General features: G+C 40.0%; 1 protein-coding gene across 3 annotated transcripts; it reads right to left on the bottom strand.

Annotated features, from left to right (window-relative positions):
• Positions 1–23277: 23277 nt before the first annotated feature.
• LOC139312441 (zinc-binding protein A33-like) lies at positions 23278–39116 on the bottom strand. 3 transcript variants are annotated; one of them, XM_070937231.1, is made up of 7 exons: positions 39099–39116; positions 37932–38206; positions 35685–35780; positions 31153–31386; positions 27042–27061; positions 25186–25298; positions 23278–25088 (listed from the first exon to the last, which is right to left on the bottom strand). In XM_070937231.1, the coding sequence occupies exons 2-7, from the start codon at positions 38202–38204 to the stop codon at positions 24541–24543; spliced, it is 1284 nt and encodes a 427-aa protein (XP_070793332.1). In that variant the 5' UTR covers positions 38205–38206; positions 39099–39116; the 3' UTR covers positions 23278–24540. The 3 variants fall into 3 exon arrangements, with proteins under 3 accessions (XP_070793332.1, XP_070793330.1, XP_070793331.1); XM_070937229.1 differs by lacking the exon at positions 39099–39116 and adding an exon at positions 39029–39082; XM_070937230.1 differs by lacking the exon at positions 39099–39116 and adding an exon at positions 39029–39070 and having other exon boundaries at positions 37932–38689.
• Positions 39117–72089: the final 32973 nt, after the last annotated feature.

The following is a 72089-nucleotide window of genomic DNA, read 5'->3' as shown; positions in this document are numbered from 1 at the left end:
GCTCAGTAATTTCTGAGAAGAGAATATGCATTCCATCAGGCAACTGAAGAAGTCAGTTGAAGATGTTCTATCACATTTGATAGAAATATTGTCAGAAATGCCTGTTGATCCTGAATAAGCTGACGTTTCCTGGGTAGATCAATCCTATCTTATGCTTCTACAGGAACTTGTGATGATTTGGCTATACTTCATTAATTTGGGAAATTGGGAGAAAGAAGTATCAGATGAGTGGAAGGAGTAAACTTCAAAAAGGGGAAAGAAGAATTTGGGAAATTGTAGATCAGTCAAGCTAAAAGCAGTAACAGGGAATGTTGTAGAACAGATTATAAAGTGATAGATCTGAAAATAATGCAATAGTTACTGGAAGTTAGCATGATTTTATCAAAAGAATCTCATCATAATTTTTCTTAATAAAGAAGTTTAACTTTCCCTTTCTTGACTGTTTCTATTGTAGGATATAGACAGGACAAATCATAGGATAAGGTCATATGAATGTTAGTTGTAAGGCAGGAAATACCTTTAGGGATAAAACCTAAGATTATAGGAAAATTTTCCAACAAGGCTTGAGTCTCAGATTTAAATTTAAAATCTTCATTTTATAAACATTTTGATAATAAAATGACCCTGATTATGGGAATTATATTACACCCTTCCCGAATCTGTCAACGTGCCCAAATGGAATATTTAAACACTAAAAGCTTGTCAAAACAAGTATATTTTGAAAGTGTGTCTCAGATTAAATGGAGGGTGCAATAGAATTTCTCAGCCTCCTCAAATCTGGTGCTCTCTAGAGGTTTTAGATTACATAGGACTTCATTTCCTAGCTAGCATGCTCAAAGACTATGATGCCTTGCGATGATGGCTATTCTAATTCAATACACCAAAAGGACTCCAAGTCAAGGATATTTGGATATACAAATAGCGAATATTTCAATTTACTGATAATCCTTTTCCAATGGAGATTTCTTCCATCAGTCAGTCAAAACAGAACAACTAATGATCATTCAGCATTCTATTAGCACAACATGACCCATGCTTACCTTCCAAATAAAATAGATTCAGTCTCTCCCATGAATAATAGCAGATTGTTGGCAGGCTTACCCTCCACCATAGTTGACTGTGTGGCTGAACAACCAATTTAGCCATTTTGGGCATATGATTGAGTGTTCTGCCTTTTGTGATTCATTTAGCTGAGACAGTGATGGATTGAAATGGCTAGTTATTTCTACTGGAACTTGAGTTTTCATCTCTTTGTGTTGCCAAAACCTTAAAATACTTTTCTGGAAGATAAATAGCTGTAAAAAGTCCTTTTGCTTTACTTTGGACAGGGATGAGGAATTGGTTAAGAGTGAGGAATTGCAAATAGGAAATAGAGTTTCATTTTACTTTAATTAAATATTCAAAATTGTCCTTTCTGATTCTCTATCAGTTTCTTCCAGATGTGTTGGATTAGAGTTGTATTCCAAAATGTCTAAAGGGCAAAAGCATCAATGTGAAGAAAACTGATAAAGCTGTTGGTTTTTCAGCATTTTCTGTTTTGCTTAATTGGTTGTTTAGCTGCTGCTTGGCATTGTAGAGAGACAATGTGTTTATATGTAAATGCTAAACATCTCTGAACCAATATGAGATCAACCACATTTTAATACTTCCCAGTCCATCAAAATGTCAGTGCATCTTAGAAGCTATTGTCCTACAGTTAATCTGAAAACAGGTTAGAATCTGACTCATACCTTCAAATAAATTAAGAATTACTTACAGGAAAGGAATAGCGATCACTTCAGAATGTCAGGTCCACTGATTAGATGGATGGATAATACATTTTTTAAAAGTCCTGGAGGATTACTTCTACACGCTGCCAAATAACTTGCGTGGATGCAGTCACCAGCTTGACATGTGGAGTTTGGATTTCATTGATAATGTGCCATCAAGTCAGTGTTGACTAAGGAATCACACAGATCTTCTCCAGAATGATCTGCCCACAATCTGCCCTTAACTTTGGCAGCTTAAAGATGTGTGGACTTCAAGTGCCCAAGGCTGAGGAACACCGCTTTAGGTCTTCAAAGAAGCACCCATCACCACTGTAATCAAGAACAGATTTACCTTTCCCTATATATTTTGATACAGATACTAACTGAGAAACTTCTTCAGTCTCTCAACCTCCCTATTTATCTATTTTTTTAAATAATTGTATAAAAATGGAAGAAAACAATTTTTTTAAATAACATTGATCAGTTTCAATATGAAGAGGTTAGCCTTACTGAAAATTGCTTATTGCTTAATGCACTGTAAGCCGCCCTGAGTCTCCGGAGAAGGGCGGCATATAAATCAAATAAATAAAATAAATAAATAAATAAATAAATAAATAAATAAATAAATAAATAAATATGCCTCAATTATCTTTGTTTTAAAATTACTGAAATTCCTGTTTTCAAGGAATATATAACTCAGTTATGAAGAATAACAGTACACAATTCAAAAAATATTTCCTGTTCATCCTTTAAAAGCTGAGTCATGTTAATTTGATTGTGCGTCCTCTAGATCTAGTACATTCCAAAATAGGAAAGCTATATCTCGGCTCGCTTTTTAAAATCTTTCTAAAACAAAGAAACCATAATTCTGTGGTATTTTACTTCATCTCCCGAGTTGAAAACTTCCTAGTGTAACAAATGAACAGTACTTTTCACTGCATTTTCACCAATTTAAGTTTACTATTATTTAGAAAGGTGCATGAACCATGAACTGGTTTAATAAATAATAGTATTTGCAGTAGTTTGATTTATAAGAATGTTATGCTACTTTCTCTTTTATTGCTTCTACTGTCATGTTCTCCAATGGTATCAGAGCTCTCCAGGAGCTAGCCACTGTTAAATTATAATCTGTCTTCCAGGCTTGTACTCACCTTAGAATCAGAACTATCTGTATGAAATGTTTTTACTTTATCATTTCCCCTTTTAATCATGAATATTTGCCTTCTTCCAGTTTAAAAGGACTTTTCCACCATTTTTCCTATTTGTTCTTTTTCTAAGTCCTTAATGCATTTCTTCATCCATCATTGTATGGGTTGTGTTATTGCATTTAAAGAAGGAATCTGCTTGCACCAATCCGGTTGTCAGTGGAATTCAGCAATTTTGAAACAGAAGAGAGCAGCCTTAAAAAAATCACGATGGAACTTTTAATGGAGTTACCATTTGTCTCTGGAAGTGTTCTTTACATTAAAATAGCCACTTTAGGAAGCAACATTGATTTTGCAGAGGAAAGGATGTTACTGTCTAGATGTTGTTTCACAAAATGTCCTGTCTAAAAGAGCAAGTTTCTTTACTCTATATATCTTTCTAGTTTTGTTGAAAAAGACTTACAATGTTTACAATATAGCCATTTGTCACAGATTAAACAGTGTGCAGTCATGATTCCTACCAGATATTGTTAGGCTTTGTACACATAATCCTCCAGATGCGACTGTAACGAAGGCTGCCCATTACAGTCACATGTCAGAAAAACCATTAAAGAAGCATCTCACTTAATGATCTCCCCATCCTGCTCTCCCCAATGAATTTTTTAATGAATGTGTAGGTCATGGGGTGAATGTGGAGCATGGGGTGCTTCAGGGGTGAGGGAAGCTCTTGGGGGCCTAGCAAAGACCCAGGCACACTTGCCCTGGCTCTCCCAAGCCTCCCCACATTATCCTCAAGACATCTCATGCTCCACTTCCTGCGCCTTGAGCCTCACAGGCCTTTTCCCACTCCCACTGGGTCCCACCAGGCCAAATAGCCTTCCAGTGTGCTAGAACAGATCACCATGTGGTGCAACTCTGAAAATGGCAGCAATATTTACAGCTACCTGAATGTAATTCAGCCGAGGGAAGCATGGCGACTGCTTCTAGAATCACGCCCTGCTGCTGAGGGACAAAGCGACTCGTTCTGCTTCCTTAACTTGATCTGCACAGACTTTCAGAAACTTCTACCTGTAGATGATTTGAACTGGTGGGAGTCATCAAGAGACACAGAAAATTTTTTCTAGGTCAGGCTTTCAGTTGTATAGACCAGAATTTGTATTCAGCCGGTTCACACCGGTTCGGGTAAACCGGTAGCGGCAATTGCGGGTGAGGGTGAGGGTGGGGTGGGCCCAACCTACCCACCCCACCCACCCCACCCCACTCAGCTCCAAGTTGTACTATTTAGGCATGTTTTCGAGGCCAGGCGCATGAATGGAAGGCGCACGAGCAAAATGCATGCACAGACAGTCGGGTGCATGCGCGGACAGCACGTTCACGTGAAGTGAGCATGCACGCGGCGAACCGGTGATAAGTGAAACCCACCCCTGGTGTAGACTCAATTTCCATTGTTGTTAAGTAATTGCACTCATAAGCAGAATCTGTCTTTGTTAATCAATAAACATCATACACACTCCTTCATAAACAATTCATTTGTATTTTTAGATTAATTTTCATTCTTTTGCCATGTGTTCATATGAATAGACTTATGTTTAAACTATATATCCAAAACAAGCAGACTGTTTTCTAAAGCAGATACTCATCAATCACCATTGTCATTCATTTTTGGTCTCTACAGCCCAATAACATTTTCCGTGCCCTCACATCTTCTTCCATTCATGTCATCCAGAAGAATAATTTTTCCCATGGATGGTGTTCATTCAAAATGTTGCATAGTTTTTCCCCAAACTAATCTTTTCAGCTGTTATCACCACTCACTAGAATGTAACATGCAAGTATCATCAACCTATGGATTCAGTTATGCTTGACCTTTCCCCTTTCTATTTATTTCACAGACACAGTATAAAAACTATTCTTAGTTCATTTAATTGTAAAGTAGGCTTTTTAACCTACTTATTTATTTTACCATCCTTAGAAACCGCTCAAATCCTGGAGGAATCAGGTTGGTATACAGCAATAAACAAAGCACAATAAAAATACTTAATCGTAAAATCCCAATATTTACTCTTCTTAGGTTTCAAAGAACATTCTTCCATATACCATGGTCTTCACCAAATGGAGCCATAGAGACTTAACTTCACCATCAATCATGGCTTTAATCATTCTAGGTCAGGGATGTCCAACCTTGGTAACTTTTTTAAGACTTGTGGACCCATGCTAGCTGGGGAATTCTGGGAGTTGAAATCCACAGGTTTAAATCCTTAGTTCTGGTTTTGCATAACTGTAATTCACTTGACTTCTAGTAAACTATACATTTCTCAACAAATGGAGTTAAGGATCATTTTTACTTAGAAGACCAAGTTGAGGCAGGTCTGACAACTGTTTTCGTTCTCAGATCATCTTCCTTGGTAGCCCATTTTTGCTTTCAGTTCTCAAGTTATTATATATGTTAACATGACTTTGGAGAAAAAAAATAGTTCATCAAAGATGTAGATGTGATGTTGAACTTCATTCCAAAACATGGAATCTGAGATTTGGTGAAGAGAAGAACCCTGGTTTATTGATCGTGGGGATCAGCTGAAAGAATTATCCTAATAAGATGGGAAGAGAGACAATAAGAGAGACCAGGCTCTGCCCATGTATGACAACACTGCACAAATGCCCCAAAGGATTGGATCTTGTGTTGCAACATTATAACATCAATTTTGTTACTGTGATGAAAGTGACTTGTTTCTGTGGATACCGCTGGTCCTAAGCAGGTGGTATCCACAGGTGAAAGAAGGGACTAGAGTGTTCCAAGAGATGTGTTTTTGGTCAATTTGTTTTGAAATATCTTTATATGGTAGAAATGAGAAGTTGGAGCAGTCTGTTTCTATATGGTATCGATTTAAAAACATGCCGATGGACTAACAGGGATCTTCTTTTCCCCTTTTCAAAACCTTTCATTCACATTTTAATGTATGTGTCTGTATGTCCTCACATACTTTCTAACTGTCTTGATCGGTTTGTTGAATTCACTAATAAAAAAAATCTTTTCTGATTAAAAAAATACTGGGTGGTAGTTACCCCAGATCGGGATAACTTGATGTGGGTTGTACATTGTGGATAACTTGATGTGGACAGTGCATTGTCCATTGTCACCTTAACAGCATTCTGAACAATATCTGGGTTCTCCACCTCAAATCATCATAAGTGTCACACAAAGGCTTGTTCATTGGCTCAAGTGCTGCAACACTGAAATCTTGTCATATAGGGAAACAAAACTCTTGCGTGAATCAGAAATAAAGGAAAATGAGGCCTATTATAGTGTGCCATCAAACACAAACTCATTAAGGAAAGAAATATTTTATCAGCTGCTTATAAAATAGAGCTACAAAACATATGATCTTTTGGCCACTTAGCTGACAGCATTTTTTAAATTAATTAGAACACTAACATTTGGATTTACGACTGGGCTGATACATAATATTTATCCCAGGATTATATCTTGGATGATATAGTCTAGGCAACCGTCCCACTGGGAGCTGCCCAAATGGTGCTTTTCTTTTTCTCCTCTCTCATTATGAGAAGAGAAAACTTTATCTCCTTCTCTCTTTTTCTCCTTGCTTAGCAGAGAGCTCTTGCCTTCTCCTCGTCTTCCCATTCCTTGCCTGTCAGGGACCCTTTGTAGAAGGGCAGCCAGACCTGGCTCTCCTCGAAGCCAGGTCTCCCAAGGTGCCTGCCAGCAAGGAGGCACAAGAGGTCTGTAAGTCTACAGTGGTGTTCAGTTTTTTGGTTCTGACTAAATCTTGTACAGATTCTTGTAGGACCTCATGTTTGAGAGCCCCAAACTGTATTCTTAATCATGGAAGATACAGTACAGGTAGTCCTCCACTTACAACCACAGGAACTTCCTGTAGAACTTCCGTTGCTAAGTGATATGGTCCAGAGGTGGGTTTCAGCAGGTTCTGACCAGTTCTGGAGAACTGGTAGTGGAAATTTTGGGTAGTTTAGAGAACCAGTAGTAAAAATTCTGACTGGCCCCGCCCCCATATATTCTCTGCCTCCCAAGTCCCAGCTGATTGGGAGAAAATGGGGATTTTGCAGTATCCTTCCCCTGGATTGGGGATGGAATGGGGATTTTGCAGTATCCTTCCCCTGCCATGCCCGCCAAGCCATGCCCGCCAAGCCATGCCATGCCCACCAAGCCACACCCATAGAACTGGTAGTAAAAATTTTTGAAACCTACCACTGATGCAGTCTTATGTGAGCCGTGCCCAATTTTATATCTTTTTTTTTTTTTTTTGCCATGGTGCTTAAGTCAACCATCATGGTGATTAAGTGAATCCGATTTCCCCCATTGAGTTTGCTTGTTAGAAGAACCCTAGAATGTCGTAAAAGGGAGTCATGTGACCCTGGGAAGCTGCAACCATTGTTGATACATGCCAGTTGCCAAGTGCCTGGACTTAGATCACATGACCACAGGAATGCCGCAATGGTCTTATAAGTGTGAGGAACAGTTGTAAGTGACTTTGTTTTCGGTGCCATCTTAACTTTCAACGATCATTAAACAAATGGTTGTAAGTTGAGGACTATCAGCATTTTCAAGATTTGTTAAGACCTATTGCAGTAGATGTTATTGTCCAGAGTGGAAAAGTTCATTTCATTTGTGGACTCATTTAACAATTAAACTGTTCTTCATGACAAATAATGTCTCCTTCCTGCCAACTAGCGGTTGCCTGGATTTTTGCAGCCCAGATCTGGTATCACCTAGCTTCATTCAGATACCTCATTCAGACAATCGGTATTATAATGTGCATGTGTAAGTAGGTGTTTCGTTTGTTTTTGATCACAGTCAGTTTGACTCTTAAAAGCTTGTTATACATCTTTTATGGAAATTGACTGATGATATTCTATGAATTAATCCCACGCTGCAGAGACCAAAGGTGTGAAAATAATGGAGCCTTTTTACAAATACGTTTATTATTTAAGTAACAGGAATAGAGAAATGGCATTGAAAGATATTAAACACAGAAGGAAACAGTGACGTTCCATGTGAAAGAATGGTGATGGGAGTGGAAAGGAAACGTGGGAATCATGAGACCTTGGCTTCAGCTCCACATATTTATTTCATCCCCTGGGTGTGAGGAACACTTGATCCTCGGCAGTAATGGTGTGGTGGGGAGAGATTTGTATGATACCTGAAGAACAGAGACAGCACAAGTCACGACCGAGTTTGTCATCTGGCACTGCGGTTCTGTGTGTAACAGTCCTTGTGCCCACCAGTTACCACACTGCCACCTAATGGTAGGAAGTGAAACATGACATTATTTATACATACGCTGACAGCAGGAGGAACTTCCATCACAAATAAATGACTAAAGTAAAATAACAGGAACTGTTCATTGTTTTACAATATCATGTGCTATATATAGTATATATATTCCCTTCTCACCTCTGTGGGTGGTATGTATCTTTCTCAATCTTGGATCCTCTACCAGACATCTGGGAGTTTGGGGGTTCTGTGCAGTATCTTAGCTGTTCCTAGCATTCTTTGGTTGTGTGCTATACATGTTGTCCCTGGGATCTGCTGGAGTCATTCTCCCAGTTTAGGAGCCACAGCCCTGAGTGCTCTACTATCACTTTGACTTTTACTTTCCACATCATGTCTAGTTCCTCCTCCAGGCCCTAGTACTTGTCCAACTTCTCATAGTCCTTCCTGATGTTGCTGTCTCCATATCTAACATCGCTGTTGCCACCAAAATGTCTGGTTGATTGGTCAGTACCTGCCTGACTATCTGGTTTTGGAAGTCGCACAGGATGTTGGTCCTCTTATTCTATACAATCTTCTGTGGAATTTCCCATTTTGCCTTGAGAGTGTCTATATCCCATACACTCTGCAGATGCTCCTATACACAATGCCAGATATCTGGTTGTGCTGGTTAATGCATGCCCTTCCTGCCTGCATCTTTCACCCTGTCTCTTAAGTGTTGGATTGTCTCTGTGGCCTCTATGCATAGTCTGCACCTTGGATTCTGGCTAGTGTGGTAGATCCCTTGGTATGGAAACCTTCATACATTGTGAGGTGCTTCCAGGTCTTCACATCAGCAGTCTCTATGTCCTCCTTTGTCCAGCTCACTATACCGGTAGAATATTTGATGACTGGCAGGACATCCGTGTTGATGGTGTGGATTTTGTTCTTCTCATTGAACTGATTGTTCAGGGCCTGTCTTATCCTTTGGTGGGTTTTGGATGTTGTTGTCTTCCTTGCCTCCTCAATGTGATTGTGAGATACCAAGCTACTTGTAGCTGATCTGATCTGTATGTCTGCTATGTGGCCTGTTGGTAGTTCCACCTCATCAGTCTTAAATGCTTTCTCTCTCTCGACTACTATCCAACCATTATTTTCCAGTCTCAATGACATTCCAATCTCCTCACTGTAGATCTGTATCAGATGGATTGGCAAGTTGATGTCTCACTCACTTTTAGCACACAGCTTGATGTCACCCAGGTAGAAGAGGTGTCTGATGATAGTTCTTGAACTTGTATCCATATTCAGGGCTGAGGGGGGTTCAAGTCTATGAAGAACAGTAAGGGGAACAGTGCATCACATTGGTGCCACGCTTGATGACCACTTGGGTGAGCTGTCTTGAATTGACTTCCAGTGTTGTCTTTTAAAATTATAAAGCTGGAAGTAATGAGAGTGTACCTGTATAGTTATTAAAATGTGGATGTAGTTTCCTTGTCGAGTTGCTGTGCAATTTGTTTCATGTGTGTTTGAAAGCTGTATTTGTGCTTGACTCTTAGAAGAATGCCATTATTGTTCCTGCATAGAAAGGGAAAAGAGTGTATAGAAAAGGTACAAGATGGTTAGTTTGTTAAGTGTGCTTGAAATGTGTTTGGGAGAATTCTGTTTGAAAGTGTACAAGAGGTGACAGAATTAAAGAGGTACAGTGTAATGTAGCTTTATGCAGATAATGTGTTGTTGGCTGAGAATTCAAATAATTTACAGGAGTGTTAGATTGAATAAGGCAATAAAGAGTAAGGATCTAAAAAATTAATGTATGAAATATCAAGACAGAAAATTAGATGACTGATCACAAGATATACAGTATATGAATGGTGAATAACCAGAACAACTAGATACCTTTCTGTACTGTGGTAAAAAACACTCTAAACATAGGAAAACGGAGAAATGTTGAGATGTGCAATACTGGTAGAATTATAATGAACACTATGTAGCCTATTGTCATGAATGAACATTTATCAAATGAAGTGTAAATGTCTATGTGTTAAGAGTATGCTTCTGTCCATTTTGCTATTTTGAAATGTTACGTGGAATTGACAGTTGAGTATATCAGGAAAAACATAAAAGTAAGTTGAAGGTAGCAAGAATGAGATACATAAGAAGCTTGTGCAGAAACACAGGTGATGGGATCATCATAAAATGAGTAGTGAACTAATGTAAAGTGGGTGAATGATATGAAATTCTTATGGCTTGGTGGTCACGGAATAGTAAATGGGTTGAGAGGAAAAGGAAAGAAAGAAAGAAAGTAATGCTTGGATGGAGAGATTCAGATCATGAAATAGAGGGATATAAGAAGCTTAAGAGAGATCAATTGGTGTAGTAGTTAAAGGCAGCAGACCAAAAACTGGAAGATTGTGAGCTTGGTGCTCTCTGAATTTGCTTGTTTTCTTTGAGCTAGGCGCACTCTCTTCAAATTGTCAACAATACTTTCGTTTCCTTTTAAAACATGTTTGATAAATATGATATAAAAATGGTTTGTTCATCTTGTCCATAATCTCAAAATCCTAGTTTGATTGGCTGCATTGTACACAATCTATCCAGTGTATATCGTTTGTTGCATTCTCCCACATTACTAACTTTGAAACAGAAGAACTGACTGGCATAATACTCTTGATCACCTGGGGACAACAAATTAATGCATGGACATTTTGACATGTGAGGGTTTTCTTTTAAATGCTTGTCAGCAATTCATTTCCTGGCTGTGTCCCTAGCAGGGGCTTCAATGTGCTTCCTCTCCTCCTGACCCGGGAGGCAACTGGGTCAAGGTACATCCAGTGAATCAAAGCAGGCCATCCTGAAAGTGGGAATCGGTCTTTTCAAACCTATCACCCACAGAGGTTGTGATATGGTTTAAAACATCCTTTAATCTCCGGCTCAAAGAACGGTTAATCCCAGGCATTGTGCAAGTTCAGCAAGAATCATTGAAGTAAAATCTTTTAAACGGTCTCAATCTTGCTTCAGGGATTTAACACTCATTTTTGGGGGGAGGGGTTGGGGAGAGAGATTGGCCCATTTTGCCATAATCGGCGTTTCTAATCACTGTGGTTTGGTCCATAGAAATTGATGCTAACTCTTATTGATCCTGGAGCAAAGAGAGAGGACTGGGGTAAACCCCCCCCCAAAAAAAAGATGCAAGGAGAAATAGAAAGGCATAGAGATCATCAAGACAGGGAAGAGACGAAGGAGAGCAGAAGCAACAAATTGGAAGTTATGTGAGAATGGGATGAGGGGGAAACAGGGGAATGAGTTACCTGAAAGCTGTATATTTGCACATTGTCAGCATTAAAGAAAAGCTTGAGATCAGGTGACACAGCAACAGAATATACCCTAGGCATATTGTATATCTAGGGCCATGATGGTGAACTTATGCCTCGCGTGCCAGAGGTGCCACGCAGAGCCCTCTCTGCTGGCATGCGCACCGTCTCCCCAGGTCAGATCTCCGTGGCGTTTCTTTTGTGAGCTTCTGTTTCCCTGCAAACAACGAAACAGAAGCTCATGAAAGAAAAATATCTTACCTTTTGCCACGCTGCTGGTGTTGGGATGCCCCGTCTCTCGACGGCCAGCTTGTCTTCGGGCCTCTGCTGTGCATGTGCGCATGTCTGCACATGCACACGTTTGTGCATGACTGCACATGCTTGCATGCATGTCCGTGCACGTGCACATGCACACCTTTCACTTTGGGCATGCATGTGCATGCAGTTTGAGCACTCAGTGTCTAAAAGATTCGCCATCACTGACCTAGGGTATATTGTATACCTAGGGTATATTGTATTTATGTCCAAAGACAGTTAGTTGGCTGTGGTAGTTAAGGCATCAGGCTAGAAACCAGAAGAAGCTGAGTACAAAGCCAGCTGAGCAACCTTGGGCCAAGCTCTGTCTTTCTCAGCCCTAGGCTATATATTAAACATCATTAGCAAAATTAGGCCAAACGCTAACTTTCCCTATTATGGGGTTCAAGCATACTTTTATTGCTATAGACTGGGAATTCCATCAAAAGACTATAACAGTGTATTTAAGCTGAAAGGGAGGGAACGGAACCAAATGAATGGCAGGCAGGAAGAGATCAAACATATCTTAGCGTCTGGCTACTAGTCAATGAAAAAAAATGTCTTGAGGATGCTTTTCTCACTAAAAAAAACATCCATTGGGGTTCAATGTAAACCACCTGGATGGTGATGAGTGCATGTAATGATTCCACTGAAAGGAATTCTGTTTGCAGCTTTTCAATAGCCACTACACGGATCTCTAAAAAGAAGTAAACTACCTTTCCAGCCTGAATGACTTTATGCAGGGCCAAATGGAGGGTCACATGTAGACTTGCATTTGGGTACAAATGGCCACATGTGAACTACAGATCCTTGCGTGTATGGACAGACCTATAATTTTGGCCAGAGGCAGGATATTGGAATAAACATATTGTGACAGGGCTGCAGTGCGAAGAGATGACAGAGACAGAAAAAAGTAGTGTAAGATTTGATTTGAATCTCCAAATTGACTAATTTTCCAAGTACAATCAGAAAAGCCAGTTTGGAGGTTGAATTGAATTAAATGCTTGAGAAAGAACTTGACAGTTTGATTGTACAAACTAATTCGGGAAATGGAGTCATTTAGATTTGAAATATGGTGTCAACACCTAGTAACCGTTTGACTAGGGACAGAATAGATCTTATATCTGCATAATGCAGCTTACAATCCTGAGGAAGCTGCTTTGCACGCAAGAGTTAGAAGAAACCATCCAAGCATAACTGCTAACCTATATCCCTGAAGCAAAGGTGCAGCCAACAAACCTGCAAAAAAGGAATTTTTTTTCCCTTCCTGATCTAGAGAGATTAGCTGTTTCATACTGGTCAGCCAGTTTCTTCGTTCAGTCGAAAGACCTCACCCTTTCTTATGGCCTGGCCATGGACAAAACATCCCCAGGAACTTCATTTTTCCCCTCCCCACAGGAGATCTCAAACAAACAACCCTTTTTCTATTCTGTTTTCATTTCATCCATGGCCAGCAGGCTGTAAGAGAGCTGTTCCAGGATATCCGTGGAGAGGAGGAAAAAAAAAAAACTTAAATGGATTGAGCAAATTCCCTGGGTCCAGCACAAGCAATATTGGGTGTTGGATAAGAATATTTAAGAGCTAAAAATGGCTCCAAGCACTGGAATGCAGGGATAGGCCAAGATCCAGAGCCTCTGTTAACATTTCTAAAGCTGATTCTTGGAAGAGGAGTAACTAATATATGACCTGTGAAGATGATAAAATCAAATAAACACTCAGCAAGAAGATTATCCCCATACCAAGTGGAGCCTCTTGTTTCTAATGTAGTTGTCACTATAATTTTTTGCAAATTCTGTACATTGATGGGAACGATTGTCTATTGTGTGGGGGCTACAGCTTGAAAACCTCCTATGCAGTGGGAGAAGAACTGTTGGATTTCATTAGAGCTAAAGGTTATGCTTCAAAAGAGCTGAAAGTTCTGCTATTTTAATGTAGATCATTTCAGCTGTATCAAATTATTTCCTGATTCAAAAGGAAGAGAAACTTAACCTTTCTTTTAACCAAGTTGCTTCAGAAATTCTGTGTTCCAGTTACTTAGGCTTTATTTCAGAGCTAGGTGGCTTCTGCAGCATGGAAATTAAGAAATCTCTTATCTATACAGAGATTAAGACTATATTTTTTCTCTTTCCTGTTACCCAATTCCTAGTCTTGACTACAGGATCATGAATCTAACAGTGTAGCTTGCAATGTGTTGGCTATGAGCTTCCAGCTGGAACATTTCAGTGCCTTTCTGAGCCTTCTCCTTGCAGTGCCTCTGCCACCACAATCCAGTGTGCAAATTGTGACCTGCACAAGAATGCCATTGGGAAGTGCAACACCACTTGCAAGTAAAAATAAAAATCAAGGGCCATATGGCACAGTTATATTGAAAGAGATCATCCAAGGAACAGAAGGAGGCACAATATTTTGAATATACTGTATATTTTCACAAGACATCTATCAGTTTATGGCCATTCAATGAATCTAAAGGACATCACATTAATGGAAGTTGGATTGCAAGAATTATATCTACAAATTTAGCTGATGTTGAAACCGTGGTTACAAAATTCAAAAGCCCCAAACAGATCATAGTATTAAATAAAATGCTAAATGGATCCAATAACCAATCGGATATGGATATCATCCATTCCTTGTGATCAGGAATCATATATTAATTATATATTTAAAGCTATGTGCATATTATTTAAAACTTTCATACAGTGCTTGTGAGAATGGTACATTATATTGATTTTTTTTTGTACATAAGATTCATCAGCATTCTTATTAACCAACTGCTTCAAACAAACCTTGATCTATTTATTACAATTATGCAATCCTTTGCGAATTGTGTTAAAAATGGAACAGTGACTTGTTCCTGAATAGCCTACGTCTCTTGGTTCTCTCTCTCAAAAATCCTAGGCAGTTGCTGAGCTGGAATTTGCTCCTTGACTTACAACAGAGGTGGGATTCAGCAGGTTCTGACCAGTTCTGGAGAACCGGTAGCGGAAATTTTGAGTAGTTCGGAGATCTGGTAAATACTACCTCTGACTGGCCCCGCCCCATCTATTCTCTGCCTCCCGAGTCCCAGCTGATCAGGAGGGAATGGGGATTTTGCAGTAACCTTCTCCTGGAGTGGGGAGGGAATGGGGATTTTGCAGTATCCTTCCCCTGGAGTGGGGAGGGAATGGAGATTTTACAATATCCTTCCCCTGCCACACCCACCAAGCCACGCCCACCAAGCCACACCCACAGAACCAGTAATAAAAAATATTGAATCCCATCACTGATTTACAACCATTTGTTTAGTGGCTGTTTGAAGTTTCAACCACATTGAAGAAAATGACTTTTAACCGGTTTTCACACTTACAATCGTTGCAGCATCCCCATGGTCACATGATCAACATTCAGATGCTTGGCAATTGGCATCTATTCATGACAGTTGCACTGTCCCAGGATCATGGGATCATCATTTGTAACCTTCCCAGCTGGCTTCCGACAAGCAGAGTCAATGGAGGAAGCCAGATTTGCTTAACAAGTGCAACACTTAACAACTTTAGTGATTCATTTAACAACTGTAGCAGAAATGGTCATTAAATGGGGCGATGTTCACTGAACAACTGCCTTGCTTAGCAATGGAAATTTTGGGCTCAATTCTGATCATAAATTGAGGACTAGCTGTAACTGGAATCCCAGTTTATCTGAGAAGCATTATGTTTGGAGAAGGCTGATGTAGAATGTCAGCAGCAAATCTGATTGCTATGCATGTCAGTTTCTACCCTTCGGGAAGTAAGCAGTAGAAATGGATGAATCAAAGTTTTTTAAAAAATGCAATTATTACAAGCACTGCCTAGTGTAAAACACCCATCACAGATTAGTTAGATGAAAAAGCTACAGTGATGGAGCCAGCAAGGAAGACGTGACAGCTTGAGTGTATCATTGGGTTTTGACAATGCATTATTGTCCAGCTAAAATACATTTTTTGCCCAATAAAAATAAATATTTAACTCATGTTTAAGATTGGATGAACCTAATGTAGCAGATTCCAATAAGAGTAACTTTTTTTAAAAAAAATCATTTGATGGTTGAATGTGATTAGGACACGATCTTTTGAGACTGGGTAACAGAATTTCATTTTTAATGTGTGCCAGTGTGTTCACAGAAACAAATGACACTAAAGGCTATCTATCTATTGTTATAGCTGTAGCTTTTATTCTACTGCTAGAAGCCAAAATATCTTTTAAAGAACTGGGAATAAGATATATACTGTAATTCTGTAGTGATCTGGAATATGAGAAGAAGCAGGGTGGGGAGGCATCCTTAGGCATCTACGAAATAACCTTCGATGGGAATAAGTCATTTATTATCTTACCCACAAAAATAAATATTGGAATCAGTTTCACCTCCTTGAGAGTGTAAGGTATTGATTTATTGTGGCAGTTCATAATAGTGTCTAGAATCTCTTTTCAACACAAGTTTGAAGAAGCATTTTTACTCCCTGAGGCATAAGGTAGAATCTCTGCCAGGAGGCATAAACTAACCTCAACTCCTTGAAGCAGTCCAAAATCCTGTGGCCAACTGTGGTTTGCAATCTGGAAATCCAGATGTATCAACAGGGTCATACTCTCACTGTCTCTTTCTAGTACAGATCATCTGTCAGAATCATCAAGTCTGCCTAAATGCAAAAATATCCTTTTTGATCTAAGATCTCTGGGGGCTACAGAACTATCAACTTTTCCAGCAAACTGGCCTGCATATGGAAAGCAATTGAGACATTATTAGCAAAATGAGGTTCCTGCACAGTGGTGGGATTCAAAATTTTTTACTACTGGTTCTGTGGGTGTGGCTTGGTGGGTATGGCAGGGGAAGGATACTGTAAAATCTCCATTCTCTCCGGATCAGCTGGGACTCAGGAGGCAGAGAATAAATGGGGGCAGGGCCAATCAGAGGTGGTATTTACTGGTTCTTCGAACTACTCAAAATTTCTGCTACAGGTTCTCCAGAACTGGTCAGAACCTGCTGAATACCATCTCTGTTCCTACAGGACTTAAAAGGCAAATTGAAGAGGTTTGACATACTGCATACTTAATGGTACAAACATATCCAGGAATCATATTCACTTCAGGCAAATTTTAGTAAATAATGTAGTAAATGGTAAGTCTGTGACACTGTAGGTCACAGACTTACACAGAATTAGAAAGCCCATTTAGGCCATCAAAACTAAACTCCGCTCAATATAGGAATCTGAATTCCAGCATCCCAGACAATTCAATAAAGAGAAGCCCACCATCTTTCTGGATAAATGGTTGCATGTCATTATATTAAATTTTATTTACAATACTCTACCCTGTCCCACCAACTGGAGGAAAACCCAGCTCTTTACAGTTTTCTGGAAGGCAAAAATGATAGGGACCTACTGGATCACTGGAGAAGCTGGAATATGTTTTAATTTCTATGTTCCACCGGATGGCAGTATTTAACACATCACTGGAGACTGGAAGAGGGCACAAACTCAAAGCAAATCCATTTTTGCTAGGGTTGACTTAGACTTGGAATTGGAGATAAATGCTCTTACTTGTAAAAGGTTTTTTTTTTACAACTTTCAATTGGCCTTTGCCCTCCAGTAACTCAAATTCTAATATCTTTAATTTGTATTTAATTTGTATTTCTGTCGATACAGTCTGTAACTTCATTTGTTTTCTTTTCAGCCACCTCAGATTTATCAATCAACAACTGTTCCAAGACAAGTTGGTTTTTAACCATACCATTATCAAACCAGATATTTCCCATCCTACATAAGTTCAGCAATGGCCAGGGATCATCAAGCTCACCATGGCTCAGAGTGGTGGCATTTAAACTACACATAGTGGAACTTAGATGGTATAGGGATATTGGCAACATCCGGGAAGTTCATTTGTCTGGATCTTCACAGCTGCAACCCAGGGGCAAATCTATCATGTTGTCTCCTCCCTGATTGTTAGGATGATGCCTCCTTCACGCCCAGCACGATTTGCTTTGGATCTATGCCAGGTTCACTCCAGCTGCCTGCCATTAAATGTCATTGCACATCATTGCTGCTTATACCACAGACCTGTAAGGGGACCTGGGTTGCTTCTGGTTTCACCTTCCTATCTAAGGAAGAAAGTAAAGATCTTCATTTGATTTTAATCATAATGCTTAGCACTGGAACATCACATTTAAGTATTGGTGGGGGCATTTGAATGTGCAAAACAGCTACTGTATTTCACAGCACTGGGTGAAGGATTATAGTAAAGATGCCCTTTGAGAACCTCTTGAACTCCAGTAGCTATTCATAGTGGTTTAGTGGTGGAGTTTGTGCTACATATGATATCTACTTTTTTTTTCTTTTTTTAAAAAAGCAATTATATTGAAATGCTTCGTCTTGGTCCATTTTTCTGCTGCACTCAACACAGAAAGTTTAAACCTGTGTGTGTTAGTAACACAAGCTAATCTTACTTCCTTTCCTAATGCCTTAAATGTTTCTAAATTATATATACACAGACATACACACACGTCTGTGCATGCACACATAGGATTGCATATATTTATATATGTGGGTCTGTGTTTGTATTCATTCTAAACCACCCATTGGCTGTTTTAACACAACATAACCAATTATGAGTGGGGCTTGTGTATTGTTTGAACAGGAAAAACCCAGTCAGCTTTGTGGTTAAACAAAATGTCTTCCTTCCTAAACAGTTCTGGATACTTCTGCATTAGATCAGTCAGATGGGTCATACAAATAAACAAGGAAATACAGTTTTAACAGAGGAACATTTATTTATTTATTTTTTATTTATTATCAAATTTATAGACCGCCCTTCTCCCGAAGGACTCAGGGCGGTGTACAGCCAAAGTAAAAAACATAGATACAAACATTAAAAGCAATTTAAAAAGATATATATAAATTTGGCCCCAAAGTTAAAAAACAATAACAAAACATATTAAAAACATTTAAAAAGCATTAAGCCAGCCCGGCTTGCTGAAAAAGGAAGGTCTTCAGGGCATGGCGGAAGGCACTGAGGTCTTGAATTCTTTGTCTCTCTGGGGGCAGTTGATTCCAGAGAGCAGGTGCCCCCACAGAAAAGGCCCTCCCCCTGGGGGCCACCAGTCTACATTGCTTGGCCAATGGCACCCTGAGGAGGCCCTCTCTGTGGGAGCGCACCGGTCGGTGGGAGGTCGTTGGTGGCAGCAGACAGTCTCGAAGGTATCCAGGTCCTATGCCATGGAGCGCTTTAAAGGTGATGACCAACACCTTGAAGCGCCCACCTGAAAGACCACTGGGAGCCAGTGCAGCTCACGCAGGAGTGGTGTTATGTGGGAGCGCCATGCAGCTCCTGTCACTACCCGCGTGGCCGCATTCTGGACCAGCTGAAGTCTCAGGGTGCTCTTCAACATTGCTCTCTTCTGGCTGCCGTCATAGAGACGAGTGCCTAGATCTCCTCCGCAAAAACATGGTATCTCTGGGAACATCCTCTTTTCTGTCCCCCCCCCTCCCCAGCGATCCTGGCTGGTGATCATAGTGAAAAAAGAGCAGGCGTGAGTGCGGGTGGGCATGATATCCCCTACTCTATGTAAACGGGTTCTGTCTCACGCAGGCCTCAGTGGTCAATTTTACATTTGTCCCTTTGCAGAGGCTGGACTTTTTCCAGAGGTTGCTTTTTGGGAGGGGGGGAGGGGTTTTTGCATCCTTGGCCATCTTCCACAAACACACTGAATGTTTATCCAAGGATAGCAGCAGGTGAGGTTAATTCTTTCATGCAACACAAGCCTTGAGCCTCACAGTTTACAATTGTTACATCAGCACACTTGCCTGTTCTTTTAATTCAAACACAGTTGTGCGTTTTAATTTGGACAAATGGTCAATCCTGTGCATGTTTTTGCAAGAGACTCGCATCCAGCAATTCTTCTGGGCTGAGCAAATGCACGGAGAGCCTGGAAGGGTGCTATTTCACAAAAGTCTTTCTCTCTCCAAAGTCAGGGAGATGACCTTCTCAGGAAGGAAAAAAATATCTCTCATTCAGTGCCAAGGTGCAACCCAACATTGGCCACCTTTGGCTTCTGTAAGATTAGATAATTGTATTTCCCTGAGGGGTAATGATATTGATAGGAAACATTGAGCACTGAAAGATGAGGTACACAAAGCTTTTGAAGGTTTAGGAGATGAAGCCAATGATTTTGGGGAAGTGCCTTGGTTATGCAAACCCAGCTTGTGTCTATTATGGAGAAACGTATGGTACCCATTTTTGTCTGCAGTTTTTTGGCTGAAAATTTCCTTCCTCCATACAATAAAACTGCTCTTGGTTTGCTGACAGCTATACAGCCGAGGCCAATCCCTGAAATTAACCTGAGAGGAAGTCTGCTTAATCCACTTTTGAACCTCAGCTCAAAAGGTTTTGGAAAATCTGCAAGTAGCTTGCAGTAAGAGGCATTATCCATTCAACTTTGGAGACAGGAGTTGCAATTTGAACTATTAAGAAATTTGAGATTGAAATTCAATGAAGTAAGACTTGGAACAAATGTCAAAAATAATAATAAAAAGTTTGTTTCAACATATAGAGCTGTGGTGGCGCAGCAGTTAGTATGCAGTATTGCAGACTAACTCTGCCCACTGCTAGGAGTTCGACCCTGACCAGCTCAAGGTTGACTGGATCTTCCATCCTTCCAAGGTCGGTAAAAAGAGGACCCAGATTGTTGAGGGCAATATGCTGACTCTGCAAACAGTTTAGAGAGGGCTATAAAGCACTGTGAAGCAGTATATAAGTCTGTGCTATTGCTATACTGTATAAAAAAAATAAGAAAAAGGTCAAAGAAATAATTGGTCCACTAAAGGGAAAAGATCGCAAGGAAGTGATAGGCAACAGGGAGAAAGCAGACCTGCTTAATTCTTTCTTTGCATCTGTCTTCACAGAAAAAGAAAAAAATAGCAATCTACCAAAAACAGAACCATAAAAGACAGACTAGGAATTCAAATTAAAATAGGAAGGAAATGGTAAGAGAACCCCTGTCCACTCTAGAGGAGTTCAAATCACCGCAACGTGATGGATTACAACCCAGATTAAGAAGGATCTGGCAGATGTGATCTCAGAACCACTGAACTTTCAAAGATCCTGGAGCACCAAGGAACTACCAGAGGCCTGGAAAACAGCTGATGTGGTACCCATCTTCAAAAAAGAGGGGGGGGGGAAACCACAGATTCAAGAAACTACAGATCAATCAGCCTGACATCAATACCTGGAAGTTCCTGGAAAAGATCAAATAACAGTTCTGTGAATACCTAGAAGCAAGCAAAGTTATAACCAGAAGCCAATGTGGGTTTGTCAAAAACAGATCATGCCAAACAAATCTTATTTCATTGTAAATTAGTGGACCAGCAAAATGCTGTGTACTAGTATACTTGAATTTCAGTAAGGCATTTGACAAAGTAGACCACAACCTATTTCTTGGTAAGCTAGAAAAATGTGGGATCATCACCACTAGATGGATTCATAACTGGCTGACAAACTACACTCAACATGTAGTCCTTAATGGAACTACATCTACATGGAGGGAAGTAAGCAGGTTCTGTCTGAGGCCAGTACTATTGAATACCTTCGTAAATGATTTAGATGAAGGAATAGAAGGGGAACTCATCACATAATACTAAACTGGCAGGACCAGGCAATGCCCCAGAAGGTAGGCTCAAGATCTAGATGGATCTCAACACATTTGAACACTAGGCCCTATCTAACAAAATGAAATTCAATGTAGAGAAAAGATTTTATACTTAGGCCTGAAAAACCAAATGTACAATGAAACTTTGCTCAATAGCAGAACTGCGAGAGGGATCTAATCGACAATCACTTAAATATGAACCAGCAGTATGCTGCAGCAACCAAAAAAGCCAATGCACTCCTAGGTTGCATTAACACAGGGAAAGAATCAAGATCACGTGAAGTGTTAGTACTGCTTTATAAGGCCTTGGTAAGACCACATTTGGAATACTGCATCCAGTTTTGGTCACCCCAATATAAAAAAAGATGTCGAGACTCTGGAAAGAGTACAGAGAAAAGCAGCAAAGATAAGGGGACTGGAGGCTAAAACATATGAAGAATGGTTGCAGGAATTGGATATGTCTAATCTATTGAAAAGGAGGAGTAGGGGCGACATGAAAATAATGTTCCAATATTTGAAGGGCTGCCATAAAGAAAGGGTTATCCTATTTTAGCACCTGAAGGTAGAACAAGAAGCAATGGATGGAAACTAATCAAGGAGAGAACCAACCAAGGAGAAATTTCCTGACAGTGAGAGCAATAAACCAGTGGAACAGCTTCATTAGTTGTGGGTGCCCCATCACTAGATGCTTTTAAAAAGAGATTGGACAGCCATTTGTCCGAAACAGTATTTGCTTGAGCAGGGGGTAACCTCCAACTCTGTTCTAGCCTTATTCAAGTTTCAGAAACATGATTTAATGCTCAAATTCAACACTTCTATCAAGTTTTCATCCAGATTTGCAAATGGATTTAGTTGTTCTTAACTTTACTGATTTACTTTTGGTTATAGGGATTAACTGTCCAAAGAAGGCAGTTTAGGGTAAAGGAAATCACCTATTTATAAGATTTTTGGTCTTCCAAAAGCAGGGCCTCAAATATGTGAAGCAGAGTTAATATAGCTTCCTCCCTAGGAGGCCAACTGAATGTCATTTTATAGGGAGTAACTGTTATTAGCTATTTGAGTTTGAAGGTTTGACTAAGTGAAACTATTAATCAACTTGCTCTGTTTATATAATCAATGTCACAGAAAACACCCAACCGTTAGCTTCTGGACAGGTGTTCCTTTCTCTATGTGGCACAACAGAGGCAGAAAGTCTCCCCTCAACAAATCCTACTAGACCACAAGAATATTAGTAGGTAAGAGAATTCATCCTCTCAAAATCCTGGCCAAGTTCATTTTGGCAACACAGGAGAGAAAAGCAGCAGGTTTCCTGAGTTTCCCCTTTCAAGACAGTTAGACCTTTTTTTGAAATATTATCTCACCTAGTGCAAGGATTAGGGGCATGTCTGGAAAACATAATCTCTGAGGACTGGAAAAACATTAGACCCTCTAAATCAAAAACAATTCACTTTTTTTTTTTTAGTTTTAACCAATTTTGGCTCTCTGAGCCACCAAAGGGGTCTTGGAAGGGACACATTATTTTCTTTAAAAATTGTTCCTGTTTGCAATTGTTTGAACTACAACTTTTAAAAAAATATAAGTCCATTTTACAAGCAACTATGGATACCATGCTAAGGCTGACAGATATGAATCAAATAGGAGGAGGAAGATTATGTATGTTTGCTACCTTGAGTTATTTATAAAAAATAGTAATGGTCGGATATATATAGTTCCACTCTTGCTAAAATGTTCTATTAGCAGACACCACCCTCTGCTGGCAACTCCAGGGATTACACAAAAGCAGGGAGGAAAAAAATGAAAAGGAATTCTATTTGTGAATATTCTTTAATGACAATCTAGATAAAAAGCTACTGCACCAAATGATAGAAATATATAGTATGAAATGAAAAATTCCAGAACAATTGTTTAATAATAGCAAAATGTTCATTTGACTTTATTTTAAAGAAAATATGTAATTGTACATAGTACTCTGTACTAATTGAATAGATGTAAGGACTAGCTTCTTATACATCCCTGGCAAACATTAAGCTATGGGTGAAGTTTTATCACTAGCCTCAAAATTCCTTTCAACAGTGCAGAGCTGCATCTCCCATTTTCTAATGCAGCAACCCTGTCCTGCAATTTGCCATGGTTATTACCAAAATCACTTTGTGCTGCTATTCTGATTCACATGTTGAAGAAGTACAAGCTGACATACTGCTTCTGGTTCAGTCCTCCATAAATTGACATTTTTTTCATGTCCATAAAACACACACATACAAAATGCTCCTTTAAAGTGATTTTTAAAGGGGCTTTTCTACCATTGTATTTTGAAATAAAATAAACACGTCTCATTTATTTATTTGAAAACTGCAACAAAATTGGGAAAATCTTCCTCTGCACTATAAGCAGAAGTACCTGCACTGAAGCAGGTACTTCAGCCTGGGGCTTGTGAATCTGGCTGGTTCCTTTAAAGATACATCATGATCTAATTCTTCAGCAACTTAGTCCTGCATCACAGAAAAAGTTTCTTTCAATCTCTTTGACTGACTGAAAATCTCCTCAGAATCTAAGACAAGATGTGATATTCTCATGCCTGCTGGTGTTATGTCTGTTGCACAACTTGTAGGTTCATGCTCTCTCTTTAAATTTAAGCTTCCTTTTGAGACCTATTTTTTTTGTTGTTGTTCTTAACTCAGAATACAAATGAAAACTAACAGCACTTTTAAATGACTGAGTCTCACTGATAAGGAATTTTTTTCTTCAGGCAGTTAAAGTACAAACCTATATATGTGTACAAAACATGTTTATACTTGGAAAAAGTGGTAATAGGAAGTAGAAATTTATACCTATCATTTTCTTCTGATATATTAGAATTATAGTCAATATTTTTTGCTTGAGTATTTGCCAGGTTGAATCTTAAATGAATAACAATGATCTTGTTAGATTAAAAATAAAGAAAACCCACCTTAGAAAAGACAGTAAGGGGCCACTTTAAATAAAAATGGTCAACCACCCTTCATTTTTCATTATGGTTGGTTGGATCTATATCACAAATATAAATGGTTTGAAATCTCAACGAACATTTACCAGTGGCAGTTATGAGGACAGAGGAACACTATTGTAATAGCGCTAAGGCAGAAAGAAACGAAAGTACCACCACGTCCTGTGAAAACGTGAAGATTTCAGAGCCTGAGAGGGTGGCAGATCCTCATGGGCTCTGCATTCTTCTCGCCATGACTGAAGCCGGTACTGAAAAAAGGGTAGAATTTCCTAGCTCGCAACTGGTAGAAAGTAAAGAGGAGTGACATTTCCTCAGCGTTATAAAAAGTCAGCTTTTTGGCCTTGCAGTCCAATAACATCCCCACTTTCCTCAGTGAGCACTGGGGCTTCAAACGTATCCAGGGAGTCGCCGCAGCCCAATACTGGGAGTCGTTCCACAGTCTTATTGTCCAATAGCCATTATTTGGGCACAGCCGGACTCTTGCTGCCCGGTCCACATTGTCTGAAGCCACTCCTAATTCCCACTTGGTCTTGTTGCCCACCCAGACTTCCCAGTAATGCTGCCCGCTTTCAAAGGACTCCATGGCCAACACATTCACGCTCTGCAGGAAACGTCTGGGGCTCCTGGGTACTGCCTGTGGTGACTCCCTCTCTGTCACTGAAGTCAGATCTTTGGAGAGGAGGAGGTTGGGGTGGGCCGAGTCTGGATCCAGGGTCAGAACAGCAGGAGCTATGGGAACAATGCATAGAGTTAGGTGAGGCCTTTGCTGTCTGAGACCTCTGCCGTATCTCATTATCCCAAGCCTTCTTAAAACAGGGAAACACACCTGGGCTGATGGATTTCAACATCTTTCTCCAAATTATGTACTGCAAGGGCCCATCACACAGCTCCGTGTACTTTTTTAGAGACGAAGTCAACGTTCCTAGTTGCACTGCTGGTCTGGAATGGAAAGAAACGTAGCTAAACAAGACAGAGTATAGCCATCACAACATTCCTCCATTATCAAGTAAATTGTCTCCAGCCTCAAAGCTTTCCAGTCAATTCACCTGGACGTTATGCAGTACTTTTATTGAGCACAAAGTGCTCAACACTCTTATGGAGCAAATTACTGTGTTCCCGATTTTATAAAGAGGTGGCAGTAAAACTGTTATAAAGTGGCTCAGTCATAGCTGTTTGCCGATTCCACATAACAGATGGAAGTAAGCTCAAATTAGGATGTAGAGGTGTTTTTAATTAAATCCACCAACCCTACCACTTCTTTTCCAAGATCAGGAAACTATGCAACCCTTTATTGCCCTCTGAAAGCAAGTAGCTAAGGAAAGAGGCCTGGGCTCTTGCTTCTGATTCCAGCACAGGTAGTCCTCGACTTACAACAGTTTGTTTAGTGACTGTTCGAAGTTACAACAAGCACTGAAAATAGTGACTTATGACCATTTTTCAACTTACGATCATTGCAGGCATCCCCACGATCGCATGATCAAAATTCAATTCAGATTGGCAACTGATTTATATTTATGACAGATGCAGTTTCCCAGGGTCATGGGATTACCTTTCATGACCTTCTGACAAGCAAAGTCAAAGGAGAAAGCCAGATTCACTTAACAACCGTGTTACTAACTTAACAACTGCAGTGATTCACTTTACAACTGTGTCAAGAAAGATAATAAAACGGGACAAAATTCACTTAAAAACTGTCTCACTTACCAACAGAAAATTTGGAGCTCAATTGTGGTTGTAAGTAGAGGACTACTTGTACTACTAGGGAACCATGCAACTCATTGACCCCCGTAATTGCAGACGTTTGAAGAATGAAGCATCCTTGGAAACTGCCAAATTCCTACAATATCCGTTCAGCTTAAATCGGAGGGGAAGTTTCTGACCTGGGCATTGCGCTTCCTTTTCTCAGTCTAAGGGGTTTGTAGACCCATAGTTTGGAGGGCCAGGAGAAAGTCCTAAGCATCATGCAAGAAACTAGTTTGCAGACAACAGAAACGTACACAGTGTACAAATGGACCTAATAAAAATATAAACCAAATACTATTAACAAGTTAATTTTAAACTCTTGTTTCCACAGAAACCTCCAGCCCTTTTCTTACATGCAAAAATGTCCCCCCTGGTACAGTGAAGGAGAAAGAGAATTGCACAAGCAATCTTTCCCTGTCCCAGTTAACACGAATAAAATGGATTCTACATCTCCAAAGTAATAATTAGAGCAATTTGGCAGCATCACAATAAAGCAGAACCACAAGATGCACACTGGGATCCAACAGGGCCTTGAAAAGTGAGAGATTTGTGTGACTGTTTCCTGCCCTCTTAGGTGAAGCTGGAAAGCTCTCTAGGATTGGCAAAATCAGATTAACTGAGCTCATATTGGATCTGATGTCCTGCAAATCTGGCAGGCTAGTCTTCGGTCCATCAGTTCTGAGGAACTACAAGTGGAGCTCACTCAAGTAGTCCAGCCATTTCCCAAAAGCTCCTCCTAGCACATCTGTATCCAGCATTCAGAGGATACATTCTTGGCCTGTTCACTGGCTTCCTCCAAACTTTCAGTGCGTTGAATACTAAGGTGATGATATCCCAGTCTCCACCCTGCTGAAATTATCCCCTTATCCCCCAGCAGGTGAGAGAAGAGGAAATTGCAAAGGAGATTTTTTTTTTTTTGTTTCTTTTCCGGACACATACCTGACAGGCACAGTTTCCACCTGCAAAAAGAAGCAGAGCAAATTAAGAAATAACTCACTCAATTTGTGTGGACTAGCACCAGTAGATCCTACAGTACAAGTATTCTATCCTGAAGTTGGAGAGGAGGACAATTAAGTGAACATTAAACACAATTCCAAAGGGAAGCTAAATGCTAAAGGAATATATTCTGGAGATGGTAAATAAACATTTCACAACATGAATGGGGAGATGAGGCAGTTAAGCTTTCAGTCTCTCATTTTTCAAGACACATAATTTTTGATGTCTTTCTAGGCTCTGGCTTGTGAAGGAAACTTGTAGTATGTCACCAGCAAAGCAGAAGAGCTTCATCCCTATCCGTACGTTATAACTTTAAATTACACTGGAAAACCAATTTGAAATACAAAGATGAGAAATAACGGTTTATTGTACTTTTGATGATTTAGGGAAAATGTGAAAAGGGGAATTATGGAATGTCGATGAAGATTCTCGGTCATCCAGGTAGAGTTGTCGGGAAATATTATCATGGCAACTGGACTTCTCTTTTTTTATTTGAAATGTGTCACTGTTTATCCATGTAGCTTCTTCAGAAGTCCAGGTGCCCTGATGGAATGTTTTGTATGACTAAAGCGCTGAAAGTTGGCCGGCTATTGTGCTAAAAGTATTGTTTGATGGAAGTATATCATACAGGGAAGGAAACAGAGCACTAAGCAAATGATTCAAACTTATGCAGGCTGTATGACAAGAACGTAAGTCCTCTTGGTTGTTTAATGTAATCACAATTTCCTTATCACAATCTTATGGTAACATTAGAGGGTACAGACATGAACAGATGCACTCCTTTGTATGCAGACAAAGTTGCTGACTGAGAAATCAAGAGATTTGTAGTGAATATTAAGGTTATATTACGGTGTAATAAGGAGTATGGATCTGTAAATTAATGCATCAAAGACTAAAGCACTTCCATTGAAGAGAGAGAGAGAGAGAGAAAAGAATGGCTGCATATTTTGCGCAAATGTAAAAAAAATAAACCACCCTAGAGCAAGTGTCTGAATTTGTTAGTTGATAGAATAGTTAACATATAGGGGACTGCATGGATGAATTTTAAATTGCGTAAATGGGGGCAGAAAAGTAAGGGATGATATGTGATCTATTGTGAGGAATGCATGTTAATCAAACCAAGCAGAAAAGGCTTTGCCTAAGAGCAAGCTTCTGCCTACTTTGTTATATAAGAGTTGATTTGTCAGGAGAAAAATAAACATCCAAAGTTGCAGCCTAATTACATGTGCATGGTGAAACAAGAAGAGGCAGAATCAAGATTATTAGGTGTCAAATCCATGTGGACCGGATTAAAAAGTGAGTTTTACCAGGCCTGAAGAAGCAAGTTGAGATGGTTTGGCCATCTAGACAAAATGAATGATGACTGAATCATAAAACGAACATATGAAGGAACAGTGAAGAGGAAAGCTGAGAAAATCACGAATACAGTTGATGAGACCCTCCGAGTGAGGATATAAGTTTAAAGAACAAAAAGCAATGTGTGAATTGATTTATGGCAACAAGGGTGATTTGCAAAGGCAGGAAGGTATGGAAAACTATAGTGTTGGTATAAGTGACATTTAGCCATACAAATAGTCCTTGACTTAAGACCATAATGAGCAGGGTCGATTATGGTCATAAGTCTTGCTGTCATAAAGCCCATGTGACTGACCCAATTTTATGACTTTTTTTGTGGTGGTTGCTAGGTGTATTTAGTAAGGCAACTGTTCACTATGGGGCAGTTATGAGGGATGTGGCTGCTGGAACTGGGCTGTAAGTACCTCTGAGGAGAAATGTCAAAATTTTGAACATTGTTAAGCGACTGGTCATAACTTGAGGATTAACTGTATTTTCTTTTATTGTTTCTTTTTTGCATTTCTATACCGTATTTGTTTTTACTCCTTTTCTGCCTTTTGCATGTTGCTTATCCTGAAAGGGAATAGCATACAGGTAGTCCTCAACTTACAACAGTTTATATAGCGACCGTTCAAAGTTACAACAGCATTGAAAAAAGTGACTTCTGACCGTTTTTCACAATTATGACCATGCACCATGGTCATGTAATCAAAAATCAGATGCTTGGCAACTGGTTCATATTTATGACAGTTGCAATATCCTGGGGTCATTTGACCCCTTTTGCGACCTTCTGACAAGCAAAGTCAAGAAAGGCCGACAAAACTCATTTAACAAATGTCTCACTTAGCAACAGAAATTTGGGGCACAATTGTGGTCGTAAGTCGAGGACTACCTGTACTAGGTAGGTAAAGAATGTTTATTTTATTTATTTAAAAATTATAATTCATCTTTTGGCTTGAGGATGAACTGCCAGCAAAGCAGGTTAATTTTACACTTAATTTTATAAATGTGTACATTTAGTAAAAGAAGAAGTTTGATGAAGGGAAAAAGAATGCCATGTTTTCTGATGCATTTTGTAAAGGGGTTTGTCATTAAAGCACATTTGTATCCCTCACATTTAGAGGAATGCACGTTAATAAGCCATTTGCTAAAGCTAAACAGGTCTGGTTTCTGAGGCCTGAATTGAAGGCTGTCTGGGAACTTCCCTAGATCCAGCTTGCCCACTAGAGGAAAAACAGGATAAATATAGATAGCTTTTCAGTAACCATTAACTGACTCCTTTCGTCACATTTTCCCCTGAACTTTTTTTTAGTGATTATTCAAGGAAGTGCTAGAAAGACAACATATTTTAAACTAGAATTGTGGTTTTTCCTAGAACAGCTTTGCTGGATAGAATCCAGAGCCAACATGGATTCTTTGGGCACTATGAAACTCAAGGGCTTTGTATTGAGGAGTTCGCAGTACTTTCTCAAGGCAGACAATTTCCCATGCAATTTGTATCAGAGCCATTCCTTTAACAATCCTGCTACCGTAGCCATAGCAACTTACTGTAATGTAAAAAGATGACATAAAAACCATGGCTTATCATTCGTGTTACAGGAAATGGAAATGAAAAGAGCAAATGGTCTTCCCTACTGAGGAGCAGGAGGAGGAAGAAGAAGAGAATGTCAGCTGAAGTTTACCTTGCCATCTTTGTCAAGACTGCAAGAAATGGGACAGGGAGGGAGGGAAGGAGAGAGGGAGGAATTCTCATTGCCACCCTGGGGAAAAGGAGGAAGGATGGGAAGACAGGTAGAGATAACGCTACTAGATGCCATTAAAAAGCCAAACAGAAATTCACCTTCTCTCGCAGCATGCTGCAAAATGTCAAGTCTAGTTACGGACAAGACATAAAACAAGCAATCAATAAAGGCAAACGTTTTCAGATTGTAAATTACAGTAGTGGCCAAAATTGTGGAAACCTTTTGGGAAAAGTGTATTTTTAAGGTTTGATGGCTAATAACACCACTTTTTGGGGGGGATTTTCAAGATTCATATTCCACTGCTGGAATGCCCTGGGAATAGCCCAAACCTTAACCCAATTGAAAATCTATGGAGCCGACTAAAGAAACTTGTTAGTCAGAAGTGACCCAGCAATAAAACCCAGTTAACAGAAGCAATCATCCAATCTTGGTTTCACATTATAACAGCTGCAGAACTAAAAGACTTGGTTCACTCCATGGGAAGACGTTGTAAGGCCATAATTCATGCTAAAGGTTACCCAACTAAGTATTAACTGACATGATAATTTTTGTATATCTCATTTTTTCTACGTGTTTCACTTTTCTTCCTTATACTGTAACTGCTATTCTAATAGCAAATCCTTCATAGAAGTTATTGCATTACATTGTTTAATTATCTTTCCATTGATATATAATTTTATGGTACTTCTCCAAAAAAAAGTGGTGTTATTAGCTAGTTTTAGAAAATACGCTTTTCCCAAAAGGTTTCCACAATTTTGGCCACTACTGTAATACATGGGAACTTCTTGGAGCCCATGTTTTTCTCACCCAGGCAGGAGATAACCCATTTCTCTGAATTGCCCCGCACCCTCCTGGTCCATCACTTTCCCCGTACCTCAGTGTGTAGCATGAACAAGACTGAGGAAGAGTAAATTTGATCTGCATTCCAAGTCCTCTAAGTTCAACCCCCACCTCAAGTTAAGTGTAGGAAGTTTCACCTGCAGCCCTGATGAGATCTCAGAGTTGTCAAGTCTGCGCTGTATCTGCTCCATGCTCTTCTTCAACTCAGAAATCTCTTCTATTAATTGTAAAGAAACATTTTCCAGTCTGAGCATACATTTTTCTTCTTCTCTAGCCAGTTCCATCAGCATCCTTCCTTCCTCCTCTCGTAGGATCTGATGAAGATGTTGAAATGCTGCTTGGATCTCCGAGTTCAGTTTCCCAGATGTTTTCTGGAGAGAGGAAAAGATCACAAGAAATAGAAACAAGGTGTATGTCCGATATATTCAACCACTGTTTCAAAAGAAATTACCAATGTATCATCACTTTGTTAAGATGAGAGCAAAGCATGCTTTTATTTTTAAAGCATTCCGCACAGCCACAGGGTGGCAGCTGTATCTATTCTACTATTTAATCTGGAATTGTCCTGTCTCACTTTTACAGAGAATACAGATGTTGCAGTTAATTCATCGCGCCACAATTTTCTCAAGCTGTTCCTCGGTCTTCTTTCAAACAGACTTGAAGATTTTTCTCATTTAAAGGCAATTATGGTCCTATTCTTTTAGCATGGTCTGGCAGAACACTATCGAGTCTTTTCAGAGCTACTGCAACTTTAATTTGAAGCTTCTTTTTTGTGACTTATTTCTCTAATTGCTTCCTGTTCAGTGTAACTGCAAGATTACTTTGTTCCTTGATTGGTCTTTATGTGAATAGTTCCTTTCCCACGTGGAATAGTTATAATTACTTGACTCCCCTTGTTCATTTTCTCCTGTAACTTTTATTGAAAAATATTGCTATATTCTTACATTAAAAACAGTCCTATCACAACAGGATGTGACGCAAATGCATAATTAGCACTTATGCAGCAATTAATCAGTAATATTACATTAACAGCAAACAAGAGTCAGAAGCTGAAGGTATGGGTTTTTCAAAACACCTGGAGGACACCTGATTGAAGTGGGCCTTTTCTGCTAAATGTTCGCAAAAGATTTGCCTTTCACTTTCATTTGGGTTTTTAAAAATTCAGATGTATTAAAAGTGCATACACATAAACCCTTTACCATCTTTTGTAAGCTGGTAAGTGTTTTGTCTGCCCCTCTCCAGTGTCCTACAAACATGGCAGTCCAATACAGTGAAGGAAGAAGTCCTTGCCTCATTACATTATCATTGACCTCCTCTCTTTCCTGCCGTTCGATTTCATTGTGCACAAAATTATAAAAACTAATTACATACTGCTTATATTCAGGGGCACCAAAATAAGCCCCAATGCTCATTTGTCTTGTATTATTTGATTTCTCTTTCTTTCTTTCTAACACTCCTCTAGTGTACATTGAATGTGAGGCTTTCTGAAGTGTGTCTCAATGGGCTCAAAATGATTAAATGTTTGAATTCAAATTACTCCTTTTGAAGTGAACATTATTTGCTACTTACTGTCATTTCAAACTAGCAACTCTTATTAGACTACCAAAGCCTTTCAGAAATTGTCATCATATATTATATATATAATGAATGAAGAGCTAACAGAATGATTACAGAAACAGCTTTCATGAACTTAAATCTAATGCTTTGGAGATCTGCCTGCTTCCAACCTTTACCTTGGATAAATTTTGTTGAAGGTGGATTAGATGTACTGTTTTCTCTGATGAACTGGAAGACTGTTATTACTTATCATGTTCCTTCACCTTGATGACACTTTAAGGGTAAATCATAGGCTTTATTTTTTTAAAAAAGCCCATTTAATGATTACCATGGCTGTTCAGAAGAAGCTGCACAATATTTAATATTATTTCTGACAAGACGTCAAGAGGAAAACTAAGATGGTTTAGCAAATATATCTCCCACACCCAGATGTATGCATGTTTGTATTCCTTGATTGTAAAAAAAAAAAAAACCCTTAATGTTAGTCAAATTTCAATCCAGAAAGGACATTTTCAGGTGATATACATTTAATATTCTAATATATATCAGAATGAAGTACATGAGAAAAGCAGATTCTAATTTTTAAATTATTAGTGATTGCTATATTATCAAGGCGGCCAATGTGGCACAGTCATTAAGACTTTGAACTGGGAAGATCCAAGTTCAAGTCTCATTCAGTCACAGAATTCACAATTCCTAGCCAGTCATCACTCACACGGTTGTGTTACAGATAAAATGGATACCCTACATATCTTGGTATAGAAGAAACCACAGGATAGAGATATTATAATAAACACAAAGCAAGCCAACCAATATTTAACATTCTGCCTAATTAACCGAGAATACCCTCACCCATGCCAACCTAGTTTTCTTGAGGGTAGGACATAAACAATTTGAGAAAGTTCACACAAACCAAAGTTTCATGCAAACCAAGGCAGTTCTTCTCCAACAACCTCAAGTTTAGGACTTTCTGTTGGCAATTTTTAACTGGACTTAAAACACAATGAATGGCAATGCTGCTAAAAAGGTAAGAGTAAGGCGATCAGCAAACCACATGTCAGAAAGAATCACTCCTTAACCACAAATTCCAAGTGTTCTACATTTTAGTGGTTTCAAAGAGAAATAATCACAAGATGGAGAAAGTGGACAAATATGTCTTCTCCTGTAAAGAGTATACTAGCAGAGTGTAGATAATGACACCATGACCATCAGTGGTAAGTTTCAACCGGTGTTACCACCGCGCATGCGCTGTTTGGGCAATTTACAGAGTCAGCATATTTCCCCCAATAACCTGGGTCCTCATTTTAATGACCTTGGAAGGATGGAAGTCTGAGTTAATCCTGAGTTAAACTCCTGGCAGTGCTGAGAAGAGTCAGCCTGCAATACTGCACTTTAACCACTATGCCACTATCAGTTTTTTCCCCCATTCATCTGTGCATGCACAAACATAATTACTTTAGGGAGATTTGAGAAAGTTTGCTCTACTTTTATCCCAATATTATTTATAGCATCATTATCTCAGTGTTTGTTTTAGAGGCATTTCTTTGGCAAATGCATTTCAGCAGTACAATATTATTTTTTCTTTTAAGATGCCATCATAATCAAACATCTGTGTTATTTCGTATGCTATAGTTCAAAACTTTGACATGGAAGAGCCTTCTCCTTTGACCTTATTTTTTGTTATTTAGGAGAGATTTTGCTGGTTTTCTTCACAGAAATCACTCTGTGAAATATGATTTCTAAGCCTTATGGCACAAAGCAGAAAAAAGATTGGCTTAATGGGGTTAAGCTCTTTTTCCATCTGCGTACTCTCCCCAGTAATTCCTCCTTACTCTGTGCAAAACCCACAATTAGAGGTATTAATCTTCTATTCTGCTAAGAGGCCTCAGCAGTTCATTGATTATCTGGGAAGATGATTTAGTTTGCCTTGTGACAACGCAGAAGCAATTGTTCTTTATTGACTGCTCTATCTTATTTTGCCTGAAGTTTAAGAATAATGTTAGGAGGAAAAAGTCACACAACACAAGGAATCCCAGTTTTGGTCCTATCGATTGGATAAGTCTTACAATGCAAACAATATGCTTATAATACAAACCCGTGATGGTGAACCTATGGCACATGTGCCAGACATGGCACACAGAGCCCTCTCTGTGGGCATGCGCGCAGTTGCCACAGCCCAGCTCCAATCGCCGTTTCTCCATTGCGTTTCAATCAATTCCAACTTCTTGCAAAATAGATCTCGTGAAGTTGGAATTGATTGGAACTTTTTTCACTCATGCACTTCACAATGGGGGAAGACGGGGTCTCGTCCTCCTCCTGAAGCCCATTACGACGCGGAGCCACAATGCGACCCTGTGTCGGCTCGGTAAAAATATGCAGTTGCTTTTCCTGCAGAGCTGCCTGTGCTGGGATGCCCCGCCTCCCCGCCATTCAGCTGAGTGTGGGCGTGCTGCTCCTGGGCTTGTTGGCCTTCGAACATCATTCCCACCACCCAGCACCAGTTTAGGGGATCCTTCAAGGGGAGAGAGAAATAGAGGGAGGTAAAGAGAGAGATAGGGAGGGAAAGAAAGAGAAACAGAGAGGGGGGGAGGGAAAGGGAAAGAGAGGGAAAGAGAAAGAGGGCATGAAAGAGAGAGAGGGAGGGAAAGAGAGAGAGAGAGAGAAATGATATTACCAAAGTTTTTCTTTATTGTTGCTAAACGTAGTATTTCAAAAGCAGGAAAAAAAATGAAGGGGCATAAAAGTGCATTTATCACGTTTTTCTTAGAACAATTAGCTGAACTCTGCATTTTTTTATCCTTATTTTAGGAAGTAAAACCTCATTATTCAGGTTAAATTGCCTTGTTGGCACTTTGCGATAAATAAGTGGGTTTTGGTTTGCAATTTGGGCACTCGGTCTCTAAAAGGTTCGCCATCCCTGGCCTTCACTGTGGGTTGTTTTTCCTCTTCCTTTTATATATTTTCTGCAATTAAGATTGTCTTGATTGTTCAGTTTCAGTGCTTTCCGGCAGGGACAAAATACCCCACCTCTGCCAAACCCCAAATCTCCCACCCCTGACGTCATCTCTAGCATGTTAGCCATTTGCTTCTGACCCTAAACCGGTAATATTACCACCAAATATTTGGCATTTTTCTCATTCTTTTGCTTCATCTCCAGCAGTTTCTCACATTTCCTCTGGTAGGTCTGAAGGACCTTTTGGAGCTCCATCTGAAAGTGAATGAATAAGTAAAGCCTTTATTTATCGGAATAATTTCCAATATTAATTTTGGAGTCAGTACAATAAAGATTTGCAGTTTGATCAAGATTTTTTCCCCAGCCTCGCCTATCCCATGAAGTTGCTTGTTAGAACTCAAATAGCACCTGAATCTCCCTTAGCGAAAGGATAATATGAAAATAGTGAGCATGATGTTGTTTTCTTCTCTTTATGCATTTTTTTCCCAATCACTAACCTCTCCAAAGGCATCCAGAGGTGGGAAGGAATGATAAATCATGTACAGTGACATTGTGATACAAATCTTGTCATCTTCCTCTTTGCATCCAATGCCAGGACACAAGTACAGTATAAAAGGGTGAGATATAAATATGGAAGCTCCCGCTTGGTGCTGACAATGGATGCAAACATGTAAGTTCCAGAGTTGGCATTGTGCCTATGAGCCTCTCTTTACTTGTTTTACCACTGTTCCCTAATCAGTAATTATTATCACCATATTTTTTATTCATTTATCAGAGACTTCTCTCTCTCTCTCTTGCTTTCTCCACCCACCCTATCTATGAGCTAAAGCAGGGGTCTGCAACTTCCAGAATCCCTCAGCCAGCAAAGCAAAGCTGGCTGAAGAATTCTGGGAGTTGAAGTCTATAAGTCTTAAAAGTTGCCAAGGTTGCAGACCCGAGCTAAAGGACCATGCCTAAAAGGTTTTCAGACAAAATGTTGGCTGTGCTCTCATGTGCAGAATTGAACAAAGGTTTCCAATACTGTTTTCTTTCACTTGTGATCTCTTCTTCCATCTTTTTTCTTATGTAAAAAAAAAAAATCAGTTAGAAAAATGGACTACCTTTTCACTGGCAGCCATTTCCTGACTATAAGGAACCATCCTTACAAATCAATCTTGGTCAATCAATTGGGAACTCAGATCACTGAAACATAAGGACCTTAGTCCCAATCTCTTCCTCAGGAATTTTCCTCCTAACCTGTTTGTCCCAATGGCAGATAAGGATGCTAGACAAATTCTTGCTCTTTAGTATTGCACTGCAAAGAACAACACTGTGAGGTGAGGAGAACGAAATTAAGCAAAGGATTAAAACTTCAAATAAATTAAAGATAGGACTAAAGCAAAATGCAATGGAGAGGGAAAAGATAATCTTCTCTCTCAGCTCACTTCACCTCACAGGGTGTTCATCGAGTGGAAAATAGAAGGAGAAAGGACTATTAGTATGTTCCCTGCCCTGGATTATTTATGAAAATAATAAAGGTGGAATTTATTTAAAATTTATTTTAAAATGGTAGATACCATCAGTTGCCAAAGTAAATTGAAAGGATCTTGGAGAGAATGGAATTAAAACAAAAATATAAAATATCTTGATCCAAAAGCTGAAGAAGCTTCTTGGATGAGAAGCGAAATGTCTTCAAAGAAAAATCAAAAAGTCCAGTTGCCTCTTGGAAAAAGCACCTTTGGGTCTTGATCCAAAAGTTATCTGACTTTTCTTCAGCAATTTCATGATTAAGTATTTGCTAGAAGATATGAGGTATGTTTGCACACCATGGAAAATTAAACTTCTTCAGAAATGTGTGATATGTCCACAATGTTTGATAACACCCATTTTCATGATTCCATCTATAATGGATGTATCTTTCTTTTTATGTGAATAGAACTGGCTTGTCTTCTCCAAACCAACCAAAATCAGAAGCCATGCAAACCAAGAACAATCCATGATGAGTTTGTAAAAGAGGAAGAAACCACAGTTCCTGTTTTATTCACTGTGATTCTGACAGATAAACCATAGATAGAACTAATCAAGTTCATCAATCATGTCCGTAAGAGGCATATTGGTTTAATTCAGGTTTTTTTGGGTGCCTTTGAGTCATTGTTGATTCCTGTGACTGCCTGAATTAGTCCTGCAGTTTTCTTGGCAAGATTTTTCAGATGTGACTTGCTTTTGCCTGCTTTCTAAAGTTGAAAGACAGCACAGTGACTGGCCCAAAGTCACCCTGCAGGCTTTGTGCCTAAGGCAGGACTAGAATTTATAATCTCCTGGTTTATAGCCAGATGCCCAAACTGGATCTCTACTGCAATGTGCCACATGCTAAACATGCTACTAGCCAAATGGCCAAGGAAAATTGTTTCTCACATGGTTACTTACTTCGGTTTTTCTTCTGTGCTCCTCGGAGGCAGATCTTCGAACTGTCTCCACTATATTAGATACAATGAAATTGGGATGAAAGGATCGGGAAGGAAACTTTTGAAGACACAGGGGGCAGGTGGCAATTCTGGGGCATCCATTCCAATATTTCTGGATGCACTCTTTACAAAAATGGTGCATGCATTCCAGCATGACAGGGTTCCTGAAGAGGTCATAGCATATGGAACAGGTCAATTCTTCTTGAATGCTCTGCTCCTGGCTCTTGCCAGCCATTTCTGCAAAAATATAAGAGAGGGCCTAAGTTTCAATTCTTCCAGAACAAGAGTTTTACAAGTGGAACATACTGAGAAACGCATGATTAGTTTAGATACTTCCCCTAAACACATAAGCAGGCCTGCATATCTACACCCCCTTGTATAAAAGCTTCCGCCTGTAGGCAAATGTGAAGCGATCAGTAAAAGCATTTCTTCATATATAGAAAAGTAGCAAAAAGAAATGCAACACGTTTTGATCTTTTTTAATAGGTAGCAGGGAAGTCTATTTTGAAATCCGATGCCCTTCCGGTGAATTCAATCTGAACCATAGTACAGGGGAATAAGAAAGGGCTACCAGATCTCAAAACCGCCAGTTTGGCAGGTTTTCTCCCTCCCCCCTCTTTGCTGCCCTCCAGTGGCCATTTGGAGTTTTGCAGACCAGATTTGCTCGCTCCAAACAGAAATCACAACACTCCGAAAAGGCAATCCGGCGTCGTAAGCTGCCTGTTAAGAAAAGAAAAACATGGCATAGCGGAGACCCAGTTCTCATCTCAACAGCCGCCTGCATAATAGTTTTTCTCCAAAACAACCCGACCCCAAGAATAGTGCCAAGAACAGGAGGGGCGGAGCGATTCAAACAACAGCCCCAACACCTAAGGATCCCTAAAGAAAAGCAAATGCTCCTCCCAAAAGCCCCATGGAGCTATAAGGGCTGGGCGAAGGGGTGCCCGTTGCTGACTCCCCACCCCGGCCCTTGCTCACTACGGGCCAAGACAACGACTGGGCTGCCACCCCTTCCTCAGCATCAACGCCCTGCGCCGTCGCCCATCGTGTTTCACTAACCCGCCACGTCGCGCCTTCGCCGAGGGACCAGGCTAAAAGTCCCCAACTTAAGACTCCAAACTGCACTCACCTTGCTTGAGCGGCGGCCCTTTGCGCCAATCGGGACAGTCCCTGACGGCCGATCTCGCTCTCTATTGGTCAACTCTTTTGTCGGGCCCCGGAGGCTGCTGATGTTGCCGCGAAAGCCTTCCGGGCGCTGGCGGTTGCCTCTGCTCGCCTCTTCCGTTATTTGCTGCAAGGAGAAAGACGCGCTTTGAAGTTTTGCAGTGGCTGAACTCGGTAGCAGGGGCTTTTTTCTGTTGGCTGCAAAAGCCGAGGAAGTTTGCATTCAGGACTTAATTTTGTGAGCTCTTTAATTAGGGAGGACCAACGGTGGAAGCCTGCAATTGGTCATTACCCAAACAAACAACTTTTATCTCTTGCGGAGTTGGCTAAATTGCGCAATCTAATACAGTATTATGCCGCACACCTTTACCCCACTTTCTTATGTAAGGGGCAAAACTCAAATGACAGCCCTGCAACCAATTGGGCCAATATTTTGAAAGGCCTCGGTAAATCCTCCCCTTTTTTCTGTTCTATTTCTCTATCGGTCCACTAAAGATGAGAATCAGATATAAATATGGCAAATAACAGTTTAGAAGGCTTGATTTTAAGCTCTGAAGTAAACTTTTTGGGGGTTGCATAGCAGCTGACGTGTTTATCTCGTTTGGCCATCAAAATGATACTTTCCATGCTGCCTTCTTGGTTGCAAAGCTTTGAGCTGTTTCTGTAGATTTGCAGTCTAAGCCAGCACAGGCTCAGCTGAGATAGGATACATAGATCTGTTTTCTACTAAGTTGGCTAAATGGTTTTCCTTGGCAAGTTGCAGGGATCATTAGATGTATAGGGATAGCAACAAAAGCATTTGGAAAGGGGGGAATCATCATCATTGTGCTTCCAGAACAATTGGGCAACAACAAAGTAGTCCTGCTAAAATGTCCCAAAAGTAGTTTTTCAAGAGGCAACTGAACTTTCTTGATTTGTTTTTGAAGACGTTTCACTTCTTATCCAAGAAGCTTCTTCAGAATTGAAGAAGCTTCTTGGATGAGAAGCGAAACGTCTTCAAAATAAAAACAAGAAAGTCCAGTTGCCTCTTGAAAAACCACCTTTGAGACAACCATGAACTGGATGACTGAGAATCTCCAAAGACATCCTGCTGAAATGGGATCTTGAAATGGCTTTAGTTCACCATTCACTTGAATCAACATATGCATCAGGTAACAGACAAGACTCTCTATTGCCCTATAGAACAATTACCCTGTTTTTAGTGTATTTTGAAATATCATTGACTGATTGATGTGCCATCAAGTTGTTATTGACTCTTAGCAACCACATAGATATATTTTTGTACAGGATGATCTATCACTAACCTGGTCTTTCAGGTCTTCCAGTGATGCACTCATCACCCCTGAAACTCAGATTATCCACCTTGTTGTTCGTTGTCCTCTTTCCTTCACCTTTCCTAGCTTTAGAATTTTCTAGAGAGAGCTGGATCTTTGAATAATGTGCCTGACAGAATAATTTGTGCCTGGTCATTGTGCCTTGAGTGACAGTTCAGGGACAATGATCCCAGAATTCTTGTTCTGTGATCCATCAGTTTGTTTTCTTGGCTATGGAATATCATATAATAACCCAAACATGGAACTGGCCCTTGAGCTATAGCTGCTTAACAAATTTAAGTCATTTTTAAAATTAAATTGATGTGCCGTCTATCTCGCCCAGAGGTGACTCTAGGCGGCTTACAACCAAATAAAAAACATTAAACATTAACATTAAAACTGACTTAAAAATTAAATGTGATATCCATATTTGAAGGTGGTTCTGAAGAGTTCTTGGAACCTAGCGTTAAGCTCCATAAGCAATTCCATCTTAGTTTATTTAGCTGTGATTTATGTCTGGAGGCCCCTGGGTAAAAGGCCATACAAGATGTCTGTACCTTGAACCTTTGTCATAAGCACTAGTCCTAGGCATAACTCTTATGCACATGAAGTTTTGTAGCTCAGGGCAGACTTCAATAAGAACCTGCATTAAGATTAGATCATAATTGAATGTGGGCCTGATAAATTCCTAGAGCTACCTAGTTACACTGTGGAGTATAATATTGCATTCCCATTCCACTAAATTGTCAGATTGGGATGTACAGTTTCATTAATTTCAACATTATTGTTTTTCAGTGTACTATAGAAGTGGGAAATATAAACCCCATTAAATTGCAAAGCAATATATTCCTCTCCTACTTTACTTTCTGAAGGTTTATTTGCAAACCTACATTGAAATACTGGTTTTAAGTTGTATCTCTCTTGAACTCTACAAGAGGGTGAAATGTGCTTTTTCTAATTTCCTTTACTAGGCAGAAGAAACAAGTATTGACAATTGTTCAAACCCTGTGAGACCAAGAATCTTTGTGGTACAGAGAGAAAAACTACCAAGTCCTAGAACCACAGAAAGTGTCTTTCATAAATAAATTTAAGAATGAAGTTATTGCTTTCTACTACTTAAAGCAGTGCAGGTAATAGGAAAATCATTTTGATTAGTATAATCTTGATTGTGGAAAAAGCAGATCCACAGATTTACTTAGGCAAAGAGGTCACTGATGCAAAGAGTTATAACTGGCTTTGCTTTGATGAGAACAACGATAAATAATTATTTAGCATTATGCTAATTAATAGAGGCAAGCCTCAATTCATACATTTTCCTCTTCTTTCACCTCTTTTGACAATGGTTGTAGGAGTGCAGAATTGCTTGCTTTCTCATTTTTAAATTTCTAATTTATTTATTTATTTATTTATTTATTTATTTATTTATTTATTTATTTATTTATTTATTATATTTCTATACCGCCTTTCTCCCGTAGGACTCAAGGCGGTGTACAGTCAAGAAAAATATAGACACACAAACATCATAAAATTGCTAATTAAAATTGTTACTTAGTTTGGTCAATTAAATAAAACCCAGAATTAGATAACATTTAAAAAATCATTTGCATGTTTGTATGTTTAGCCCTGCCTGTTGGAACATCAGGGTCTTGAGGGCACGGCGGAAAGCACGGAGATCAGGGATATTCCGTATCTCCGGGGGCAGTTCATTCCAAAGGGTTGGAGCTCCCACAGAGAAGGCCCTCCCCCTGGGAGTCGCCAGTCGACATAATTTGACTGACGGTACCCTGAGTAGTCCCTCCCTGTGAGAACGAACTGGTCGGTGGGAGGCTATTGGTGGCAAAAGACGGTCTCGTAGGTACCCAGGTCCTAAGCCATGGAGCGCTTTAAAGGTGATAACTAACACCTTGAATCGCACCCGGAAGACCACCGGGAGCCAGTGCAGCTCGCGTAGGAGAGGTGTTACATGAGCGTAATGAGCTGCGCCCATAATCACCCGCGCGGCTACATTCTGGACCAGTTGGAGCCTCCGGGTGCTTTTCAAGGGGAGCCCCATGTAGAGAGCATTACAGTAGTCCATACGGGAGGTAACTAGGGCATGAGTGACCGTGCGCAAGGCGTCCCGATCCAGAAAGGGACGCAACTGGCGGATCAGGCGAACCTGATAAAAGGCACCCCTGGCCACGGCCGTCAAATGATCTTCTAAAGATAACCGTGAATCCAGGAGGACACCCAAGTTGCGGGCCCTCTCTGTGGGGAGCAAGATCTCATCCCCTATTGTCAGTGATGGTACCAGCTGACTATACCGGGACGCCGGAAGCCACAGCCACTCGGTCTTGGAGGGGTTGAGTCTGAGCTTGTTTCTCCCCATCCAGATCCGCACGGCCTCCAGGCAACGGGACATCACAGCAAGGGCATCATTGGGGTGGTCTGGGGTGGAGATGTATAGCTGTGTGTCATCAGCATACTGATGAACACTCACCCCAAAACCACGGATGATCTCACCTAGCGGTTTTACATAAATGTTGAACAGAAGGGGTGAGAGGACTGACCCTTGCGGCACCCCACAAATAAGGTGCCTCGAGGTCGACCTCTGCCCCTCTGCCAACACAAACTGCGAACGGTCAGAGAGGAAGGAGGAGAACCACCGAAGAACAGTGCCCCCTATTCCTAACCCCTCCAGCCGGTGCAGTAAGATACCATGGTCGATGGTATCAAAAGCCGCTGAGAGATCTAATAGGACCAGGATAGAGGAGCAACCTCTGTCCCGAGCCCTCCAGAGATCATCCACCAATGCGACCAATGCCGTTTCTGTGCTGTATCGTGACCTGAAGCCCGACTGGAACGTATCCAGATAGACAACTTCATCCAGGTATCGGGGTAGTTGTCGCGCCACCACACTCTCAACAACCTTCGCAACAAAGCGAAGATTGGAGACTGGACGATAATTTGATAATATAGCCGGGTCCAGGGAAGGCTTCTTGAGGAGGGGCTTCACAACCGCCTCTTTCAAGGCGGCGGGAAAGACACCCTCACTCAGGGAAGCATTTATAATCCCCTGGAGCCAGCCTCGTGTAACCTCCCGGGAGGCCAGTACCAACCAGGAGGGACACGGGTCCAATAAACATGTGGCAGCGTTAAGCTTGCCCAGAATCCTGTCCACGTCCTCAGGAGCCACAGAGTCAAACTCTTCCCAGATAACGCTCTCAAGACCTGCCCCCGTCTCCTCCCCTGGATCTACCCAATCGGAGTCCAGGCCTTCCCGAATCTGAGCGACTTTATCATGCAGGAATTGTACAAAATCCTCAGCTCGACCCTTTAAGGGATCTTCCCGTACCCCCACCTGAAGTAGGGAGCGGGTCACCCTAAACAGCGCAGCTGGGCGGTTCTCTGCAGATGCAATAAGAGCGGAGAAGTAGCTAGACTTCGCCGCTCTTATTGCCACTAGGTAGATCTTAATATAAGATCTCACCTGTGTTCGGTCAGATTCAGATCGGCTTGTCCTCCAATCACTCTCCAGGCGTCTTTTCCGACGCTTCATCTCTCTCAGCTCCTCGGAAAACCAAGGAGCTAGACGAGATCGGCATCGGGTCAGAGGCCGCAAAGGCACGACGCGGTCCAAGGCCCCAGTAGCCGCCCTGTCCCAGGCGACCACCAGGTCCTCAGTCGAGTCGTGAGCCAGAGTCTCAGGAAATGGCCCAAGCTCCATCAGGAACCTTTCGGGGTCCATCAGGCGCCTGGGACGGAACCATTTGGTTGGTTCCGTCTCCCTGCGGTGGGTGGAAGTGACTTGAAAGTCCATGTGAAGGAGAGAATGATCAGACCATGACAAGGGCTTGATGTCTATATCCCCTATTCTTAGATCATTCAGCCACTGATCAGAGATAAAAATCAAGTCCAGAGTGTGATTCCCCAAGTGGGTGGGGCCTTGAACTACCTGGGTCAGGCCCATGGCCGTCATGGAAGCCATGAACTCCCGAGCCGTCTCCGACATCTCACCAGCAGATGGCAGGTTAAAATCCCCCATAACAATAAGTCTGGGGGTTTCCACCGCCACCCCGGCTATAATGTCGAGCAGCTCAGGCAGGACCGCTGTTACGTGGCAGGGAGCCAGGTACGCAATCAGTAGGCCCATCTGAATCCCCTGACCCCACTTCACAAGGAGGGACTCACATCCGGCTATCTGAGGAACAGTGGCCTCCCTCGGGCAAAGACTTTCTCTAAAGATTGCTGCCACTCCCCCACCCCTTCCCTGAGCCCTTGGCTGATGGAATGCACGGAAACCTGGTGGGCACATTTCCACAAGGGGAACTCCTCCCTCCTGGCCTAACCAGGTCTCCGTAATCCCTGCCAGGTCAGCACCCCCCTCTGAAATAAGATCATGAATGAGGGGGGCTTTATTTACCACTGACCTGGCATTACATAACATCAGCCGTAGACCCAGGGTCTGAGACTCTGAACAATCCGGGAAACGAGCAGTGCTTTGGGGGTCGGAGTGGGCAATCGCTCGTAAACATCGAGTGCGCACTCCCGAAACATAATATGGCCCCCTGCAGCCGTCATATCTGCCCCTCCCACTTACTATACTAATGCCCATTGCTTCATCCCCCTGCATCCTTGTCAGATTTCTGTCCCCATCCTCCCCACCATGATTATCAGACCCATTACCCCTTTCAGTGGATTTATGGATCCCCCCAGATCCATTCCCACAATCCCTCCCAGAACCCCTTAAAATAGAACTTAAAGATTTATCTAAAAACCCCCAAAGCCGTCGGTTTTTTGCAAACCACCTCTCAGGGTTCCAAAACCCGTCCTCAAGGGCGGCCCTTGATAACTGAGAGGGCCAGACATGCGAGAGGGGGGAATCTCGCAGTGCAAGGAGCTCCGCAGTTGAATACATCAAAGATAGGAGCGAGTTGAAGGAGATGAAGGATCATTTTCTTCTAAGAGTGTTAGAGATGGTTAAGACAGGTAATTTAAAATAAGGGAGGAAATAGATGTAAAAGGGAGACCAGTAAGTTACAAATGTCAATACATCGGAACATCATCGCCCTCTCACGACGATGGGAAGTCTTGTGGTTGTAGTAAGTCCATCCAAAGGAGGTGGGGGTAGAGGTCTCAAAAGGTCGTCCTCTCACAGCGACCAAACCATTTGAAACAAACAAAGAGAAGGTGGTCTATCTCCCCATAATCCAAGACTCTCGATGTCTGTATCTCCTCCAGTCCTGATACCAGCGATGGTCGAGGATTAGATCAAAAAAGTAAGGCAGAGCCACTGGACAAAGTATTTAGGGTTAAATAATCAGGGTAATCTTGGGGGAACAGGTGGTAAATAAAGCTGCAGATCGATCTAAGATTGCAAGTTAACGCTGAGTGGTCGTAATAGATCTAGATCTGATAAAGGAGAGAGGGACAGTTGAGGGGGAGAGTAAGTCATCATCTCCAGTTTGTAATCCTCAGTCCCTATCCATCACCTTGCTCAGGCTACTTAGTTCAATTAGTTTAATAAGTCCTCAGAGTTTCAAGAAAGAGGAGTGCAACAGATCCCTAGAGGTTGAAGGGATCCTAACATTTATAGCCTTTGCAGCATTGCCCTCTCCTCTATTAACAACAAGGGCTTCCTTGCAGCCTCCTGGTGTTGCCGTCGCCGTCGCTGTCATTAGCGCCATTCCCCTCGCCATTGTAACCCCCCTTGCCATAGACATCATCGCCGCCATGTTGCTACAAGCAGTGCCTATTAGCCCAGGCATCATTATCAACACCCTATCTGGAGTCGCTGTTGCCACCGTCTCGCCAACCATTTCACCAGCTATATTAGACTCAGTGGTTGACCCGGTCATGGCAGCCAGCCATGTTGACATCCTCCCCACCGCCCTCAGTCTTTTTACTGACAAACAGCTGATCTTCGGGCTCGGCTCGGGTTTTATCCTTGGGCTCCATCCACAGCTCTATTGAGCCGAAAATACCTCAGCTTGCTGGGAGGGGGGTCTGTGGATGGTTAATTGACCCCCACACTCTTGAAAATGTCAAAACATCTCCCTCCTAGCCTCGGAGTTTCAGCTCTGAGCTGCCATTTTGTTTTGTTAATTTATTAACACATTTTAAAATTTCAAATCTCATATCCAAGAGAGGCTGGTCTCTCTCACCTTAACCTATCTCATAAAATTGTTACAAAGTGCAAATGAACAAACCCCCATTTAGGATATCCTGGGGTTATAGAATTTAGGATATGGAAGTCAGACACTGCAGATTCACTTTAGCCCAAGATTACTGATAGTGGTTCTGTTTCAGTCAGCCTTTCAAACAGGATATGGTGTTGAAATTGATGTGGTCAGCTTGATGAATTAACCAGGGCTGGAAACTGGATACAGCAAGCACAGCATTGCCTGTTTTACTTGCTATAAATTGTTTTTTAAAAAAACTAGATGTTTGTAGCTTTTCCTCATAGGGAAATTGCTTTAGTTCCAGGATAACTTCATCTACTCTTCTTTGTGCATTTTCCTCACGTTCCTAATATTATTTTACAGAGATAATTGTCAGAACTGTGCAGAATACCCCAAATTATGTTTCACTGTAGATTTATATGAAAGCATTATTATTAGCTTTTTGGTAATTTTATTTTTTGTTCTCTCTTCCTAATGATTCCAAGCACGGATTATACCTTTGTTAGACCTACATACTGAGTTGATCATGATTCCAAGATTTGTCAATTATTGCTATTAACGCACAAGTGAAATCTTAACATACAATATTTCATAGCTGCTAATACTAAAAGTCATTCTGGGAAAGTCTTGATATGAAGTGTGAACCGAGGGCATAGCTAATCATGCGTCCCTGTCATATGCTGGTTGTTGATAGTTTGGAGAATGTACTGGTTTTCATTGGCCTGCAACTTAGGGTGGTGTTTTTTGTTTTTTGTTTGCTGGTAACTGGGTAGCTCTGCTCCTAATAGCCAGTGAATATGATTGCAAATATTGTCAGCCTCGTGAGGTAGTCCAGACAAGAAGCACACCAAGGAGTACTATCTCTATCTTTATTGTAAGGTTACACCAACAGAATTGGTGACATCTCTTTCCCCTCGCCTTTACAGACAAAGGAGGGTTCCTTCTGAGGTGTTTGCCATGCCTAAATTTCTTCTGTGAGCTCAGCTGCTGCCTCTTATCTGACCATTGTCTACTTTGTGGCTCTTCCTCCTTTCTCCCAAAGTCATTCCCACATATCATTACATATATGAGAGAAGGAGGAAAAATATGGCCTGGGCTGTAGTAAACCCACTCACATAATCCCCTTCCTCCCCCTGTTTTTTATTGATTAGTGTCGTGCAGAATGCTTAGATTCCATGTCTCTCCCATTAGACATATTAGACAGATTAACAGAGTTGGAAGGGACTTTATAGGTCATCTAGTCCAATACCCCCCCCCCCAAAGCAGGACACCCTACACCATTTCTGACAAATGGCAGTCCAATCTTTTCTTGAAAGTCTCAAGTGATGAAGCTCCCACAACTTCGGAAGGCAAGCTGTTCCATTGGTTGATTGTTCTCACTGTCAGAAAGTTCCTCCTCATTTCTGTTGCAATCATCCTGGTGGGCTTCTCATGAGTAGTCCAGATTAGAGAAAGCACAAGGACAGGTGTTTCTCGTGATGAGAGAGCAAAGAACAAAAGCCTGCCATCTCTTTTATTAGTTATCAAAATACAGCGTCATCAGAAGGTGTTATTATGGCTACACATCTCATATTACATGCATGAAGAAGAAAAGCATCCATATAGGTTTCACATTCTACAATTTACAGTAAATCACGTGAATTCTAGGAAAGCGATACTTAAGGTAAAAACAAAACTTAACTCTGGCTATGTTATCATAGTTGGCTTTGTTCCCAGCATATTCCTCTGCTAGGCCGAGAGGCCCCGTTACCAGAGATCTACCTCAGTTGTCAGGAATGTTCTACAAGGAGATGTCTCTGCTATGCAGGCAAACACAGCCTCCAATCTAAATAGGGCCACTCCAATGGTCATGTAGCTGAACCCGCTTTTCATAGTCAGATTATTTCGGTGCTAAGTTCCATACACGTGTCCAACCAATTAAACTGGTCTATACATGTACTATGGCCACCTGATTCCCACAATTTCTAGGTTGAATCTCTCCTTGGCCAGTTTCCATCCATTATTCCTTGTCTGCCCTTCAGGTGCTTTGGAAAACAGCTTGACCCCCTCCTCTCTGTGGCAGCCCCTCAAATATTGGAACACTGCTATCATGTCTCCCCTGGTCCTTCTCTTCACTAGACTAGCCATGCCCAGTTCCTGTAACCGTTCTTTATATGTTTTAGTCTCCAGTCCCCTAATCATCCTCTGCATTCTTGCTCTCCTCTGCATTCACACAGAAGGATTCCAAACTTCTGATGTACACTAGAAGGTGATTTTCAGCAGTGCAAAGTTACATGTTGTGGTTCCTACATGGCAGCCCATAATAGTCAATTATTATTCAATCAATAATATTGATTGAAATGCCTTTGTCATATAAAGGGAACATAGCCAATAATTACTTTGGAGGCCAAGGATCTCAAAACTGTGGTGAAGAAATTGATGAAACGTAAATGTATTTGGTACAGTGCAAGTCTTACATTCTCCCTAAGGTGGCAGTGTGGCAAATATAATTAGTTTGCAGGAATTTGAAATATGCTTTTTTAACTGGGAGGGGGGGGTAGGATTTGCCCTCCCAGCAACATCTCAAGCATGATTGTAAGAGCATACTACTCAGAGGGGGCCCATTTTTGTGCATTTTAGCATTTTACTTTTAAGCAAAGGTAAATGGGAGAGAGAATGTAAGCTGCAGAAAAAGCCAAATTCTACCCCTTCAACTTGCACCCATTTGTTTAGTGACCGTTCAAAGTTACAACGGCATTGAAAAAAGGGATTGATGACCATTTTTCACACTTATGACTGTTGCAGCATCCCTATGGTCATATGATAAAATTCAGAGGCTTGGCCACTGACTCATATTTATGACAGTTGCAATGTCCTGTCATGTGATCACCTTGTGTGACTGCAAAGCAAAGTCAATGGGGAAGTCGCATTCATTTGGCAACTTGTTACCAACGTAAGAGCTGCAGTGATTCACTTAACAGTTGCGGCAAAATAGATCGTAAAAGGGGGAAAAAATTCACTTAATTTTTTAGTTTAGCAACAGAAATGTTAGTCTCAGTTGTGGTCGTATGTGGAGGACTACCTGTAGAGATACTATAAATGAGATGCCAAACTCCAGTTGACCATTAGATGGAAGCCAAGAGACACAGAAATCCTATAGCTTACTTTTGCTAGTCATTCAGTTTTCTGTAACCCAGAGGCAAGACCCCCCTCCCCTGGCTCTGCTGTTTTTCACTTGGGGGTAGAGAGAGGATTCACAGGTTCTCTCATCACTTCACATTTCTGCTGCAAAGATTAAGTGAGAGGAAGCCATTGTAGTAAGATGTGTAAAATTAATACGGTCTCTTTGACTTGGGGGGTGGGGGAGGGAGTAGGTCAGGGATTTGCTTTTGGATATTGCTCTCACAGTGGTCATGCTTTTTTCCTTCTAATCACTGGATGGCATCCATTGACACAAATTACCTTCAGGTATTTGCCTCTCTGTTAAGATTCCCCATCATTTCCCCCTTTGGAAAAGAATGGTATTAGGATATTCAGCTACGTACATAAGACCATCAATGCTCCCAATCTATTTCTCACTTTCTTGCTGTGCATTCTGCCTGCTATGCACTATCTCGACACAAAAATGCAACCAGGAGTGAGCACAAGGTGTGATAAAAATGATGATGCAATTAAAACTTTTTATGGGTGCTGAGCATGCAATGCACGTAAAAAGCAGATGGAGTTGTAATCGTACAGTTGCAGATGCCATTTTGACTTATTTGATCACACACTGCAGGATACTCTTGATTATTATAACATATCTCAGAGAAAAATCAGAGGGGAAAATAAGCATTTCAAAATGGCCAAAGTCTTCTTTTTAATTTATTTGGCTTTCTGAAGTAAAACAATTTTGTTTTTCAAGCAAATGTGTGAGGCTTTGATCACAAAAAATATTACATATTGGTTTATGACCATCATCCATCCATCCATCCATCCATCCATCCATCCATCCATCCATCCTACAGATTAAAAATAAAATAAGGAATCAGAATGGGGATAAGGATCAATGACAGATATGCAAAGAACTGAAATGGTCCAAAATGAAATGATATCAGAATGTAGCAGTCCCATTCTTCCTTTTTATAGCATCCTGATTTCTACATTTATTTTCTGCGAAGAGGTGATGTTGAAGAACAGAATAGTATTGGGTATACAGTTGCATATTCTAACTTCCTACCCACCAATGAAGACAGCATAATTCAGCATCAAAGATACTGCAGATGCTGCAAAACCATGATGGAACCAATGATCTTGACAACCAAATTTAGGATGGCAAAATTATTTGTAGATTTAAGGAAGCATGGGTGTTGTGGTTGAGTCAGCAGTGAGGACAATGGAATCTTTTCATGTAAAAAACTATTGCTCTTTTTTTTTTTTAAAAAAAAGTCAAATTCTATACATTATATAAATGTATATATTCGCACACAAACCCAATTCATAACATTCAATTGTGGAGAGAACAATCCATCCCCATGGTGGTGATATGGATTAGGGATTGGCAGCAAGGTGTATGAGCTCAGTGATGGGTGCACTGTTGGAGAACCTGAAGGATCAGGTTGGGGACAGATTATCCTGAAGATGGTCTGTATATGTAATTGCCACTATATGGCACATAAGCAATAGTTAATTATGTGAATTAACTATTATTATCCAAATTATCTAAGATATTGATTAAAATACAATTTGGACAACTTCCTTTTTAAAAAATGGAATTAGTTCCTCTGTATTAATTGAATTGCCTTGACAAAATGTAATCTTTAAAAAGAACTTTCTCTCTGAAAAGAGAACTGGTTTAATGACAACTACTTTTTCTGGAAAAAGATCCATATTTTGCTTTTTTTTAAGTGAGCAACAAACTTTTAAAAATATATAAAGTGAGTGCTTCTAATAACTGCAAACTCATACTACAGTCTTAGACACTGGCATTGTTTCCTTTTCCCATTCTCAAATCCCTGTACACGTTTGACTTCAAATTTTTTGTGCTTCTGTGTGTTTCGCATATATTAATTTTTGTGTTTGCATTCAGTCAGTGGAATTGCTATTTCTTAGGTGGCTTCTTCTCTCTTTCTTTCCCAGGTAGAAGAATTCTGAGCAAATGTTGTGGCTTTGGATGGTCATTTGAAACTGTCTATCTTATTAAAATTAGGGAACAGATTCAAAGAGTAAATGTTTATTTTCTTTGAATGCTTGTGCTGGTTGTGTCCAGGTATATCCTATGCCAGGCATAGTTCCCAGAACAGAGTCCTTCTTATGATTTACGAGGCTTATTCCAAAGGAAGTTTATGCAGAATTGCAGCCTTTAAATGAGTCGTTTATTTATCCTGTCATACCTAATTTAAGCCTCACTGAAATTGATGAGGCAGTTTTTCTATTTGTCCTGGAACAGGCTACAGACTGTGGTCAAATGCCACATGACATGTTTACTAAAGACACTGCAACAGCTACTAATTTCATTCAGGAAGTGGTAGAGGGCTTGGAGGCAATAGGGTGCCCTTTCAGAGTGCCCCTGAAGGAGAAAAAAAGTAATTCCTTCATAGGGTAAGGCAGTACTGTATATGTTTTGCACATTAAACATGATTTGCTTCACCTTGCTCTAGCTGCCACCATAACAAACCTAGCACCTCTTAATCATCATGTTTAACTCCTGAGTAGGCTAAAATGGCATATTTATCCCATTTTTAATTGAGCTGCCCTTCTTTCAGACCGAATCTTTGCTAAGATTCAATTCAGTTCAGTTAGGAATGTCTTATTTGGCATGTGATGATATAAAAAATTAAAGTAGATCCTCTATGTCAGCCCTGGATCCATCTTTGGTCAGACTTTACGGGGCTGCCACAGTGGGAACAGGAGAGTAGTGAAGGGAGTAAATCAGTGGTGGATTGCTACCGGTTCACACCGGATTGGGCGAACTAGTAGCGGTGGGAGGCTCTGCCCACCTGCCCAGATGTTTCTGCGCATGCGCGAGCACGTGCACACCCATGAACCCGTGGTAGCAACAGGTTTTGAAAGCTGCCCCTGGAGTAAATCATAACATTCTTTCACATGAGATCAAGGTCGAGCTGCTGGCACCTGGAAGGGAGTGACCGAAGTTTGATGGCAGCAGAGACAGGGGAATGATTGGGCCATGTGATATAAATGTCACTGGATAGGGCAGGGTGACAGTTTTAGTGTGGGTGGGGGAAAATGCGGGATTTCAGATTTGGGTTTTCCCCAGATGTGCCAATATGACTTCTCTAATAAAATCTTACTTTGATGGACTTTGTCTCGGAGTTCTGAATTACTATGAGGAGTTTGTTGGAATGCTGACACCCTGTCTGTAGTCTGAATTTTGTTTTGTTGTTGAAATGCAGACTATATAATGTAGGATGCCTTCTCTTAAAATAGGTGATCTACAGTATTTTTTAATATCAGGATATGCTTTTTTTCCCGCAAAAAGACTAATGGATAACCCATTAATATGACTTTCAGGCTTGCCGCTATTAATTCTGTGGCAAACAAAACACTTGTCAAAACCATCTGAAAAACATCACTTCAATAAACCACTATAAAATTGTCACATTGAGCTAAGTAAGCCTTTGAGTGATCTGAATTGACGATCAAGCCATCGCTGTATGTAAGACACTTGTAAATAGCAAGTAAAGTCAGGAGAGTTCATTTTCCTCTAATACAGCCTTATTAGCTTTGAACATTTTGTTCAGACTCTTATTTTTCAAAGTGAGGCAGTATATACACACATTCACAATTTTGAGACTACAGACTGCAGACCTGGGCGGTAATTCAGAGTTAGCATAAAGCTCTGAATGATAGTTGCAGAAGCTGAGAAGAGAGAAAGATGATTAAAGCTACCTTTAAGAAAACGTTAAGGGCCCTGGTATTATAGAAATTAGTCGGATAAAATTGTGGAAAATAACTATGTGACGGTTGCTTTAAAAAATAAGGGCAGCCGCTACTAATGTGGGTTAGTGACAGTTGCAGTCTGTATTAGGAATAAATGACAAGTAATGTGTTACCATGGGAACTATATACTCAGGAGCATTTGGGAATGTTCTGAGTAGGAAAAAAAGATATTTTTTTTGGTAAGAAGCGAGATAGGAAGTTTAACCAAATGCAAGGAAATAGAGCCGAATCTTGGATTGTTGAACTTCACTATAGTTTTACTGATGTTATAGAAAAGATCTCATATGTATTTGTAAATAAGTAACAGGTGTTACAAAAATCATTTTGAAAAATCTTTAAATAGGCTTGTGTGTTTTTATTTTGGCCAGGCATTTTAAAAACTCCACAGGAGTCCTGTGTATAACAGGCCTGTCTAGCAGCTGGGGATAAAAGCAGGGACAGGATTTAAAAACTCTTAACCTATCAGATTCCAAAACATTTTTTAAAAAAATGGACAAACAATTGGATCATGCGGATTCTCATTTGTTAGAAGGTGGCTTTGTCATTACAATTTATGTTTCACTCAACTATGTTTACAAAAGTAACCCCCTAACAAGCAATATCTATCCAATTGCAGTTCGGGGCAACTTTACATAATTCAATCATTTTGTAACAGTAACAGTAACAGTAACAGAGTTGGAAGGGACCTTGGAGGTCATCTAGTCCAACCCCCTGCTCATGCAGGAGACCTGTACTAGGGATTCAAACCGCCGAACTGCCGACCTTTATATTTCACTGACCTACAGGCTAATGGGAGCTTCCTTGCATTCTTCTCTATTCAGGGGAACATTCAGCAGAGATATTTTCTTAAACCACATTTTTCGTAATTATAATTGGTTTGTTAATTGCAATCCAGACTTGCAACTATCTCAAGGAATAACTGGCTGTGAAATATGCCATGAGCTGTGTTTGTTTTGAATCTCAACCAATAACTAAATATCAAAGGACTGTCGCAAATTTTATCCTCTGAACTAGTTCTAGGCCTCCTTTTAAGGCTAAACCAAAATAAAAGATTTTGAAACCAGGCAGTTTTTGTTAAATGTCTTTTGTAGTTGTGTGTGGGAAATATCTCTCTTCAGAAATACTGGTGTCACTGTCTATGGCACATAACAGAATAAGAGAACAAGTGATTACTTCCCTGAAGTATTTGTAACCTAATTTTCAGCAGCATGAAAAGTAATAAAGGTCGGAACAAATCAGAAAGAGTGAATGTAATATATAATTTGTCCGTTGGAGGTCTTCATCATTTTCTTTCTATTCAGAAATAATTTTAAATATATGTGCTTTTTCCCCCTTTGTGCATACCTCTCAAGTAAACCAATTTATACTCAAAAGAGTAAATGACAAAATTTTGAAAGAAACAGCAGCATGAGGGGATCTTTTCAAACTCCATGGCTCTTAGTGTTATGAGTAAAAAAGCCACTGCATAAGTATTACAATTCCCCCTCTTCAACATCCTTTCCTAATTAAAAAAAACAACAACAATAACCCTGGCAACAGTAAAAAATAGTGGGCAAAGAGCTGAGAAAACACATGACCTTGGAAATGAAAAAAAATCACCAATAGATGAAATTCAGCATGAAGCAGGAAGATTATATGTTCAGAGAAGTGTCTGTACAAGGGCCCTTCACTTGCCAAAGAGCATGGAAAGGGGAGTGGATTTTTAGCTTCAGCCAAGTCCCAAGTTTTATTTTTATTTTTTAAAAAACATCTCATTAATCAGCTTAAAAACGTTGGAATGCCAGTGTGGAGCGAGAAAAGGTGCAGGAAAGGTCAACCCTAATGATCAGTCAACTGCTGTTATCAGCAACTCTTCAGAGAAGAAAGGCGACAAAATTAAGATATTAGCCCAGCAAAAAGGCAAATGAATTATGTTTCTATTAACAAGAGTCGCTCGGGCAAAGGATGACAAAAACATCCAGGACAAAGAGAAGGAGATATTTTTTCATACAATACACAGTACAGTTGTGAAAATTGCTGCCGAAAATGTAGTGATAGCTACTATTATTGATGGATTTTAAAGGGGAATCACACAAATGCATGATGATTATCATTAACCTTAGGTAAACGGGCTCCTGTCTTTAGACTGAATCACAATGAGTGGAAGGCTGCCGTCATGATGAATGGAAAGAATAGGTGGTGGGTTTTATTTACCTGCCTTGCTTGCTCAGAGATCCAGGGTTGCATGATTTATGTACTTATTTATTAAATTTATTGGCTGCCCACCTTACCACGGGGTAATTCTGGATGGCTTACAGTATTAAAAAGATAAAATCATATATATAAAATACTACAAAAATACAAAATACAATATACAGCCCTAACTAAAAAATGACATGGCATATAATAGTATATCCATGGTCTTTGGAATATCTTTAAAGAGAACGGATTGGTGAAGATAAGTATTTTTCCTACTGGGTAATAGTTCACCTGCCACAACCAGAGAAGCATAATTCATTAAGGTCTTTTCAAACACTTGTTTCAAAATAAAATTCCTGATAATGTTGCTTCCTCATTTTCTGATCAATGTGAAAAATGTGTATGAGTACTAGAGCCAGTTTGGTCTAGTGATTAAGATACCAGGCCAGACACCAGGAGATCATGAATTCTAATTCAGCATTAGTTATGAAAGCTAACTGAATGACCTTGGGCCAGCCACACACCCTCAGCCCAACTCACCTCACAGGGGAAAATAGGAGGAGGAAGGAGTATTACATATGTTCGCCAACTTGAGATAATAATAATAATAATAATAATAATAATAATAATAATAATAATAATAATAATAATAATAATAATAAAAAATGAACATTTTGACTCTACAAAAAACGACCTTACTCGGAACAGCTTACATCTTCCGATGATACCTTAACAGTTCCTAGGTCCTTGGTTAGGACTCGAGCTGCTGAGCTATTAACCAGCCTCAAAGGCTGTGAATCTCACTAAAGATTAAATAATAATAATAATAATAATAATAATAATAATAATAATAATAATATCAATTAAGCAAACAAACAAATAAATAAATAAAGATTTAAGAGAAGCTAGGAGCCCAGTGATTCCATTTGTAATATTTTATTCATTCAAATCAAGGCTTTCTATAGTTGTTGCTATATAGAACCAATAGAGATGACAAACAAATAATTAAGAAAAAATGACAGCAGCTATCTAAAACTCAAATTGCAGGAATTGTGCAAAATCAAGCAAGCCCAACCTTTTTATTAAAAATGCATATTAACATTTTGTGGACTCATGTATTGGAAAATTTGAGAAGCCATGTTTTATGGACTTGGAAATATGCGCCAGAAAATGGACTGTTGGCTGTGACTGAGTGAATGATTGAAAATAAATCCTCTAGCTTTAATACATAATATTATTAACATTTGGTTGTTTTTCAGGATGGGATAGAGCTTCTGACCTAGGTTTCCTGATACAGTAAAAGCACACAATGAGTTCCAAAAACCCTCTTTTTATTTCAACTGCTGTGAATTCTGCTCATTCAGAGCCTGTTCATTCTCAATCTGTTCCTTCACAGAGAAGTCCCAAATAGTTGTAAAGAGTCCAACAGAAGTCTGCCACAGTTCTTCTGATAAGGATGATAGGCACCCACCTCTGTCTCCCTTGACACGCTGCCAAGACCTAATTGGCAATTAACTTTGCAAGGCCACATGGAACACAGATTCAAAACGGAGCTGCAGTATTGAAACCGGCCAGCATGAACAACAGTTGCTTCCTGCAAAGGCCCACGTGCCTTTGCTCCTCCTTTATATCTTATGGGAGGGGCCAATCATCTCCAAGCCCTATTCCCAAGTCCACCCTTTTGTTTTAACTGTTCTTGCCTTCTGGCAGCTCTGGGCATGCACGCACTGGGAACAGGCTCCCCCTGTTCCTCTGCCTCGCTGATGTCTGACTCTAGAGGCTCTGGAGTCCACACATAACTCCCAGATGGCCCTGGCCCCATCTCTGCCTCTGATGCAGAGCCCTCGTTCGAGCCTTCCTCAGACTCCAGGATTGGCCCATGTTCCTCCCCAGCCGCCTCACTGTCCGATTCTGCTGCCAAGTCTGCAGGCTGCTGGCGGACCACAACAGTAGGAGGAGTTTGCATGAAAACTGTAATATTTTCCTATAGTTTTCCTTGTGTTAAGTCTTCTTCAACTTAGTGCCTCAGAGGAATTGAGCCTCATGGTGAATGGGCTGATAGGGCTTGCAACCCACATCTAAGGAGGGCCTAAGCCACCCTGGGGAATTTCATCTAGCTCTTGTTCTAGTTTGAGTGCAGAGATTGACAGGTGACGGTTAGGTCTCTTTGTTCTTTATGCACCTTCATTCAGTCTCTAATTCAACTGAGCATATTACATATATTATATAACTCTTTCCCTGAGGTATTTCCCGATCTCTAAAATAATAGTTCTATATTTAATCATGAATGCCAATCTCTGTTATTGCCTGAAAGAAGCATGGCATTTGTCATAGACGGAACAAGGTATTTTGGGGAGGGAAATAGCAGCAGGGGGGCTCTTTGGCATATAGAGAGACGGGAACAATTTTCAAAAACTGCCAGATGGATCATTCCCCCCCTCCCTTTTCCACTCCAAGATAGTGTGATTAAAGGAGTCCTAGATCTTTATTGTTTCAGGCTAAGGTGGCTGAATATTCTTCCAGTTGTTCAAAGTGCTAATGAGTTGTGCTGCAAAGTTTCTCTGTACTGACTCACCAAACTATTTGAGAATAGCAAGGAAGCTATTAATTGTATTTCACCATAGCCAACAGTAAGTGGATATCAACTTTATAATTTTGCATGGATCACCAAGTATGTTGTCATTTCTGCATATTTGTTGGTGGGTTTGTATGTTTGTATTGTTTGCCATCCTTTGCCAGAGGGTGTTTTTCAAAGGTGTAATGTGCCTTTTCCCTTGCACAGGAAAGGGATTTCATTATTTTGATATCTTGTTTGCAGAGCTCATTCTGGAAAAAAATGGTGTGTCTTCCAAAGACACCAAGCAGGTCTTTAGAAATCAATAACTTGTTGCTTCAGGGCACCAACTTTATGTAGCCCTGCAATCGACCCAAGACTTTGCAAACAAGCAAATATATTCAGTGAACCAATGGGAAAGCTGTTCTCAAAGCTGAGTGAAACTACAGAACTGATGAGCTATTAGAGAAACCTGAAATGTACTGAAACTTTCCTACTATCTTCCCTTTTGACCACTTGTTCTATACTTGAATTGCATGTTTTTAAAGAAAATTTCATTCTCCTTCACTGTCTCTTTCTCTGAATTTATTGTATGTGGTAGATATTGTCAAATCTTTAATTAGCCGCAACATTATCCAGAGACTTTGTATACAAAATGAAATCTGGTATTAATACTGTTTGTTTATTTTTTAATAAAAGTAATGTAGTAGCTCTAAAAAGAGAGATAGGAACATTCATGTAATCCTTCCATCTCTCTGTAGTAATGTAAATATTTCCTTTTGTGAAAATATGGTGAAACAATTCAGCAAAAGTAGAACAGGGTAACACAGGGTAGAACAGGGTAACACAGATGTTTCAGGGTCCCAAAACAAAACCTCATGAGAAAAAAAAGCTGAAAGAAATGGGTATACCCAGCCATGAGTAGAGATGTCTGAGCAGGATATGTTAGTACTCTTCCATTCTCTGAAGGAATGTTACATAGAAGATTAGGACTGATTCTCGTTCCAGAGTACAAGGCATGGATTCATCGAAAGAAAGATTTTGATTTGTTGGAAGAAATGTCCATCTGGGTTCAGTTCCAAGTGGCAAGAAAGACACTGGAAACATGGAGGCTGCTTGAAAAGATGGTTTAATGGTGGACAGGACCACATGGCTTTGAGGTCCTGGAGTCTGGACAAAATGGCACATGGGTGTGTGTGTGTGAGAGAGAGATTTATATCCTGTTGGGCTTTAAATTTGAGCTTGTATTCTGATTGGTTGTCAGATTCCCATGGGGCCATGCAGGGGTAACTTTGTAGGTTGTCTTTTGAGTCCCAGGCTTGGTTGAGCCTTGCTGGGTGGTGCAATTTCCCCAGGTGCCATGTTGCTGAATTCTGTTGCTAGATGGGTAGAGGGCTAATCCTATCTTTGTTGGATCTTGGGTGAGGACATTTGCTTATGAATAGACCTAGCTATCTCTTTATCTCTTAAGTGCTGACATCTGCTGTGAGCTATTGAGAGTGTGGGGGCTATTAAGAGCGAGTCTGCTTCCTGCCTAAAAACATGTTTCTCCATTTCTCATCCAGGGAGATATAATATTCTGCCTTTATGAAATGAGTATTTCATTTTTCTAGGAGAGGGGTGGGTGCTAACTTCCTACAGATTGAATGTTAGCTCAAACTCCCTAATATTAACAGCAGTTCAACTGTGGAACTGAATATCCACAGAGGGATTTGAATTCAATGATCTAAATTGGTATTTTTCAACTTTAGCGACTTTAAGACATGTGGACTTCAGCTCCCAAGAATTCCCAGCCAGCATACTGGCTGAGGAATTCTGGGGCTTGAAGTCTATACATCTTAAAGTTGCCAAGGTTGAGAACTACTGATCTCACTGATTCCCTTCAGCTCCATGATTCTATTCCTTAATTACATTATAAGTAGCCAGAGCTGAGGTTTGCACATATTTATTTATTTTCTTTATTAAATATAAAAGGCTAGCCAACTCTGTAAGACTCTGGGACTATCCAATATTAAAATGGTAAGAAAAACAAAAACAAGACAATAAAATCCTATAAGGGGCTTGACATCCATCCTAACCCAAGGCCTGGGGAAACAGCCAGGTTTTCAAGGACCTCTTACATATCATTGGGGTGAGAGCCATATGGAGCACATCTTTGACTGGGATCATTAAAAAACAGCAATAGTTTATGATAGATGGTTTTCTACATTAATGTGAAAACCTCATTTTTACTAAGTAGTGACCCTTTAAAAAAAGCAATGAAAAGGGAAAAAGTAGCATGGCTGACTTGCATAGATAAGGCTTTCATTTCCACAAGAAAGTAACCTTTAGATAATTGCTCTTGCAAACAGAATAGCTGAAAGAGTCCAGTTTAGACCAGATTAGCATAAAAAAAGGCTGATAAAGGATGATGACAGTCCTTTTATATTACTTGCTTTACTTTAAGCACATGTCAGCATGATACAAATGGTGGCAGCCATTTGCATTGGAAATATAACATGGATCCTGCCCAACCCTGGAATTCTGCAATTATTTCAAGTGTTTTTTTCAAGAGTTCAAAATGAACCATAATTCACGATTGTGTCTCTGGAGAACCTGTAGCTCATTAACATATTGTAAATTAACTTACATTAACTATGTACTGATAACATTTTCAATGGTAAAATATGGAACTATATTATTTAAACCATTATTCGTTCTCCTACAGCTAATGTTTCCACTGTGACATTCTTCTACCAACTATACATTTCTGCAAGTATACATAGTTAATTCTATCCATGCTGCTTTTAATTAGAGCTGGCAAATCTAACTATATCATTAGTATAGAATAAAGCCCACAATTCTGTTTTGAATCCTGCTTTGTTGTGTCATTATGACGTGTGTGTGTGTGTGTGTGTGTGTGTGTGTGTATTTCTGGGAGGGACAAACAAAGAACACAGGAATGTATGCCAAGAACAGGGTCACCCATTGCAAGGAGATCATCCCAGCTGCCCAAATTCAGTTTGACACTGACAGAATATGCAAGCAAGATGTGCTCCTTGTGATTGGAGACTGGAATGCCAGAGCTGGAAACATGAAATAAGAAAATGTAGTTAGATTGTATGGGTCAAGAAACTGAAATGAATCAGGAGAGCAATTTATCATGTAGAGACACTGAAGATGGAAAAAGACATGGAAAAACAAGGAAAGTCTTCCAAAAAGTCCCTGAACACATAAGGAGGTTCCAACCAGAATTGCTATGATAAATAACACTGATTCATTCATATCTGTTGAGTCCACAGCTGCAAGAATTCCCAGATTAAAAAGTAAATGAGGAATTCTGGGAACTATATTCCCAATAGGTCAGGAAATTATCAGGTTGAGGAAAGTTATTTTAGGCAGAATACCTCAGGACGAAAAGCTATACTATTCAATGATTTTTCAATTTGCAGAGAACGTATAAGATAAGATAAATAAGATAACCTTTATTGTCATTTTTTTACTGTGAACACACTGGCACACATTAAAAATGAAATTCTGTTGAAATATTTTTATATATACTGTATACATGCCCATACATACACACACATATACATATGCTATATATATATATATATATATATATATATATATATATATATATATATATATATATATATACATACATACACATAGATACATACACATACATACACACACACACACACACACACACACACACACACACACACACACACACATATATGTAAAAAAAGAAGCAGACATAATGCGAACTCCGGAACTTAAGATTTTAAAATTTTAAAAGAATTAAAATTTTATTTTATTTTATTTTACTAAGCTTTACTAAGTGTGTACACACACACACAAACATATACAAACACACACACACACACATTAATTACTGTCCCTTTTGAATAGATAGCGGGAAGAGGAAACTTGTGAGTTCACAAGGTTGATACTATATGGAACAAAGGTATGACTGAATCTAGTTGTTCTGATCTGGATACCATGAAGCCTCCTCCCAGAAGGTAACAAGGAAAACAGGTCATGAAGAGGATGTGTAGCTTGCCAGACAATACTGCGGACCCTGGACAAGCATCGCTTATATGCCATGTCCTGGATAAAAGGGAGTGAACTTCCAATAATCTTTTCTGCCATCCTCACCATTTTCTGCACTGCCTTCTTATCTGAAGCAGTAATACTTCCAAACCTGACAGTAGTGCAATAGGACAGGAGGCTCTCGATTGTCCCTCTAACATCTTTTGGACAACATGTTGTCCCAAGCATCTTTGGCCACAGCACTCATAAGTGAAGGAAAAGAGTATCAACCTACATTTGAAAGGATTTGGCTCAATACGGAAGGATTTTATCCAAAACCCTTCGGAATTATTTGCCCTACATAGTAAACAATCTTATAGGAGCTATAGATTTTGATGCTGTGGAGACCAGCATGTAAAAAAGAATTGCCTGTGCCTTCTAAAAACAAGCAAAACTAATGCTACCGAATATGCAAGGGTCTCCTCTCTTTAATAATCATAATCACAACAATGTGATGATGGTGCTATTTGAGAGAATGATCGTTTTGCTCCCTTCCCTAATATGGCATCCCCACATTAGAACTGCTCTAGCATCAGTTACAAATAAAACCTTTTATCCTTTGTATAATTTTATTTAGACTAAAGTAAATATTAAAGCCTTGTTCAGAGGCCTGTTTCAGAACTATTGCTTGGCTGCCCAACTCCATCAGCTTTATGCACCTGGATTAACGCTGGCTGCAACTACTGCTCGAAGAAAAAGGAGGAGGAGGAGGAGAGAGGGAGAAAGGGAGGGTGGGAGGGAAGGAGAGAGAGAGAGAGACCGTCTGAAACAGGAAAAAGGATTCTGCCAGATCAGGATCCCACTGCCTTCCACATTTAAAAGCTATGGAGGACTAGAAAAGAGCTTTTGTTTCTATGGGTTATATTTATTGATATTTACCACATTAAAAATTAAAATTGATGTATTATCTGCCACTACTGCTTCTCACGACTGTTGGATGGGATGTTAATATTGTATTTTTTTTTTAAGATAAGCTGCCAAATAATTCCAATTTTGTGACCCATGAGAGGGTCTGAGGGAAATACTGCAATAAACCAGCATTTGCAATGTCAACACGAAACCTAATTTTATTTTTACAAGAATGGATGCCAATTTCTCTGTCTCCATGTTTTTCCCTGTAAGTAATTCCATGTCTGGGTATGCTGGTATGATTGCCAAGAGAAAAGATCCTGCTTTTGATTGATTTTCATCCATATAAATATAAATTTTCAGACACGCAAACCAGAGCATCTTCAGACACGACTGTTAATCCAGTTGTTCCCTTTGAGTAGGATTGTGAACATTTTTGCATTCGCCTTTTCATATGCAACAAATTATGTTTTTATTATAGTAAGCTGAAGAATTTATAATTGTAATCATAAATCTTGTTGTCTGTTTATCATTATTATTTATCATTTGTTTTAATGATTTACTTATGTATCATTTGTTTTAATGATTGACCTGTGTTGTTGTTGTTTTTTTATTCACTTAAATTTGTTAGTTGGTATGGATTGGTTTCATCAGGAGCGGAAAGATAGAACAATATAAACAAACAACTAAGAGAGACTTTGAGAGAGAACAAGAGAGAAAACACAATTTTAATTTATTTATTAATGCCGTTATATGTGCTATTTACTTCATAGAATCATTTCATTTCTCCCCATAACAAATTCCCTACCTAATTCATAATATGTTGTACTAGGAAAAAGTAGAGAGCCACACAGGACCTTGGACAAAGTATGTAGAGATAGTTTCAACAACATATGCACAAATATGGTTCAAGCTGCGGAAGTAAAACCTTAGGAAGAAACTGAGACTGACTCAGCCTTCACTCTCTGGAATATAAGAGGGAAGGAAGGAAAACACCATCAGATTATTTTACTGTAGCCTTTCTTAAAGTCATATTCCAGTTAATTTAATGGAATCCGTTTCCTGGTCTGGCCTGCCTTGAAGGGCTATTAGAAAAACTGAGTGAATATAAATTAATATATATAGTTATTAACGTCCATTTGTACAATATATTTAAAACTTATTTATACCAAAAATTAACTTACACCAAGAAATAGTTTATACTGAATTGCTTGGTCTTCTGGTTGCATAAATTCATGAGATATGAGGGCCTCTACAGCTGACCAAGCTTTCACTAAAATGAGAAAACATGGAAGACATCACGACACAAACTCAGCCTCTTACATGTACATGTAATACAAATACAAAAGGGGCAGAGCTTGTATAATAACATTACAATACATATTTTGCTATTTGGCCACTTGATTCCCCACCCCACCCCCCCAACTCCCATGCCCAGATGGAAGTATATATTTCAAATTATGTACCTTGGTAGGCGCTTAGAAAAACAAAATCAAAGGATGAGTGAGAGGCAATTTTTTTAAGGGCTGCTGTTTTGGATTGCCGGCCTATTTTTGGAATGTGTAATTCTATCCTTTGTGTCGTTAAATATTGAGCTGAAAAGCTATAGAACTTTTGTCTGGCATAGCTTTTCTCCTCCAACAATCACAAAATGATCTGTCAAGGATTTTGGCACGTTAAGGAGAAAAAATCGCCATTCCAACTCTTGCCTGGATAACTAGACCTTTATGTCTCCATTCCATGTGGAATCCTCACTGTACCTTGATCTCAGCCACAAAGTCAATATTCAGTATTAAGAGTATGATACGAGAAAACCTACTCCCTATCTATAATTTTTCCATATGTTGCATTATTTCCTAGGTACCATTCAAGTTAAATTGGATGTTCTGGATCAGACTGCCAAATTCAAACTAAGAAACCAGGTGAGGCTCTCCTTAATCTTATTGCACCCAGGTTCAGCAAGATTTTAGGTTTAAGATGATTGATTGATTGATTGATTCATTCATTCGTTCAATTTCTATAGTCACCCAGCTCAACCAAGTGACTCTGGGTGGCTTATAGTTCTAAATTATAAAACAATGAAAACAATTTAAAATGCATTAAAACAATAAAAACATCCACAAGAATAAATAAGTACAGTATAAGCAGCAGCCGTGATGATTAATTGACTAAAAGTAAAGCCAAATAACAAGACCCTTAAACACTAGATGTGGGCAGGAGAATACTAAATTTTAACACAACCTAATTTTCCTGTGCCTGCCATGAAAAAATTCCCACTTTGAAATTGGTTAACAATATGCCAATGGAAAAAAATCCCTCTTCCTCCTTTTAGTTGGTCAAATTAGCATTTTCTATAGAAGCAACGTCTCCATAGGCACATTATTACTTTATTGGTGCTAAGAAAGATGCAGAAGTTAGTAAAGTAGAAGAGAAGAGGAGAGGAGATGAGAGGAGGGGAGAGGGGGAAGGGGAAGGGAGAGGAGAGGAGAAGAGATGAGAGGAGGAGGGGAGGGAGGGGAGAGGGGGAAGGGGAAGGGAAGGGAGAGGAGAGGAGAGGAGGAGAAGAGAAGGGGAGGGGAAGGGGAAGGGAGAGGAGAGGAGAGGAGAGGAGGAGAAGAGAGGAGGGGAGTGGAGGGAGGGGAGAGGGGGAAGGGGAAGGGAAGGGAAGGGAGAGGAGAGGAGGAGAAGAGAAGGGAAGGGGAAGGGGAAGGGGAAGGGAGAGGAGAGGAGAGGAGGAGAAGAGAGGAGGGGAGGGGAGGGAGGGGAGGGGAGGGAGGGGAGAGGGGGAAGGGGAAGGGAAGGGAGAGGAGAGGAGGAGAAGAGGGGAGGGGAGAGGAAGGGGAAAGGAGAGGAGAGGAGAGGAGGAGAAGAGAAGAGAAGGGGAGGGGAAGGGAGAGGAGAGGAGAGGAGGAGAAGAGAGGAGGGGAGGGGAGAGGGGAGAGGGGAAGGGGAAGGGAGAGGAGAGGAGAGGAGGAGAAGAGAAGGGGAGGGGAAGGGGAAGGGGAAGGGGAAGGGAGAGGAGAGGAGGAGAAGAGAAGAGGAGGGGAGGGGAGAGGGGGAAGGGGAAGAGGAGAGGAGAGGAGAGGAAAGGAGGAGAAGAGAAGAAGGGAGGGGAGAGGGGAAAGGGGAAGGGGAAGGGAGAGGAGAGGAGAGGAGGAGAAGAGAAGGGGAGGGGAAGGGGAAGGGAGAGGAGAGGAGAGGAGAGGAGGAGAAGAGAAGAGGAGGGGAGGGGAGAGGGGGAAGGGGAAGAGGAGAGGAGAGGAGAGGAAAGGAGGAGAAGAGAAGAGAAGAGAAGAGAAGAGAAGAGAAGAGAAGAGAAGAGAAGAGAAGAGAAGAGAATACAGTTAATGTTGACTAAGTCCATAGGTTGAATAGGTCAGCAAAGGTTTTTCAAGAATTCACTAGATCCTTTCAATTATTTGTTTATCTGAGACTCCAGTACTCATTTATTTGCATTTCTCTGATCCCAAACTAGATATGCTAAATGCAAGAATATTTGTTATGCTTTCCCTCTGCTGTAGCTCTAGCTGGAGATAATGTTTCTACCTCTCTTGATTTCTCATAATCACAATTCTCACTGTCTGATTACTTACAGAAGATGTGCATGGATTGCATCAAAAGGCTTTATTTATTAGAGTTTAATCCTGTCTTTATTACTTTTATAACTAACTCAAGGTAGCGAGCACACATAACACTCCTATTTTCTATAGTGGTGGCGTATTCTAGTATGGTTCTATTTTACCTGTGTGGTGAGTTGGACTGAGAGAGAGAGAGAGTACTTGGCTCAAAGCCATTCAACCAGTTTTCATGCCTAAGGCAGAACTAGAACTCAGAGTCTCCTGATTTCTAGGCCAGCAACTTAACCACTGATTTTACAACAATTCATTCCATAAAGTTTGTCTTTGGATGGTTTATCCATATATAGAATAATGCCTTGCACAGCAATTATTGATGAAACAAATGATCTGAAATCATGATAAGCTGTGAAACATGCTTTAGAGAAATTTCTCTTGGTATTTAAAATCTTTTTCTTTCTTTCTTTCTTTCTTTCTTTCTTTCTTTCTTTCTTTCTTTCTTTCTTTCTTTCATTCATTCATTCTCTAAGCATACTGCTTAGATATAATATTGGCAAGACCTACAGTTGAGCTAGAAAATAGTTGGGGCGGCAAATCCATATAGGTATCCTAGCATGTCCATGTGATATCTGTTCACATGGCACAAGATCCCACCTTTCCTCCTGATATCAATTTTCTTGACTGCTTTTATGATAGTTGTGACAATTACAAGTTCCGTGCATTAGTCAATGCAACATATGTCTAAAGTGTGGCATTCATGAGAACCTCTCTGTGGAAGAGGCATACTAAGTATTTAAGCAAGTAAAATAAGCTGAGCATTTTTGCTTCAGGACTTTGTACTTCACTAGAAACTGGTAAATATCCATTGCAAAATTCACTAAAATATGGGGAAAGTGCCAAGGACATGGTAACAAAGGGGGGCTGCATTGATTCTTCCTTCATGGACAGGAGCTCAAAAAGTTTTCATTTCCTTTTTGTAGAAAAACATAGTTAAAATGAAAGCACAGTGGGGTCTGTGTCCATCTGCGAACATAAAATTGGACTTAAACCAATGTACACAGGAGCAAGCAGAGCCAGCTTTCGATCACTAAAAGCACATGATCTTTTTAATACCTTTATTTCTGCTGTTATTACAAGGGGTGTAACCTGCATCCATGTACTGTACTAATCACAGCAGATATCTGGACTATTTGTTGTTAAGGGAATATCTAAGCATTGCTGCAGAATATCTATGATAACCTTGGAGACCACTATGTTTGGTTTCTTACAGATGAAAATGCTGACTTAGAGTTGTGCCTACTGAGCTACTACTATTACTCCAGTTTCTCACATAGGAGAATTTAATAATAGAATCTGCCCTGGATCAAATTCTGGGTTAGAGCTGGATAATTGTTCTTGTTGCTGTCATTGTCATCATCATCATCATCAACAACAACAACATCTTGTCACCATCTTTAATTAGACTTGGATGACTTACCATAAGAACAAAGATAAAACCGTAAAACTAAGTTAAAACTAGAAATATTATACAGACTAAGGGGTACTGTATATTTCAAAACATGGGACAGCTACAGAAAAGGTTTCTTCCCCAGTTGACATGAAAGAATCCCACAGTAACTCTAAGTCAGCATTTTCATCTGTAAGAAACCAAACATAGTGGTCTCCAAGGTTATCATAGATATTCTGCAGCAATGCTTAGATATTCCCTTAACAACAAATGATAGTTCCAGAATTTGAAAAACAATTCAAAGAACAATAAAAGGCCTTTTCAGCAAAAGTAATTCTATTTCTATCTTATAACAAACAGAGAGAAAGTTTTATGTCACTTATGACCTTCCAGATCTAGACATTATGGTCAGATGAAGTGCTTTCTTTGGGTGAATTCAAGGCAGCTGATTCAGAAAGCATTCAGCTCAAGGTTTGCCAAAAATAAGGTTGGGACAGAAAATGTCCAATTACGGAACCTACAACTATATGTTATTTGAGTGATCACATTGCTAAGATGTACACCAGTTGTCTTTTGGTACTGAGGAACAATTTCATGCCTGGGGTAGATTCTGGGAAGACCGTTTGGCCATTTCCCCCAGGGACGCCAGTTAGACCCTGCAATTATTGGCTGACATCGGTAGAGTCTCAAAGCCACTTCCCAACTGTTTCCTAAAGTGGTTTTGTGAAGGGATTTATCGATCATTATGTGGCCTTTTACGAATGACAATGGACTGACCTTCTGAAGGTCAGAAGGTGCTGAATTTGATCAACATTTGAATCACTGATAAATGTGCTTCATAAATGCATTGTGACTCTAGGTGGTAGAAAGGAATCTGTTCCACTCTGTAGAAAAATAATCCATGAGGAGAGCCTAGGTAAAAGTACATTTCTATTTATTGCCTTAGGGGGAAAAACTGTAAACCTACATGTGGCAAGATTCTCTAAACTTGGTTTCATATGAATGAACTCCAGAAATTGTTCCAGTAGCCATGGGAACCAGAGGACATCACACATGCCAGAGGCCTGTTCTGTACCTTTGTGGTGTTATACTTAGAAGACAAGGCAATATACCAAGAAGGTAAATTCTCTGAATTTCCAGAGAATGCTGGTGGATGGCTGGAGGGAAAGTAAGATTTTAAACAGAGAAACACAGAACAAGGCTTCTAAACCTTTAAGGTTCTCTTTGGCCTGACTTTGTTTAACAAATGGGTTGCACAAGGCTACCTATATTGCTTTCCATTGCAGCCAATGTTTTTCAGTGTTTTCCATGGATGCCATAATTCTTAGGTGCCAAGTCTAAGACTTCAGAGTCTTTGAAATCTCTGAAAGCCTTGGAAACCTGCAAATTCTTGCCAAATTGTAATCTTTAATGTAACAGGGAAAATTATTCAATGTATCACAAATGAGTATTCATATTAACGATTTTTAATTAAACATTATTATAAATGAAATGAAATCAGTTTTTAAATTTGGGGCCCTTATCATCCATTCTTTACAAAACAGGTCTCTAAGTACACTACTCAATAAATCAAGTTTTGTCTATAGGGCTGTAGGAGACATTAATTCATCATCTGCTGAGACCATTACTCTTTGCTGCCTTTGATCTCAATGATCATTTCCTTGTTGTTATCTAGAAGGCAAGATGATTTTCTAATCCATAAGAACACAATCCATTTGTAAGATCTTCTCTACTAAGCTATCTTTAAAGTCAACACCTGGGAGAAAAATGTTCTAATCAACCTTTCTATAACTTGACTGGTGTATCTAGATGAATTGGAGAAGCCTGCTGTCAACTCTGAAACAGTTCAGGCTCTGAAATTTGTTCCTTTTCTCAGATTGCCACACAGTGTGGGAGGGGGCAGGGAATGTCAGACCAGACAACAATATCAGACCATCCCATGGGAAGCAAGGTCATCTCAACAGGTGGTGGCCAGAGATTGAGGGGAGTTGCCAAGGAGATGCCAGAACACCTAATTGGACAATGTGACCTGTGACCACGAGGAAGGGAATTATCTATTCTTTAATTATACTGAAACTGCTAGAAATATTTAGAGGCATCGAGTGAGAAACGAGGAGACTGTGTCTAATCCTGCCTTAGGCACAAAGCCAGCTAGGTGACCTTGGACCAGTCATACTCTCTTAGTCCTAGGAAGGAGGCAATGGCAAACCACTTCTGAAATCTTGCCAAGAAAAGTGCAGGGACTTCTCCAGACAGCCTCCAGGAGTAAACAGTATCTTGAAGATCCAAAAATCCCTTGAATATGTTTGCATTTCATGTATGCTTGGAAACAAAAGTTTTAAAGATTGACCACACTGGAAATTAATAGAATGTGCTTCTTTAAAAATGGTTCCCTTGCTTGCTGCATTCAATGAATAAATTTGCACATCACCCTAGTTTTCATATTTGAAATCCATGGCTTTCTAGCTGGATAGCTTCCCCTGAGAGCCACCAAAAGATCAGCCTTTCACAGGGCACCTGTTCATTAGCAAGTGCTGATGCAAGTCCTTGAAGCTCCTTTAAAAAAAAAAAAAAAAAAGCCCAGCCACAAGAAACTAGGCTTTTTGAGAAATAACCCTCGCTTAGTCAATCAAGCAGCTTTCCTGAGCATTGCATCTGAAAGACTCATCAAATTTCACTTCATCTCTAATCATCCCAACTTTATGTATAATTCTCATTCTAATAGGGTTTCTGCCAGCACAACCTACTGCCAGCCTTCCTGTTTTTCTATAGAGTGTCATCATGATCTGTTGCACGGAGCAGTTGACTTTACTGTCCAGTTATCGGGGAATCATAAAATCAGCTTTCAAACTTAAGGGAATGACTGTGATCTCAGTCAGTAGATATAAGGCAGATGTCTACTTTGTGGGAAGAATTAAAAAAAAAACATTAATTCTTTAGACTTTAGAAATACAATTCCACAAGAAAGCAAAATGGGCATCTTGAAAAAAATAGTAACACACTTCAGAAATAGAACATTTACAACATACAGCCTGAAAAGCTTGGTATTCCTTTATTAATGGAATACCTACTGAAGTTCTCACTTATAGATAATTATTTAAAGAGTTGGAAACCTTATTTCTTGAAGTATGGAAAATCTGATTTATTGTTAAGTCAGTGTTTCTCAACCTTAACTTTAAGGTTAAGGTGTGACTTTAAGATGTGTGGACTTCATCTCCCAGAATTCTTAGTTGTTAGGATTGGAAACGGTGCTTTAATTGGTCTGTGATTACAACAAGGACCCAGCATTGTACCATCCTGATATGGAATTTGGCAAATCCATCCTGATATGGAATTTGACAAGTGACTTATTAAGAACAAGCACAGTTTAATCTTTTTCTATTTCTGAAAGGCCTATCTTTTCACAAGATCCTGCTACTGATTTGTTTAATAGAAGACTAAACATAATATCCAGGAGAAAGCTGATGGGACAAAGAAAATAAACTCTTACATTTGAATCTTTCAGAAGGATCTGAAAGGGTCAGGCTCTGATATGTTTGTATCAGATGTATAATTTAGATGTATAATTTAGCCTTCAAAGAATAGAATCCAGAGAAAATCCTGTCAGGACAGAAACAATTTTCTATAAGGTAGTATTAGGCCCAATCAATAAACCAACACATGAAGAGTTGAATTTGACTATCCAAAAGTTGCTTTTCAGAATGCAACTGGACTTTCTTTGCTTTTTCTTTGAAGACGTTTCGCTTCTCATCCAAGAAACTTCTTTAGTTCTGACCTGACTTGAAACACAAAGAAAGTCTAGTTGCCTTTTGAAAAACACCTTTGGGACAACCATGACCTTGATGACTGAGAATCTCCATTGACATTGAGGTAGACTACTTCAT

The sequence above is a fragment of the Pituophis catenifer genome, unplaced genomic scaffold, assembly GCF_029215685.1.
Source record: "Pituophis catenifer annectens isolate HBS135680 unplaced genomic scaffold, rPitCat1.0.hap2 SCAF_2, whole genome shotgun sequence".
Taxonomy (NCBI): Eukaryota; Metazoa; Chordata; class Lepidosauria; order Squamata; family Colubridae; genus Pituophis; species Pituophis catenifer.
Note: the sequence above shows the minus strand (reverse complement) of the source record. Positions and strands in the feature narration are given on the sequence as shown.

Bases quoted from the DNA above. Each gene is read 5' to 3' on its own strand.
- LOC139312441 (XM_070937231.1), bottom strand. From the start codon at position 38,204: ATGGCTGGCAAGAGCCAGGAGCAGAGCATTCAAGAAGAATTGACCTGT. The intron at 27,062-31,152 runs GTGAAACTTCCT...TTCTTTTTGCAG, and splicing joins AGATCTCATCAGGGCTGCAG to GTGGAAACTGTGCCTGTCAG. The intron at 25,299-27,041 runs GTATGTGTCCGG...TTTCCATTCCAG, and splicing joins GTGGAAACTGTGCCTGTCAG to ACCAGCAGTGCAACTAGGAA.